Source organism: Pyrgilauda ruficollis, unplaced genomic scaffold, assembly GCF_017590135.1.
Source record: "Pyrgilauda ruficollis isolate IOZ18807 unplaced genomic scaffold, ASM1759013v1 scaffold57, whole genome shotgun sequence".
In the NCBI taxonomy this organism is placed as follows: domain Eukaryota; kingdom Metazoa; phylum Chordata; class Aves; order Passeriformes; family Passeridae; genus Pyrgilauda; species Pyrgilauda ruficollis.
The window spans coordinates 3,874,280-3,943,460 of NW_024527377.1; the positions used below are offsets into that span (position 1 = coordinate 3,874,280).

At 43.9% G+C, this 69,181-nt stretch overlaps 4 protein-coding genes across 27 annotated transcripts; 2 read left to right on the plus strand and 2 right to left on the minus strand.

Moving 5' to 3' along the window:
- Positions 1-19,338: 19,338 nt before the first annotated feature.
- RUFY1 (RUN and FYVE domain containing 1) lies at positions 19,339-34,447 on the plus strand. Of its 8 annotated transcripts, none has more exons than XM_041482064.1 (20): positions 19,491-19,687; positions 21,136-21,212; positions 22,910-23,041; positions 24,269-24,442; positions 24,757-24,874; positions 25,522-25,623; positions 25,942-26,065; positions 26,473-26,531; positions 27,263-27,328; positions 27,932-28,001; positions 28,454-28,555; positions 28,988-29,104; positions 29,429-29,596; positions 30,329-30,426; positions 30,861-30,980; positions 31,757-31,886; positions 32,305-32,399; positions 32,838-32,886; positions 33,059-33,136; positions 33,712-34,447. In XM_041482064.1, exons 1-20 carry the CDS (start codon positions 19,674-19,676, stop codon positions 33,853-33,855), a joined length of 2,037 nt encoding a protein of 678 aa, XP_041337998.1. In that variant the 5' UTR covers positions 19,491-19,673; the 3' UTR covers positions 33,856-34,447. The 8 variants fall into 8 exon arrangements, with proteins under 8 accessions (XP_041337997.1, XP_041337998.1, XP_041337999.1 ...); XM_041482065.1 differs by having other exon boundaries at positions 19,491-19,629; XM_041482066.1 differs by lacking the exon at positions 22,910-23,041.
- A 1,181-nt stretch (positions 34,448-35,628) lies between these two features.
- Positions 35,629-51,022, minus strand: HNRNPH1 (heterogeneous nuclear ribonucleoprotein H1). Of its 13 annotated transcripts, XM_041482097.1 has the most exons (16): positions 50,874-51,022; positions 50,209-50,320; positions 44,378-44,437; positions 43,505-43,642; positions 42,491-42,646; positions 42,147-42,290; positions 40,504-40,642; positions 39,326-39,504; positions 39,020-39,091; positions 38,808-38,941; positions 38,505-38,640; positions 38,252-38,335; positions 38,091-38,141; positions 37,677-37,760; positions 36,981-37,073; positions 35,629-36,410 (listed from the first exon to the last, which is right to left on the minus strand). In XM_041482097.1, exons 2-16 carry the CDS (start codon positions 50,255-50,257, stop codon positions 36,286-36,288), a joined length of 1,644 nt encoding a protein of 547 aa, XP_041338031.1. In that variant the 5' UTR covers positions 50,258-50,320; positions 50,874-51,022; the 3' UTR covers positions 35,629-36,285. The 13 variants fall into 13 exon arrangements, with proteins under 13 accessions (XP_041338031.1, XP_041338036.1, XP_041338032.1 ...); XM_041482102.1 differs by lacking the exon at positions 44,378-44,437; XM_041482098.1 differs by lacking the exon at positions 50,874-51,022 and having other exon boundaries at positions 38,808-38,920; positions 50,209-50,580.
- LOC121361421 (deoxycytidine kinase 2) lies at positions 44,444-50,057 on the plus strand. 3 transcript variants are annotated; one of them, XM_041482112.1, is made up of 7 exons: positions 44,444-45,298; positions 45,929-46,044; positions 46,451-46,644; positions 46,861-47,008; positions 47,348-47,463; positions 48,773-48,872; positions 49,533-50,057. In XM_041482112.1, exons 1-7 carry the CDS (start codon positions 45,199-45,201, stop codon positions 49,569-49,571), a joined length of 813 nt encoding a protein of 270 aa, XP_041338046.1. In that variant the 5' UTR covers positions 44,444-45,198; the 3' UTR covers positions 49,572-50,057. The 3 variants fall into 3 exon arrangements, with proteins under 3 accessions (XP_041338046.1, XP_041338045.1, XP_041338047.1); XM_041482111.1 differs by having other exon boundaries at positions 48,773-50,057; XM_041482113.1 differs by lacking the exon at positions 48,773-48,872.
- A 7,934-nt stretch (positions 51,023-58,956) lies between the features above and the next one.
- On the minus strand, positions 58,957-65,839 carry LOC121361386 (leukotriene C4 synthase-like). Of its 3 annotated transcripts, XM_041482039.1 has the most exons (6): positions 65,656-65,839; positions 63,052-63,223; positions 62,162-62,261; positions 61,093-61,163; positions 60,779-60,860; positions 59,599-60,364 (listed from the first exon to the last, which is right to left on the minus strand). In XM_041482039.1, exons 2-6 carry the CDS (start codon positions 63,107-63,109, stop codon positions 60,238-60,240), a joined length of 438 nt encoding a protein of 145 aa, XP_041337973.1. In that variant the 5' UTR covers positions 63,110-63,223; positions 65,656-65,839; the 3' UTR covers positions 59,599-60,237. The 3 variants fall into 3 exon arrangements, with proteins under 3 accessions (XP_041337974.1, XP_041337973.1, XP_041337972.1); XM_041482040.1 differs by lacking the exons at positions 59,599-60,364; positions 65,656-65,839 and adding an exon at positions 58,957-59,011 and having other exon boundaries at positions 63,052-63,278; XM_041482038.1 differs by lacking the exon at positions 65,656-65,839 and having other exon boundaries at positions 63,052-63,278.
- Between the last annotated feature and the right edge of the window lie 3,342 nt (positions 65,840-69,181).

Here is a 69,181-nt window from a genome sequence, read left to right on the forward strand (position 1 = left end):
ACATAATGCAAGTTACTGTAGATATTTACTGATACCAAGGGTCTGCTCCAAGAGCCCATCTCTGTAACAGTAAAACTTCATCCAGCAATATCTGTCAGGACTTTCTTGAGCCAAAATCCTAAAAAGTCAGAAAATATTCCCCTAACAGGGTGGCTTGCATTCTTCAGACCATTCAGCAGCTTTACCTTCAATTCTGAACACATTCTAAATTGAAATCTGTTTGGAGAGATCTGTGTGTGATGAAGAAGGAGCTTGTTGCCCTTTTCAGTTTATAATGTCACCAGAAATTAAGTCTATTTAACAGATGTGAAATTCATCATTTCAGCCTTTAACTTGCATTAGAAAGTCACCTTTTTGATAACTGATCCCACTGTGTGTTGTTTACACTGCAACTATCAAAGTAACTCACACTGAAACAAGTTTTCTTCAAACAAAAAAGAAGCACCCTGTATTACATCTAAAGAACCAAGTCTTCTAAAACCACGTTTAAAAAAGTAAAATCCTTGCAAGCAAAATAAATTGAAATAAAAATTAGGAGCACTTTAAAACCCAGATCTTCACCCAGTCACCACACATTAACAAGAATATTGTTTCCCTAAATTCCTTAAAAATAAGGTGGACATTTGTTTCCCTGCTTGTAACTGAAAATATTCCAGTAACATATAAACTGACTGACTAAACTAATGTTGGTGTTCCAAATCAATTTTGCTTACACAAATTTACAATACAAGAATTCATTAAGACACGGAAGAAACAGGTTTGCTATGTGGAATAATATTTATCTAGAAGCTTTGATCAAGTTAACTTATCCTCAAATTCCAATAGCAAATTAGTTCTTTTCTCCTACTTCTCTGAATTTCATTTACATATATACCAGTCCCTTTCATAATAATCATAACAAATCCCTCAGCTTACTGAAATAAACATTAATTCAAAATAAATACATCAACATGCAGATCCTCAAACTGAACAGGGGAAAGAACAAAAACTACCGCACATCAATTCCCCCACACTTACAAATTTCCATATTTGTCAAACTGTGATTAGTCATGAAACTGAACTAAAATTAAAAAATTTCAGAGTTTCATAACAAATCAGGAGACAATTCCAAAAAAGCACAAGTGCTTTTTCCAGGCAAATGAGAACACTTGGTACCTGTTTTTTCACTCTTCCCTCTTTTGTCCCCTTTTCTAATGCAAGCAAACACTACCAGAAAAAGACTTGATCCTACTCTCATTTACATTAGTTTTAGAGAACTTGTCCACAGTCCCAGGGCATATGTCTGGTTCAGCTGCAGCCAGATTGTTCACTTGATTCAAGTTAGGGACAACGTGAAGAGCTGGGGATCTACAGTGGGGAGAAAGCAAAATTCAGTTCATACCTAAAGACCCATTCAGCTTGAGGAAACTCCATGACTGTCATCAATACATTAAACTCATGATTTTTTGTCTGTGTCTTGTCATCACTTTCTTTAGTTTAATAAATTTCAAAGAAATATGGTAGGATGTAGGCAGCTCTCCACCTGGAGAGAGTTGGACAGCTCCACTGAAATCAGTGGATCAGATTTTGCAGTTAACATAAATCTCCCTGGGACCACTCAAGTTATGCATAAGCCCACCAGCTGGAATAAATTCATGTACTGCTCTTAAAATCCGTGGTGTTACTTTGATTTACAGTCACTAAAGAAGTGCTGCCATGTTATACACCAAAAAATAAAAAAGGAAAATTGGACATATTTGTAGGAAATTTCTGTGAGGGGAGCTACAAGACTTTATTTTCTTAACAAATATCTGAAACTGCTGCATCTGTACAGGGTGGGCTTGATTTGGATTCTGTCCTTTTCCCAGGCTCAAGGATGACTGAAGTGATGGGGATTTTTTGCCTAAAAATGTCTCTAAAGTCAGTGTATAACAAGAAGCTACTGCAGGCATTCGTATCCCTCTATGCTAAGCCAGGAGGTCAAGCCCTACAGGACACCTGTGCAGCGAGGAGGGAGAGAACACAAAATCCTGAGGGCACATAAGATTAAGTTGCTAAATCAGCTTTAACCCTTTAGAGAAGGAAATGCCCCTCTTTTGCTCTGCTCCATTGTCCTTTAGGATGGTGAGACTGTAAAAACCTGTGAGAGGTTTTTGGGGTGTCCTTCTCTGCACTTTCTAGATACCCAAGGCTCCTGTAAGGAGTTAAACAAGATGTTCCAGGCTGGGACACTTCATACCAGCCTAAAGCACAGGTTAAAGAGCTTGTGAACTATTTTCCATAGACCAGTAATTAAGTATGGGCAGGAAACTGGGTTGCAGCTGTACACAAAAAAAGCACGAAGATGGTACCTGCTCAGTCTCTCTCATCACTTGCCCCAGTTTTTCCTAGCTCAGCTGAGACCACACCATTCCCCTCACTTCCACTCCCTGGACCTGTTGGAACCACCTCTGCTCACCCCTGTGTTTCCCCAAAGTAGAGAAGGGAGAAAAGGGTACAGGCACTTTTGGGTATAATCCTCTAAAATGTTACTTTCTGAAAGGTTCTCAATTTTCTGATTTACAGGAGGATTTGAGACTTACAGAAAATGTTACAATGCTTGGAACCCCAGGTAAAATTCCAGTGTTTCCTCAACAGTTTGTGTTTTCTATCTTTTGCTCTTCACTTCTCTGGAAAGAGAAGAAAGCGTGATTGGTGTTCAGGTTATCAACTGGTTAATAATTGTCACTTTTCTACTCTGATAATCAAAGTGTGGGAACATCTCTTCTTACAAAAGCTAGTCTCTACTTGGATCATTTTTCCACAATAACAGCGAGGTTTATGTATACACATTTACTGTAATAATGTCAAAGTTCAGTCATACGCAGAGTTTATTAGATTTTGTTTTATTCTTTCCCTTGAATTATTCATTGAATATCTATAATTTCCCAAAGAATAATTTCATAAAGTGCTGCAGCAATAAAACTTTCCATATATAGCACACCAATGTGAATGGTATTTATGATGTACTCAAAGGAAAATCAGCCTGTTACATTAATCATGTAAAACTATTGAAAAATTACATTTAATCATTTCTATTTCAAAATAAAACCTGCTCAGAGCCTTAAAACCAGTGAGAAACCTAGAATTAAATTTCATACAACAGTGCCTGCAACAGTATACATAATTATTCAATACTTCCAGGTTTATCTGGTGTTCAGTGATCTCTCATCTCATTTTCTCTGAATTGTGAGTTGTATTTAATCTTTTTTATTTCGTTCTTTTTGCTTAGAATATTCCAGCTTTAATGAGGAGAAACGGCAAGATAGATAAAGCCCCGTCCTTTGGTCAAGGCTCCACAGGGAGATGTCTCCTTCCTCAAACCCAGCTCCGACTCGGGGCACCAGGCACGGCTTCCAGAACCTTCTCTGCTCGTCCCAGGCCCTGTGGCTGAGGGGCCACGTCCAGCAGTGGTGCTGGAGCCCAGGGCAGGACACAGCAGCTTTCACAGAACATCACGGATTGCTGTGGGTGGCTGTCCTTTCAGCAACTGATGAAGGAAGCAAAATGTGGCCCGCTAGAGATTCTCACCAGAAATGCGGTGACACGGGGATTTTAGGTAGCTTTAGTAAGATTAGTAAACTCTTTTGAATGCCACCTCGTTAGAGGGTGAATTTTTCCCTATGTTTGACTTCTGAGAGCACTGAACCACACTGTAATTCAATTTGATCTGTCTGACAATTAAAGTTTCCAGGCTGTACTATACTCTGCCTGTGCAAAGTCAAGAGAAAGTCAAGTCTGAGGACAAAACCTGCTCTTCCTTAGGCCAAAAAGCAGAAGTTCTGCCTTGTGTTCCTGGCAGGCTCGTGGGCACTGGAAGCCAAATCATGCTGACATCTTTCAGATGTTTGAAAAGCTAAATAGGGTGTACCAAGATGCTGAGTATGTGGCATATGAAATCAAATAAAAAATGAGTGTTCATGATTCCTAATGAACCAGAATATATAGAGCTTTACCTTTGTCAGGACTGTGGGAACATTCCATAAAGTCAATTCTTCAAAAGCTGGTATCTATAAATAAACAACCATGTACTTAATTAGAAAATAAATCTATGGAAACATAATAAAGCCTTTATGAACTCTAAAAAGCAAAATGTGTGTGTGTGTGTATAGAATATATAAGCTTATATATATAGCTGAAATTTTTCAGAATTTTATGGTCCCTACAAAGGAAGCAAAGAATAAACAATTGGTATAATATTAACAACCTCAGCTTTCAGCTTTGAACATTAATAACTTATTTGAAATCACTCAGCCTCCTGTATATGAGCCACCCTGTAGTGCTTCAGCTGATTCTGATTCTCTTTGTGCAGAAACCTTTTAGCTAATCATTTTCATCTCTGTGTGTCAATAAATCTTGCATCTCTAGGGCAATGACTTTTACTCAGCAAATGTTAAGCAGAAATAAAACCGCCCAGAACAGTCTAAGCATGAGAATTTCAATAAGAATTTAGCAATATATTGATCCACTTCTCCCCCTTCTGACTTTTCATTATTATGTCACTTTCAGCTCCTGAATTCAATAGGATAAAAAGCTCAAATATCATGTGACTTACAGACTTTAGCCAATCCTGCTAAAATTATTTTAAATGGCTTCTTCACCAACAGTAAACTCAAAAAAATGGTAAATAATCTGTTCTTGAAGGGAATAGTTGACAGTTACAGACTACAAGAGAGTGACTTCGTCTAGAAAGAGTGTAAAAGGTAGAAATTAGAAAATAAAAAATTTATATATGCAATAGTAGGAAAACAATGAATGCATTGAAAAGTCATGTTCTAAACATACTATTGTATGCCTTATATTTCCTCTTTCTTGGAAGCCAGCTAAGTACCTGCATTTTGCATTGTTTCTTAAATAAAGTTAAATTAAGTTAAAGTAACTCCTATGTAATTATTTATAAGGATCTACCACCTAAAAGACACTTGGTTGTGTCAAACCACACTTCCTGCACGCCAGATGAGCACATAATATTTCCTTTCCCCAAGTATTTTTCAATGAGAACCAAAAGATAATCAATAGTCACCAAAAAAAAAAAAAAAATTTGTGCACCTTAAGCACACAAATTTCATAGAAGTCAGCACACCTAGCTTCTTTTTTTTTCTTGTTCTCTATTTTCCAACATTTAAATAAGTCACATTATTCAATTATACAGGAGGCATTTAAGAAAATAATTCTTTTATTAAAAGAAAACACAAAATCATTTTCATCTAGGCAAGCTTGTGAAGTTTGGGCTTCAAGACACCTCCACATCGCTGAAGAGCTGCACCTGACAATGTAACAAATACTGGGCACAGCAGTTCTCAGCAGGTTTTGCAGAAAGATTTGCCCAGACAGCAACTGATAACCTATAAATCCAGGTAAGATCCAACACAATCAGTGACTGACCATTCTCTGTCAAACAGAGCCACAGAACAACTTCACAGAGATGGTGAATTCTGGGACAAGATCTCTTGTCTTTCAGTTTTTAAGCAGACCCACCAGAGTGAGGTCATGGTCTAGAATTTGCACCTCCACATGCTTTTCCTGAAAACATTGAAAAAAAAATGGCTATGAAAATAAAGGATTTTGGCCATTAAATGGAGTACGAAATCCAAAATGTAGGAAAACATAAATAATCCAAAGCAAAAGGTAAAACTGGCAAGATTGCTACTAAACTTCAGGAGCAAAGCTTACAGTGTTCATAGTGTCCTGTGTGTTTTGTGACAGTGGTATCACTCTGTTTCCCAAAGGACAGAGGACACATAGTTACATACCTGAAGTTTCCCAGAATATACCAGAATGAAGTATATCTTCTTCTACACAGCAAAGCAGCCATGGGAAAAATTATGTTGGACTGCCACAGACCGTTTTTGTCAGCAATGTGTCAGTTTAAACAAAGCTGCATTGAGAATTGTTTTGCAAAGTGCATTGATTTACATCCTGAGACGAAAACAAAACGTGGAATTCAGAACATCCCACAAACTGAAAACTACAAGTTTGTACCAGTTCCATTCTAAAAAATCGATTAAAAATGGATAAAAAAATGCCAGCTGAGCACTGACTGAAACCTGCTCACAACACGGCGATAAACACAGGCTTCAGCGACACAAGGTAATCAGGGTTTGTGTGCTGCAGCCAACCAAAAGGTTTCCCACCCAGATTCATAATGGTAAATTGTCTCATCCTCTCCAAGCATCACTTTCAGCGTCCAAGTGTTGATCCCATTTGTCCTCACTCATAACATTCCCACAGAATGCACAGCAATGGGAACATTACATAAATATTCAGAAAGGTTCCCTAGTGCATTTACTTTTTCAGCACATCACCTGTGTATTAGTTCATTGATCATGGCAGATATCTCCTCCAGAAAATACCAGGAATGGTTTTTACTTATTCAAGGCAGAAATGAGAAAACTGGATTAGAGTTGCTTTGCTTGTGTTTAAATACGAACACAACCATATTTGCCAACTTCTTTGACATGAGATTTCAACTTTGCTTTTCATAACAATGGAAATGTCAGGAAAAAACAAACGGATACTGATATCCCAATAATCTTTTATAATACAGGTGGTATGGTGCCAATTAAATTACAAGAGAAGTACGAGAGAACGTTTAATGTGGCCCTCTCAAATAAAACTCACCTCATGCTTCTGAGCACCTGAAGTATTTTTCAAGATCACACTGCAAATTCATAAACTTAACCATAATAAAAGTCCAAATAATTTACATTTGATACAGAGTCTTTCACAGATTGCTCCCATAACATTCTCACATAACAAAAGGAAATTATGTAATTAGTCGTGACAATGGTCTTCTTAAAGATGCAAATTTAGCTGCTGTGGCAGTGCACTTTATTAGCTGCACGAGCTACAAAGTCTGCTTGTTCATAGGCTGCATGTGTCCCTTCTGAGACTGGGAAAAAGAACAATCTAATTAGAAATAATCCTGCCAAGAACAAATATCAAAGAAGAAAATCTAGAAGAAAAAAAAAAATTTTCCCTACTTGCCAGAAGAGTCCATTAACCATGATGTGGGCTCTGGTCTTATCTCAAGCGAAGATGCATTAGGCCTTTTCACAAATATTTGGTTATTGCATCTTTTAAAAAGATTGTGATATTTTCTAAACGTAATGGGACCTGCACAAAACCTGCTGATTCTTATAAAACCCAAACAGGACAGTGTCAATGCACAGAATTTATTTAACACTAAGTGAACTGAGCTGCAGAGAAGAAACAGGCTTTGCTTTATGTAATGTTGTTGCCTGAACTCTAACTCTTGTAATGGGAAATAAAATGCTTTTTATGAGGTTCTAGTCCCTCCAGTTATTTGGTAATAATGACTTAACAGCAAAGTTTGAAAGTAAACCCAATTTTTAAGCAAGCCAGAATCCTGGGTCTTTGGAGATTATCACTGGAGATCAAAGTCAGTAACAAATATCCAGAACTGAGCAGAGAATGTCAGGGTTGTTTTCTTAGTTCACAGAAGCTTCTGAGTCTTATATGGTCTCCCTGCTAATTAAGATTCAATGTAACAGTCAGATGTGATCTTTGGTGTCTTCTACACCTGAATAATATTTTCTGACATTTAAGTCAAGCTGAATCTGAGTGTTTTAGTGACAGTAATGAACTGTGTACTCAGAACTATATTAAAAAAAGGTTTCCCAGGTTGGGTTTCTTAAGTTTCGTTTGCAAATGTGGAGGTAGCAGCACACTGAGGTCTTTTTAAACTAATCCCATGAGTTGTTACAATATTTCAAGATTAAGATAAAAATTGAGTGTATCTCTGTAAAGAAAAATGTAAAACCTTGTGAAATCTGGTTTTTATTTCCTAATGTACAATGCAGTGTTTCTACAAGTAGCACCAAAAAAAAAAAAATTGCCTTTTTTAAGACTGAAAGGTCTGGGAATTTTGAGACAGAAATTCAGTCCAGCAAAAATTGCTACATATATCAAGGCATAGTTCTTATTTCATAATATTTTCTGTCATCATCATAAAAAACCCCATCAGGTTCTTTCTTTTATGCTTTACAATTCAATGTAGTAGTAAGAAAAAACTCAGAGTAGAAGATGTGTGAAAGATTCTCATACTCTGAAAAGGAGACCACTGTTTTTAAACTCTTATTTTAGACTGATACCATAAAACAACAGAAAAAGTTATAGGTGGGAGAATGTAAAAATTAAAACCAAGCCATAATAACTCTCACATCATAGTATAAGTTTTTCCAGCAAAAATATAAGCCATTAAATTGCAAACTCAGGAATAACCACTTACTCAGCAAAACTGTAGGGCTCCCTGCCAGCTCTTGAGTCATCACATGTTTCTCACAGCAGCTGAACTTTCATCAGATCTGCAGTATAGCAGGTAGGAAACTGTCACAGTCGAAGGAAAAAGTCAAGTATTTGCAGACAGTGATATGGAAATCAGACTGGTCTAACTATGGCCAGAACTGGTAACTAACAGGTCAAACCAGTAGAAGGAAAACTAATTAAAAATAAATGGGAACAGGGCATTTCCTGAGATGCTTAATTTTTTTTGTGTTTGCAAGGCTCAAATCTGACTATTTTATTCCTAAGCAAGATCACTCAAATAAAAAAAAAAAAAATTATGCATATGCTAAAGAAAACTAGATTGTTAAGTTCCACCTATAGAACAGATTTCTCAGACTGCAGCAGATACTGAAGATGTCATTGCCAGCTTGCATGATTCACAAAAATTGGATTTTTGTATTGATGGTCTTCTAAAGAGAGAAAAAAATGTAACATTCCAAATTAATATTTGACATGGTTTTTTAAAAATGCATATTGTAACATTTCAAAAGTTTTTAAATTGAGAGAGGGAGAGACTAGAAAATAAAAAGGATTACACCTAGATTTTCAATTTAATAACAGAAGTTCCTGTCCTGTAACTGAAGTGAGATATAATTTCCCATGGAGAGAATAGGTCCCTCTTCAATTATGTTTTCATCCTTGCACTGTCTGCCACTCACCTGACTTTTAGTGAGATCATTCAGCTCTCCAGCTAAACAAAAAAAAAAGAGGGTTTGGGGGGTTTGGTTGGTTGGTTGGGGTTTTTGTGGTGGGGTTTTTTTGGAGGCCTGTAGCTTTCTGCTCCTTTAGTCAGATTTAGCTGAATCAGCTCGTGGTAAGTGTCAGACGAGTTCCTGAGCCAAGGGAAGAAGAAGAAGGAAGAACATGCTGATGACAAACAAGCGGAAAAAAGAAGGAAGTGACATTCTTCTGGAGGTTGTGAGCTCCTGCTCTGGCTCAGACATAATGCAAGACTTAACACCCAAGATGAACATCTATTAATCTGTGCAGGAAAACATCTGATTTTTTTTTTTTTTATTTCTTACAATTTGTTACAAGCTCCAGTTCAATCTCTTGTTCCTATGGTCCCTAAGGACAATGTTACATTTGATTTGTCCTGAAATATAAAGGTTTTCTGGAATTTTAAATTAAAGTGACAACAAACCTCACAACAGTTATCATGAAGAAGGCCCCTAACCAGAGGAAATTTCTCAGAGCAAATTCTTACCAGCTTCCTGTGTCTTCTGTCCTGCTCATGAGTATAAATTAATGCTAATTTGCAGAGATTTGGATCTCATGTCAATTATTCACAGCAGAGATTGAAATTTTGCTTAGTAAGGTCTAAAATCATTTGGTTTTTTTCCTTCTCAACAAACAGGGATCATATCTTTCATTAATGCCAGTGAAGTTCCTCTTCATAAAGCAATATAAATTTTAGTTAAGACAGCAATGTGATCATGACACCAACGCCTCTGCACACTTAGGGAACATAAAGGAGGAAGAGAAACACAAAAGACAGAATTGAGGATTAAGGCCCAAAGTTCAGATCTAGGCACTACCTCCAAACTACTGTAAAACTGGTCTTAATAAATTTCAGAGATACTTCAGGCACAAAGCAAGTATTTCCCTCTGGACTCTGTGCTCAGTGCATCTCAGAGCTGCTCTAGGAGTAAAGCTTTACATAATGAGTTGTCATGCTTTAACCCCAGCTGGCAACTCAGCACCATGGAGCTGCTCACTCACTTCCCCACCAGTGGGAAATCAAACAACTGACTGTTCTGATTCTGATCTAAAATTGAATTTAAAAAGAAGTTTAGCTAATTAGGAATCTCTGCAGAATCTCACAGTCAAATGAAAATAGATCTGTATCAGAAATTATTTTGCAAAATTTAACTTGCACCTAGATCCATAGTGGCTTTTGTTTTTCTGTATCTGCACTAACCAGAGGCTAGCCTGGAAAAAAAAGCTGGATTTATGATAAAATAGTGGCCATGACTATATCAGGAATCAAACTGATATTTTCTTTAACTGGGTTTTTTAAAATATGAGCACAACAGAAAGAGATCATAAGTCAGTCATAGAAAGGAAAAAATAGAACTTTTCTCCGTTATCCTACAGTCTTAAATTAGTTCAAAATCTTCTCTCACATTCTGTTTATTCAGGACAAAATTTTGCTCTTTCCTTCCCTCCATCTTTCTTATTCTGGGATCCATTTTATCTACATAATTTCTCGAGCAGTTATAGATTTTGCAGCTCAGTCTCTACAAATAACAAATAGCAGAAATACTTTACTTTCAAAGACACATAATAAGCTGAAGTTAGAAGCCTGTGGCAAATTTAGTTGGTTTTGGTTAATGAAAATTTATAGCTTTCACTGTGAAACATTTTCTCTATAACCAGACATAAAAGTAACTTTAACTGGAAGCACTCCAATTCAACAGCAGCATTTTACAGTAATTTTTTTTAAAGAGTGGCTTTAAATATATATCTGCTTACCCAAACCACATTAGCTCTGGTTGTGCCAGGCATGATACATGCATTTAGAAATACAATGAGAAGTCCCTGCTCCAAAAAGCCTGCAGCTAACATAGAGAAAATTAAGGAAGATAGTGACCATTCTGTAGAAAGAACACTAAGGCAAAGTTTGGAATCATAAACAATGTTTCATAACATAAATAAACTACCCAGGACCTGGGAATAGAACAAATATCTAAGTTTCCCTGCAGTGTCTCAGCCATTAAGCTTCTCCTTACCAGTAAAAAGCACTATCACTTAATAGTAAACTGTAAAGTTTTTAATCAAGCAGTTTTTCTCTTACATAAAAACATTACATTTTCTCCAAAAATCAAAGCCAACTATTTTTCTGACACCATGCAACTCATCAATGACTTTTCAATTTGCAACTAAAAATACAACAAATGGGACTGCCTTTAAATCCCATTTACTCATCTTCTTCCACAGCATCTCCAGATTTTCTCCTTGACCTGAAAGTGGTGGTGGATTTTTAAGAAAAAAAAACCACCAATAGTGTTTTGAGGTCCTGGTTTCTGAGGAACTAATGTTTCTGAGGTCTGGGAGGGGATGCCTGACTGACAAGGACCATCATAATTGGAACTTTTGGAGATGCACCTGAAAATCAGCCTGTTATGAGAGTTCCAAGACAGCAGTGGTTACCCACCAATATAATACAGGGAAAGAAAAGATCTTTTCCTTCTGTGTTTACAGAGTGCATATGGCAACCCTGACACAGGCAAAAAGCAAAGCAGGGCCTCAGGATTTGTGACAGTGCCTTGGGTGGCCTCACCTCCAACCATTATAAAGCATTGACTCAGGGGAATCAATACCAGCATTTCCTGGCAGTGCTGGATGCTGCACTGGGAGCTTATGAATTGTGACAAGATCACAGCCTGAAGTGATAATTGGCAGAGAATGATGGGATTTTTTATTGCTCTTATTCTACTTAAAATCCAAACATGTTTGGTTTATGCTTATTAGAAAACAACAAAACTCTTCAACTTTAGCCTTTATACTACATTTGGGCTTCACATTTTTCCTTCCTCACTTCAGCCATTAGAGCTATTTTCAGATGAGGGTTTGGGGTTTTTTGCTTTTTAAAAGAGGTCCTGAAAATTTTGCTACAGTTACTAATTCTAACACTATTTCTAATACTAATAGTTACTAATACTAAAACAATTTCCAACAGCAGTCAGGGCAATGTGTAAAATCTTCTAAAATTGTTAGACCAAAGAGGAAAAGGAAAGATGGCAAGACACTGTATCTTAACAGTGGGGTGCCAATTACCACTCTCTTTTAACAAAACACAGCCATCTACCAGGGCTGTCTTTGCCTCCCCACTTGCACAAAGTGGCAATTCAATTAGAGGTCTCTTTCTTTCACACTGCTAGAAATTTTAAACAAGTTCCACCTAAAAAGATTAACGATCTCCACTTTATTTCATTGAAGCCATCATTGCACTTCTTTATTGACACCTAAGTTGTTATAAATTATGGCTCTTTCACAATTCTGTAACTTTCATCTTTCTGTGCTTTTAACATTCACCCCTAAGAAGGAGGTCTGCTGTAGAAACAGGAATTCTCTTGATTTTGTGAGATAGTTCAAGGAGATCTGTATTATATCAGGTGAAGTGTCAACAGAAATTTGCCATGGTATGCACTTCTGTCAATGCCACCTGTAGCACACTAAATGCATTTGCTGTTATTAGACCCTTCTATTTTTCTTTTCCTAGCTGAAAATTCTGCCATGGTTCTTTTGTTGCTCTGTTTCTCAGTATCTGAGGAAGGAAGTTACATCTGCCTACATGACAATATCATCAGCATTCAAGGTGAATGTGTGAGTCAGGAACAGTATGAACTGAGGATCTAAACAGAAAAAAATTTGAAAGAATAATAATTTGGTGGTTTCTAGGGAGGTTCTGCTGGTGCACGTACAAGCCTTCAGTCTATACCCACATCTTGTTTTCTCTGTATTTTCTTTATCTAAAGATGGCTCCTTCAGATACAAGTTCTAATCACATAGTCTCTGATCCATTGGTTATTTGAAGCTTTTGGGATTTACCAAAGTAATTATTCCTCTTGCTATTTCTGGTCCTTTTTTCCCCCCTATGCTGGTATAATGCCAGGAGTCCCTATGATTGAGAAAAGATGGAAAGAAGAATATTGAAGATAAAACACTCCAGTAGTAACTCTGTCATCTGTTTTGCTAATCTGCCATGTGGAATCTCTGCCATGTGAAGAACTCAGGGCAGACAGAAAACTGGGAGTTGAACAGGACATCCATATAGGAAGTGATTCTTCCAATACACAATTTGGAAAATATGAGCATTTTCAGTGCATTAAATCAGCAGAACAATTATTCACTTTTTTGGTGTTAGTTTTCTGCCAACTCAGGGCACTGAAATGGCTCAGCAAGCCAATGGCCAAGGGAGCTGAGGCGGGGGTTTGGCCAGAGGCAAGAGGTGACAAGAAGGCAGATGGCCCTGGGGTGCTACAGAGCCAAGCCTGCATTTCCTGCTGCTCCCACCTGCCACTGGCTTGTCAGGAGCTCAGATGGGGAGCAGAGCTATGCAAGGAAATGGGAACACACAGCTGCAGGAACAGGGGAGCAGCAGCACTCCAGTGGCCCTTTAAAGTAGTTTAAACCACTAGAGTGGCTAGAGCCCTGTGTTTTGCAGCTCTGTTTCCAAAGGTGACATGCTTACATATGATTAATTCCTCAGATGGATCAGTGAAGATATTTCAAAGGATTTCTGGTCAGAGATCACTAAGCAATCTCACTGTTAACATCTAACCTGACCACTCAAGCTTCCATCAAGCATGGAAAAGCTTAATGAGAAATTAGCCAAACCTGTAATGAGAGGAGCTGATGACAGAGACAGGCTGAAGCTGAGCTGCACACCTGCATTAACCAAAGGCTCAGGTTTCCCTTTGATTCTGTCAATAATTAAGGTGCTCTTTTACATCTGCAAAACATTTTTTCCCTTTTTCACCCTATAAAAATTCCTATTGAGTCAAAGGGTTTGGGAGTTATCCCTTAGTGTGGTATACCAAATTTAAGTTACAGCTCTGCAAGGAAAAACACTCTGAGCAAGGAAAGGAAAGAAGAGAGAGAAGATATTGTTTCTATTTAAAACAAAGAAAAATCTGGCTAAAGATTTATTGACTTCACTTTTGGTTTAAGCTCTCTAAATATCTTACTAATTAGTATGCAGTGTCACTTACAGAGAAATTAGAAAATAAGAAAATCAAATGCAGCAGAAAATCAGGATTTGCATTTCTCACACTACTTGTTGCAATTTTTCCAACTTTTTGTGTCCTGCACCTTACAGGGGGGATTCAGTCATAAAACCTCAATTCTTTGTGGAGAAACCTGAGCCAGTTGGTGCCACGCTGCGCCCTCAAGTGCACGAGTGCAGTGCCACCAGAACTGCATGCAAGCAATGAACCCAAATGTTCTTTAGGTTATGGATAATGGATTAAATGTTTATGACCTTCCAAAATTTGCTTTTGAAACAACTAACAGTGGTTTTGTAAAGCATAAAGGTATTTTCTTAAACTTGTCTAGGGAGTATACAATGTATTTCACTGGTTTATATAATAACTAATAACATTTTCTTCTGCAATTTACATAATTTCTGTTACACTAATAGAACTATACGAGCCCATTTCTTCAGCTAATTAAGTCACATATAAGTATTCTCATGTGTGCAAGTTGAAAACTGCTTTAAGTAGCAAAAATTTCAGCACATTTCAAAAATATTGCATTCATATTTTACTAGGATTCAGCCTGTAATCACGTTTATAATTCCTTTGACCCTATGCCCCTCAGTTGAGTCAATTTACAGCACTTTTATAAAACATTAAAAAGGGAAGAGAAGGGAAGGGAAGGGAAGGGAAGGGAAGGGAAGGGAAGGGAAGAGAAGAGAAGAGAAGAGAAGAGAAGAGAAGAGAAGAGAAGAGAAGAGAAGAGAAGAGAAGAGAAGAGAAGAGAAGAGAAGAGAAGAGAAGAGAAGAGAAGAGGCCTTGATAAGCCATTAAAAATGTAACCTAAAACCACACAGGTCATGAAGCCTAGAAATTAAGGTATTCAAACAGATGTTCTCTGATGTCTAAGTTAGTTAGTAGACCAGATCAAATGATACCATTTATCCAAACCTTCCTACTCATAAAGTCCTTGGAACATTATGTAACAACTTGTAACAGAAAAGCATCCATTGTAAAATACTAATAACTTCATAATCCCACACGAAACTCTAGGACTGGAAAATGACCCTGATTCATGGACAGGTAGGATTCCATGATTCCATTAGAGAGCATTCCTGGACACTCATCCAGCAGTCCCAAAGCGAAGTTCCTGTAAAAGGAGCCAAGGAGCTCCTCCTTTCCCCCGAGGTCTCTGCCAGCACAGCCTCTGTCACAGAGCAGCTTCAGGGGTCAGACGAGCATCTCAGCTTGGTTCTTTCCTTTTTCTTGGGAGCTCTCCGTGTTTTCTCGGGATGTGGTGTTTGCTGGGCGCTAGAGGCTGCTCTTGAATAAAGTGGTGCCATAGTGTCACCTGCTGGGAAGTTCTGCCCCTGCTTCTTTTTACAGGGCCAACAAATGTTAAATAACTAAACGAAATGTTTGTTTTTTACCTTCTTTCTGATACGCCACATTCTAGCCCACTATACTCCTATTGAAAGATATTTTTTTCTTTTTCTCTAAAAACCAGGCAACAGTTCAGAGTAGAACAATAAATATCCTGGACTTTTCTTCAGACTGTCATTCAATATATATCTGGTGGGTGTTTGGTCTTAACTGTCTGATTTAAACTTACACTGAGTGAGCTGCTGTTCTTTTGATTCCATGCCAACAGTTTCTCTTCCATATTTTACTGTCTTTTCCTTTATTTACTACAATGACACACATTTCCAGCTATAAATACTTCCATGTCCTCTTAGGGACTCAAATGATTTTAGAAAGAAATTTCAAACAGCTGATTCTGTCATTAACAATGATTTTTTTGCAAGGATGGCACTAGCTGGTGCAGTGGGGTCAGGGAGCATAAAGTTGTGGTTTTGAAATAAAAAAAATTATTTGACTCAATACAGGTGAAATGAGACAACTGGAGTTTTGGTTTTATTTAAATCACTTTTTGATTAGAAGTGATAGGAAAGTATCTTAACTAATTAGCTGCATTAGAGGTAGAACAGCTAAAACTTCTCTCATTACTTAATCACTGTTATAAGGGAGGAATTCATTCATGGACACGGAAATTGTTGAGAGTTAGGGGTTGGTTTTTTGATGATGTCCCAAAGGAAGCGTTACCATTTCCTAATACCATTTTTCCTCAAGTGGCACTCACTCACCCCAGCAGCCAGAGGGAAGAATGTTTCAGTGGTTTGAGGAATGGGGAGGGAGAGAAGAGTACGAGGAACATTTTATGGCTCTTTGACACTGCTGCAGTCACTGGGAGTGACTCTGGATGGCTGCACTGTGTCCATGCACAGCTTCTTGTCCTGCTCACACAGTGGTGGCTCAGAACTTGTGGATGCAGCTCTACTCAGCAACCACTCAATTCTCAACACTCTGATCTGTATTGCTCTATAAAACTTCTATAATGTGCTGTCAAACACATAACACACCATTTGGGGGGGTCTTATGTTATTCCCAACTACAGCAACACTTGGTATTTATTCCCACCAGCGTTTTAAAGGTCAAAAACTCAACTGGATCATTTGCAATATAATCTGTTTTGCTGACTGAAAAAGTTATAGGAATGCAAAGCATAAATAACAGCTAATCACAAAAGTTTACCCTTTAGCACACAGTGGCATTTTGCTGTTTTAAAATATTTATAGTGCGATTAACTCAAAATGTTAAATGGCAAAAAAAAGTTCCTTAAAACATTACCCCCCAAAAAAACAATAAATCAGAGATAAACAGGAATTAGCCAAAGAAACTGTCTTGCCAAGTATCATTGAATAAAAATTTTGTTTCTCCTATTCTAAAATTAATTATCTTCCATTCTGCTAGCCAGAAATTTATATTAAATGTACAATTTCCTGATTAAAATAGGAATTCTTCCAGAATAATCTTTTTCTATACTTTGAATTAATTAGTTTTTAAGTATTTGAAAAGTGAGTTTTTATCCTTTCACACAAGAAGACAAAGAGAGGGTCAGTAAAACCAAACAAGGCTGTGCAAGATCCACATGAAAAAAGAACAAAACTTTACTTATCTCAGCTTCATTACGGTATTTTTTCTTTAGAAACACCTTGTTAGGAAAAGCAAAAAGTTGTGTGTCACTTAGTCCCCTAACTTTTCAATGAGCCCTAACTATTTTAAGTATTTTTGTGATTAAACAGAACTGACATTTATGGCAGACAAAAACTAGCCACAAAATGGGTTTTCAAAAGAAAATATTGTTCATCTTCACATGAGTAGCAAGAGCTGGACCAGTGGTCTGTAAAAAGAAGAGTGGTGAAATACCATCATCTGCAGAAGACCAAAACAAGCCTGATCTCCAAGCTAAAAGTAATCAGTTATTCATGCATAGTGCCCCTCCCTGATAAATCAGTGAACTGAAACCAAAGTTACATCACTTTTGGTTTTGAGTTTTTTCATGTTTTATTTAATGTGCTTAAAGCTGTATTCTGTATTAACTTCACCTTCCTTGGCTGCCCAAAATGACTCCTTAGGAAATTGTACTTTGTAAACAAAACAAATCTCTTTAACTTAGGGCTCCCTTACAATGCCACAAGACTTCTTGCTTGCTTTAAAATAAGAAGTGTGAGGACAGAGGGCATTTAAAGCAATCAGTGGCTGATTAAGTAATTTCCATCAAACAGTAGTAAGTGAAGCACAACTAAATCATGTGTAGCAAAAATTTGAGCACATTTATTATGCACAGTGTAAATTTTCCTCATCAGACACTAGAAATAAAATTATCAAATGTTTCTTTAATAGTAACATAAGAAAAGATGATCACAGACTATGTGATAACTTCACTTCCTATTTTTAAAAAATAGCTCACTGTGAGGCTGTAAAGAGGAGTCTGAGACATCCTTATCTTAAGGGAGCAACATAATGAGGTAAAGAGGAGCCTTGGTTAACTCTTATGTTCTCAGTCACAAAACTTTTATGCTCTATTCTTCAGATGCATTGGGGAAAAAAAATATTATTTTAATTCTTAGAATTCTGCTTCTATTCAAGGCTACCTTGTCCACCCTGACTCTAATATTGGGTAGTTAATGAAAGGCAGAAAATCACTATCAAGTCTCACTCCTGTCAAGAGGTATATTCATATATTCAACTGCAAGACAGCAACATACAGAGCTGAGCTATATCTTTAAGAACAGCCCAATACTGCTGGAGTCCACAAGATGGAGCAGAACTTAACTCCAGCAGCCTTCAGCAAAAGTAGCTTAAAGCCTATACTTAGCTCATCTGAATCATGGGTGAATAAGAGGCTGCTGATCTCTGAATCCTCAGCAAAAATACAAGAGCTTCCATGTGCTTTGTAACACAAATTGTTAAATTTTCAGTGTCTAAGAAGCCAAGAACACAGAATCGATCATAAAGTAGCTTATATTAGGAAAAAAATATATATGTCGATCTGAATATTTATATTGCTGCAAGGCTAAAGAAATTAATCTTTAACTCTCTTTTTCTAGCCTCCTTCCCCTATTTCTTAATTAAATTAAAAAAAAAAAAAAACCACCACCCAAAAGATTTCCTCTACGTAGCATAAAAAGCTCATATGCAGCATCTACTACCTCGTGACTAAACAAGTGACATATCTCAAGCACACACGGCTGCTGCATGGAAAAACAGTTAACAAGCCATACATCAGTAGGCTGCATCAATATTTGGGGCACACAGCAAGATCAGACTTTCATAGTGGGGCAATTTCAGTTCCCCTTCATGGTGCATCGTCCTACCAAAGCCAGCCCAAGCACATCAGCGAAGTGGCTTTATTGAGGAGCTGTTTTCGTGGCAGTGACGAGGACAATTCCTTTTCACAGCAGCGCACCTGTCACACCAATCCTCCACCTTCAGTCACAACGACTTGATTCACAGGCAGAGTAACTGAGATCTCGTTAAACTGTCACGACTGAACTGTGTAAATCTGAGACGCCAAAACACATCAATTTTTTTAATTGAAAATTATGTCTGGGGACACAGATAGCAGTAAAAACCTCTACTTTTTGTTCCTCTCCTAGCTTGTTCAAAGGTGAACTCTTTCCTCATCTTCCACGCCCTTCAATACTGAACACCAAGCGAAGTGTTCTGTCCTGGCCAGGCCTGTCTTACAGCCCTGCCTCCGTGTGCAGGTGCTTCGGGCTGGCTGCGGGACCTGCCCTGCTTCCCAGCTCCTTCCCGACACCCCGGTCGCCGCCCCCGCCCCCAGAGCCCGGTCCCGAGCCCGGTCCCGGTCCCGGTCCCAGAGCCCTCCCGGTTCCCTCCCGGTTCCTTCCCGGGCCCCGGTTCCCTCCCGGTCCCTGCCCCTCACCCGGGGCGGGGGCGGCTCCCGAGCCGCGGTCATGTGACCCGCCCAAGATGGCTGCCGGGGAGCGCTGCGCCGCGCCCGCCGCGGGAAAGGAGGAAGATTTTGAGATTATTGACAAAAAACAGCTCCCTGACGCGGCCGAGCTGAGGAACGAGGAGAAGGCGAAACCGGAGGAAGCGCGGTGGTCTGCTCCGATCTTGTCTCTGGCCAGGAAAGCCTCGGAAAACTTGGCGCTGAGCTATGGCAGCGCCCTGAAGTCCGCATCCCTGGTGGGATTGGTGTCCAAGCCCGGCAGCAGTGACAGCCCGGCAAAGACAAGTACGGCTCCGCTTCTTTAGTAAACTCGCTTTTGTGGTGCGCAAATGAGTTCGCTCCCGTAAGTGCTGCTGGGTCGTGTCAGTGGTGCATGGGTGTTACTTTGAATTTTTTTTTATAAGATGCTGCAGTTTTGTATTGAAGTAAAATTAAACAAGTGACACAGATGTAGAATTTAAGAAACGCATTATAACCAGAAGAAGCCTAAACTCTTATATTGGAAGAAAATTACTTTTGTTTTATTTGCTGCCTTTTCTCCTTTTCCTTAAAGCTCCAGCAGCCTGACTGCACTGAGGGGTCTCTCAAAATTCCACATCCTCCCTCAAGTGCTGCTCGTTCAGGGAAGGAATCTCTGCACCTTTCATGACAGAGACTAGACAAGCAAACTGAGTCACAGATTTGTTTAAGTTACTTTTTAACTACACTAAAAATGCCTTCAGTTTAACCACAGATTTCTTTGTTCAACATTGGCATTTGTGGATCTAGCAGATTTGTGGAACAGGTCTATTAGAACTGAATTAAAAAGGCTTTAGTTGAATCATATGGAAAATAAATCTCAGCCATATTCATAATGTAGGGAAAATAAAACCAAACCCTTTCAAATGCAGCAGAAATTGGGCCTGGAGCTTTGTACTCCTGAGTCTCAGACTGGTGCTTAATTGTTCTGGGCCACTGGAGCTCAGTTTTGCTCTGTTTGATGCTGCCCTTTTTGTTTTTAATGGTACTGAGTATTCAAAGGGAAGTTCCATGCAGTTGAGTTGTGACAATGTTACTGCTGATGGACTTCTTCATTTTATTTTTTTTTTAATTCCTCAATGTTGCATAGTCAGAGTTGAAGATTAATTGTCCTGAAAAAATAGACTCTTTTCTTTTCTTGCATCTCATAGTCTCACACCAAACTTCTTGCAGGTTTTCTGAGTGCCCATCTTGCACATTGGGGCTCTAACCTGACAAAGTGCAGAATATCCCAGTTTCTTTGTTTGCTTTTGGAATAATGCTGTGGATAGATGTAATTGAAAACAACACACAGCATTTGGCAAGGGGCAGGGAATAAAATATTCTTTTACCTGAAATGAAGCTCCCACGTTCCATGGAACTTTTAGCATAATCTTTCCACTTCTTGCTTGTAAAGTAAGGGAACACACCACGACCTTCCCACATTGCTCAAAGGATTTGGATAATATGTTGATAAGTTTGATGGGAAATTCTGTGTGAAAAATCAGTTAATACCTTGTGAACAGATGCTAAGGCACCTGTTCTACCTGTTCGATATTACTTACCTTTGACCAAGCACGTACATATAATTTAAAGCAGGTATGTTTAAGAAATAAGCCAAGACCTGCAAGACCACTTGTGGAAAACGTGGAGCATGTTGCCTGCTGTAGTATTTTTCAGAGATTTTATAACCTCTGTCTGCTACTTCAGATCTGTTGATCATGTGTTCTAAACACATAAACCCCATCCTAAGACCAGTGTCTGCCACTGAAGAGATTGTGTCCTGCCTTGCAGAGAGGCCAGAAGCTTCAAATGTAAAGAAAACGAATCAAGAAAGACTTGCAGTCCCAAAGACCAAGGGATGGAGAACTGTGAGCTTTCCTTTGTGCTTCAGTGTTTTCTGACTTCAAAGTGTGCTGAATAATTACAGTAAACAAGGCATGTGGCTTCAGAAAGATGTTGAAACAAATCTCTTGAGTTGAATAAGATACAAAACTGTGTGACTGCATTCTTAAAGATTGCAGCATCACATCTGTGATCTTTTGCACTGCGGTAACCTGATTCCTAATCTTTAAAGCTTGGCTTTGGTAGTGTGTCTAATACCTGTTTATTTTGCATGTACCAACCTGCAAAAGATGTACTTGACTGTGTAAATTTGCAAGTCTAAAAAAATATTGTTCAAGTAATTATTTAACTTAATGCAAACTGATATTAAGACAGTTTAAAATTGTTTTCATAAAGAGCTTCTCATTCATGGTATTTTATTTTTTTAAGTCTTGTGGGTAATAATGTGCATCTTGAGCAAGGTGTAGAGGCAAAGTATTCCTGGTAAGTAAAAATTCAAATTCAAAAAACCATCAAAATTATTAGCATTGCTTTGAAACACCCAAAAAAATCACTGGTTTTCTGTTTGTGCAGCTTTTTTTCTGTTCCTAATGTATAACCTGACAATATTAAGATCAAAATTCTAAACATGGTGCTTCTAATCCTCAGCCTCATGTCAACACATTGTATGCAGTTTTGAGGCATCCATTGGCTATAGGCCAATACACAGTATATTCCTTCTATCTATATGTATATCCATAATATAATGTATATTGATTATATACTATATATACTATTGTATATACTGTATATAGTATCTATAGAATGAACTGTAGAGTAGCATGCAGAGATGACAGCATTTTGTGTGTATTGTGGTTATTAAGGTCAGTTAGATTAGAATGACTCTGTTTTCCCTCTTCTGACACAAGGAGGAGTTTTGCTCATTTTTAACCCTAAATTAACATTATGTGCACAAAAAGGAAAAACACTGGAGAGACTTTTGCAGGATCTTAAAAACACTGTTAACCATCTTGAGTGTGACTGACACAGGGCTGGGGCTTCTGCCACTGCTTTTTCTGCAGAGTGTGGCCGTGTGTGACACACAGGTGACAGCAAGACTGTTCTGCTGTAACAGCAGTGGCCTAAAATGTGATTTTGGTGGCCACTGGGCTGTGGCTGGCAGCTCCTGTCAGAGCCTGTAGATGCCTTAAGAAGCAAGGGAGTTGGTCCTGGTCTCACTCCTCCTGTTGTCCCAAAACGGGTTCTTTCACTTGGCCTGCAAATGAAAGGCCAATCCATGCAAAAGTGGAGGGATTTGATTTATTTACAGTTTTGCACAGAAAGGGGGCTGGATGGCAAATCCACAAAGCCAGCACAGCTACCAAAACTTTTCAGTATTTTAGGCATTAGGCATTAATGTTCATTGGTTACAAATTCACTAGTTCTCATATTAATTACCATTCTATCTTCTGTTGCGCAATGATATCCTCACTTCCCATGCTCATTAGTCTGCATGCTCAGCAAACTGCTATCTGTTCTTTTGGGTTGATGAGTTTCTCGGGTCAGTAGTCACAATCTGCCCCTGACAGAATTACCTTCTGCCCAGTCAGAGCTGATTGAGCACACTTGCTGCATTGGCTTTGTAAGTTTCTTCCTTATCTTGGGGGTTCTGCCAAGTGTCATAAAATCATAGAATATGCTGGCTTGGAAAGGACCCACTAGGATCATTGAGTCCAACTCTTAGCCCCGTACAGGAGCATCCCCAAGAGTCACACCGTGTCTGAAAGTGTTGTACAAGTGCTCCTGGAGCTCTGTCAGGCTTGGTGCCGTTACCAGTGCCGCGAGGAGCCCATTCCAGCGTCCAGCCACCCTCTGGGTGAGGAGCCTTTTCCTGATCTCAACCTAAACTTCCCCTGACTCAGCTTCAGACCATCCTTGCAGCGCATAAATTCTGCACCCTTTGAGTCCACTATCAGTGCTACATCCTTTTATTAACCTCCCCTAGGCCTCAAGGTCACTGAAGCGTGTCCAGCCCAAAACCTTAACTCTACCGAACAGTGATTCACCTTTGTAACACCTGGGCGTCACTTACACCTTGCTCATTAGCTGATGTTTCACGGGTTCAATCACCCTTATTTTTGCTTAGGCTTGAAACTGTGCAAAGATCGAGAAACATCCTTTCTTAAGTAAATCCGTACATAATTCCACGTTTTGCAGCACGCCCCGGCCGGGCCGAGCCCGCCCCGCGCCCCTCACACGGCTCTAAGATGGCGGCCGGCCCGCCCCCGCCCGCGCCGCGCGCGCCGTAGCCGCGGTAACGCGGCGGGCCGGGGTCCCTCAGCCCCGCGGCCCCCGGCCCGGCCCCGCCGCTCAGGTAGGGACCCCGCGGGCCGGGGCTGCGGCCGTGTCCCCCCCGAGGGCCGGGCGCGGCGCTGAGGGGGGGTTTACCCAGCTCGCCCCCGCCGCAGGATGGAGGCCCAGCTGGGGCACCGCGGCGAGGGGTGTTTAAAAGCTGCGCAGCGTCTCCGAGCAGATTCTCCCCAGGTACTCGGCGCTGGGGAGGCCACGCCGCGGGTGCTGTGATCGGTTCGGGGCCCCTCAGTTCGGGAAGGGCATTGAGGGGCTGCGGCGGGCCCAGAGAAGGGCAGCAGAGCTGGAAAAGGTTCCAGAGCACAGCTCCTATGAGGAGCAGTTGAGGGAGTTTAGTTTTAGAGGTGTTTAGTCTGGAGAAAAGGAGAATCAGGGGTGGCCTTATCACTGTCTACAAGTCCCTGACAGGAGGCTGTTGCCAGGTGGGGGTCAGGCTCTTCTCCCAGACAACCAGTGATAAGATTACAGAATATAATCTTATGCTGCTCCAGGCGAGGTTTAGGTTGGGCATTAGGAAGTATTTCTTCACAGAAAGGTGACTGATTATACACTGTAAGGGGCAGCTCAGGGAGGTGGTGGAGTCACTGTCCCTGGAGCTGTTTAAAGAAAAACTGGATCTGGTACTTAGTGCCCAGGCCTAGTTTGATTATACATTGGACGGGATGATCTTTTCCAGCCTGTTTGATTGTGGGACTGTAAAGCAGCTTTCCTTTCTCCACCCATGTGCCCTCAGGTACGCGGTGTCACACCATGGAGGAGCGTGCCAACCTCATGAACATGATGAAGCTCAGCATCAAAATCCTCATCCAGTCAGCCCTGAGCCTGGGCCGGACCCTGGACTCTGACTTCCCACCACTGCAGCAGTTCTTCGTGGTGCTGGAGCACTGCCTCAAGCACGGGCTCAAAGGTGGGCACTGGCTGCCAGGCTGAGGAGAGGCAGGTCAAGGAATCTGTCATGTCCTGCTGTGGCTCCAGCTTGACTTCTGAATGACATTATTAATTCTGTAAACATGCTAATCAGTAATGCAGATATAACTATGTGGTTACCCTTGTACACCCTGTGTTCTGTCCCTCCTAAACTGTCAGAGCATTTTTAATGCCTCCTTTCCACAGACATGTTATAAGCTGATAAGACAAAGTAACAAAGTAAATTTTGTCTAAAATTCTGAAACTGGAAGCCTGTCATTTTTCCTCACAAATCTCTCTGTATGCTCCCTTTAGTGAAGAAGAGTTTTATTGGACAGAACAAATCGTTTTTTGGTCCTTTGGAACTAGTGGAAAAACTTTGTCCCGAAGCATCAGATATAGCAACCAGTGTTAAAAATCTGCCAGAGTTGAAGTAAGTTAATTGTTGGGGATGATGCATTTTGCACATACTGCTGGAAAAAGGAATCCTGTGTGTAATCTCTTGGCTTCCTTAACAAGTTGTTGTTCTCAAAGAAAAAAAGTAGGGTGTGTAGGAGGCATTGACTTCTCCAAAAGATAAGGAGGATATCTCAAAATATTCAGAGTTTCTGACTCAAACAACGCTGTCAGATTGGAAACAGCATTTGGAAACTATTATAACCTTGCTAAAAATAACTAAAGTATTCACAGGTATTTTTTTTCCTTCTCTTTCCCCCACTTTCATGATTTTTTTATCATTTTGCATATGTGCTGATAGTATTTGGTTTGAGTAATTCAGGATGATTGAGATAGCCTTGATTTTAATACTAGGATGTATTAATGGTTGGGTTATGGTGGTACTTGACAATATGTATGGGTTTTCATATTAAGAAGACTTTACAGTATACTTTCCCCGAAGAAAGGAATGTACTTAAATATTCTTGTGTTCTGGAGACAACAGTTCATTTCCCCAGAGATTTGTTGTTGTTTTTTAGTAAATAATGTCCTTCCCCTCATTTTGTAAACTGAGAATTTTGAATTGCACAAATCTAGTTAATAAAACACCTTGGTTTTACCAAAACATGCAACTTTTCATTTTAGGACTGCTGTGGGCAGAGGGAGGGCTTGGCTTTATCTAGCACTCATGCAAAAGAAACTGGCAGATTATCTCAAAGTGCTCCTGGACCATAAGCATCTCTTAAGGTAACAGCACAGACGTGTATTCCTGAATATTCCTGAAACATTGACACCTCCTGTGGCTCCAGGGAGAGTCATAATTGACAGTTTAAGCTTGTTCTTGCAGCCTGCAGAAGAGCAAGTGGTTAATTGTTTTTATAGTGAATCTAAGAAGGAACTTGCAGAGTATTTTCTGAGAGAGTTCTAAATCTTCTGCCTTATGCAATAAATGAGTGAGAACTCAGCTGAATTTTGTAAGGGCTGCATTATTGTTTCTATGATTTCAGTGATGGAAGCCATTATAACTGTTTGATGTGCAGTGATGCCTTGTACTGTTTGTTCCAGTGAATTTTATGAACCTGATGCACTGATGATGGAGGAGGAAGGAGCAGTTATTGTGGGTCTGCTGGTTGGACTGAATGTTATTGATGCAAACCTCTGCTTGAAAGGAGAAGACTTGGATTCCCAGGTGAAGATTAAAGCTTAAACAGGATCAGTTAGTATAGGATTCTGGTAGAATTAAGTACATCTATAAATACTTCATTGAGATGGGTCCAGATTTCTTTCCAGCATGGCCTATGTTGAAGCTAGTTGTGTTTCCCTCATGAATCAAAAGAAAATACTTAAGTAGCAGCTTATGGAAATACTGTTGAAATTAATAACTGCAAGGAAACTGTTCACACTTAATATAGTTATTTTGATGCTTTTATGGCAAATGCAAGCTTGTATGTTTGCATCAGCTAGGAAGAATATAGGTGTTATTTTTCTGTAAATCTAAACTTCAGATTTTTATCACATACCAAATACACAGTAATGCATGCTTCTACACATAATTGCACTGTGAAGGTGTGTTAATATCTTAAATATATTTTTCAGGTTGGAGTGATTGATTTTTCCTTGTACCTTAAGGAAACACAGGACAGTGATAGCAAACAGTATGTATGGTGAATTAATAATTCTAAATCATTACAGTTTTTGTAGAACAAACTTGTCAGACAGTCTGTGGGAGGATGAGAGTGCTGGAGATTTCAGACTATTAATCATCCCAAAAGGAGAATCCAAACCAGATTTTGTTACCTAAACAAAAGTAATATCTTTCAGAGACTGAATTTGTGGTAGTTTTAGCAACAATTTGGAGAGTTTGAGTCTTGAGCTGGGACCAAATTAAAAGTACACAAAATATTAGGTTGTGGTTTTATTTGGTTTTAGAAGAGATGATTTGCCAAGTCACCCATTGCCAACTCTCTGCTTTGTTTCTAAGCACAGTTTCAGAAACCCTCTCAACTAAGTAGCTGTCTTTGAGGGATAGATCAGTTATGGAGGAAAAAATGTAATTTTAAGTGAAATATTAGGTTTGATACTGCAATTAGCAACACAGATCAGGTCTTCTAAGGTCTTCTAAGACCTGTAGCAAATGAAGGGTTCTTCATATTTTATGTGCTTCTGTCCCTTCAGAGCACTTCACTGTGGAGCTGCTGAGAAGCAGCCAAGCAGCTGCTTCACCTCCCTGGTGCTTCTAATTCAACTCAGACATAAGTATTTTTATAAGAAAAGGATAAAAGATTTTAGCTCTGTTTGCAGGTATATGCTGAAAGTCTTAGTACAGAACAGCACTTTAAAATAATGAGTTTCTTCTCAATCAATAAATTCTCACTTTTACAACTAGAGATGGAGGAATTACAGCTGTCCTTGACCAGAAGCATTATGTGGAAGAACTGAACCGACATCTAAGGTGGGATTCTCATCTGTTCTCATATACAAACACTTGTCCTGTTTAGCTTTTCCAGCTTGGCTTTGAATGTCTCTGCTGCAAGTCTTGTAGGTTTTTGTTTGGTATTGAAATGCCTTTTCTGATTATTTCCCAAAAATCTTCATTTCATTTTGTAATCCTGCTCTTCTGCGGGTACCTGCAATGCAGAAAGCAAGTGTGTGTAATAGTTTACTTTTTTGAGAGTGATTAACAGAATACTTTGGAACTATTTTTTTCAAGAGAAACTATTACAAGTGCAGCTGGAAATTCATTCCTTGGAGGAAGAGTCTCTACTCTTCCTCCATAGATTGCTCAGTGGGACAAGCAGGCCTCCCTTACCCTCTTGAGCAGGAGAGGTGTTACAACAGCGAAAGCTAAGCCAGAACAGGACTGCCAGCAGAAGGACATGGTCCTCTCAGTGCTTGAGAGGGACAGTTATTCTCCCTCTGCATTTTCCCCCAGTTCACCAAAGTACTTCATTGTTAACAAATGCAAGATGGTAAAAATACTGTTGAGGATAGGAGTAAAACTTGAACATTGACACTTCATTTATTGTTTTTTATGCATCTCTCTTCCTTGCTGCAGTTGCACGGTTGCAGATCTCCAGAACAAAATAGACTGTTTAGAAAAGACCAATTCAAAACTCCAGGAAGAGGTTTGTGTCTGGTTTGTTAAATATTTCTCACAGTTCTTTTCCATCAGAGACAAAACTCCCTAAGACTGTACCTTACACCTAAAATATTTGACTAGGTACTGGTGAGCTGTGGGGAGTGGACAGACTGGAATGAGTTGGTGTGACTTCTAGTTCATACCACAGATCCAGGGTGGATTTTAGCCTTTTACACTATATTGTGTTTCTTTGCTCAGTTAATATTTAAAAATAATTGATGAGGGTGTGAAGCAGAAGTTGGCGAACAGATGTTGGTGGGCACATTAATTTTGGCTGACAGTGGGTATGGCCATGTAGGGGTCAGGCAGCTCCTGGGGAGAGCAAAAGGGGAAGTGAGCAGCACAGCTGCTGCAGAGACTGAGCTACTGACTTCAGAATTGCTCCAGATGCTGCATGATTGCACAGTGATTAAATATAGATCTGTTCTCTTCACACAGCTTGCAGCAGCTACCGACCGAATTGGATCCCTTCAGGAAGAGCAGCAGCAGCTAAAACAACAGAATGAATTAATTCGTGAACGGAGTGAAAAAAGTGTAGAGGTGGGACATCTATTTAGAGATGATGAGGAGCCTTAAAATAAGTGATCTCGTTTGATCAGCTGTAGTGAGTTCTCCTGAGCCCACTGTGCACTGGAATGCTCAGCACAGTTGAGCACGTTGCTGAAGGAGGGCACTGGGTTTGGGTGATGTATGCTCAGGCATTAGGTTTTACTGTTCTGTACTACACATCCAAAAATACACTTGCAGAAGGAAGAACAAATTCAAAGTATTAGAAGTATTAAAGTAAAAAGTGTGAAGTACTGAAGTATTTTTATCATTACTGTATCTTTGAAATTTCAGCTTATTAATGTTTATGAGGTCATTGATTGTAAAACAGTAGGATTTTACTTGAAATAGCACATTGAAATACTGTGTTACACACAAGAATTAAAGAGATACTTTGTGATCTTATGTATCTGATGTTTCTTGTAGGTAACAAAAGAGGATACAAAAGTAGAATTGGATACTTACAAGCAGTCACGCCAGGGTCTTGATGAAATGTACAGCGATGTTTGGAAGCAGTTGAAAGAAGAAAAAAAAATCAGGCTGGTAAGGAAACTTAACTACAGAAAGTGAAGTGAAAGACACAGGATTCAGCATACAGTAACATTACAGATACGAGATGACAGCTGTGCATCTTTTGCAGCTGTTCAGAATTCATAGATTAATTGCAAGCAAGATGCTGGGCATTGGCTATTAACAGTGTCTGGGAGGTACTGGGAATTGGGGCTTTTGTAATGTTGGAAATAAAAGGCCTCTTTTTAAGAAACCACTGGCATTATTATAGCAGAGATATAGTTTGTGTATGGGGTTGTCTGGGTTTTATCCCTGACCTATGGCTATGTAGCAGTAACCAGGAAATGTCTTTGTAAGGAACTAGAGAAAGAGTTGGAGCTACAAATTGGAATGAAAACAGAAATGGAAATTGCCATGAAACTTCTGGAAAAAGATACTCATGAAAAACAAGACACTTTAGTTGCCCTTCGCCAACAGTTAGAAGAAGTGAAGGCCATTAACTTGCAGATGTTTCACAAATCCCAGGTGTGTACAGGAGGCTGGGGATGGTTGTGTGGGGTTTCTCTTGTTTGGGTGGGTTGTGGTTTTATGTTGTTTTTTCAGTTGAACAAAACTGTATGATAGGCATTACAAGGAAGCCATGGTGTAGCAGTGCTCACACAAAATATACACAGCTTGTTTCCATTCATGAAACAAAAGTTTAGCTAACCTCTCTGTGCATGAAGTAAGAGTTCAGCAAGCCTTCCTCTCCCGCACCTGGTTCCAGAAATCCAGAGAGGATTTCTCTCAATTTTTATGGTCTATTTCTTGATGCCTGTTCAGGCTTTATCCAGGTCTTTGCCTCCTTCCCAGACACTTGCAAGTCAGTGAAGCCCCAGGGCTGAGGTATGCCTTTGCTTTTGAAAACAAGTATTTATTTGGGTTTTTTTTTCCTTCCTGGTTCCATGCCCACTGAGTGCAATTACTACATTCAAATCATCATTGATATTCTTATCCTGTCAATTTAATCTGGTTTTATTTCTTCAGGTTTTTTCTGAAGAGAACATTTGTGGCTTGTAGCTGATCTCATAGGTCAAAACATAGTTAAGGTGGTTTGGGTTTTTTCTGAGGTTGTAACAAAACAATTGGAGCAATGTCTGCTCTGGAATTATCAGCATTTTGTTTGCACATTCCAGTCAGACCCAGGCATGGCCTTTAGCAAGCTGAACATTCTTTTTCTGGTTGCAGACTTTAAACACTGTTCACTATTTCCTACAGAATGCAGAGTGTTCATTACAACAGAAAACAGAAGCAATATCCTCTTTTGAAGGAAAAACAAATGAGATGATGTCTTCTATGAAACAAATGGAAAAGAGGTAATAATTGCAAGATCAGAAAGTCAACACTGAAGTCAGTAGAAAGTTTACAATATGAACCTTTACAGGATGACCTTCTGTATACCCCATAGACATTTGGGCCTGTGTGCCAGCATGAACTTTTTTACTTCCTCCTCTTCATCCCTCTGTGCTTGCTGTTCTCCCTTCCCAGGCAAACATGCCCATAACTGACCCACTGGAAAACCATAGCTCTTTCCATAAGCAGGCTGTTGAAAAACGTGTTAACTTCACTTTAAGATGTGACTTTGCTTTTGGGTTTTTTTCAGAAACAACTGCTTTCGAAAGTCTTTTTTTTTTTCTCCACTACCATTTTCAGTTCAAGCTTTTGTAAAGATCCCTGTGGTAACTCTAAAAGAAGAGGGTGCAGGGAAGGAGTGAATTGCAAACAAATGTCTTTGTCCCTTCCTGTGCAGGCTGCAGCAGGCAGAGAAGGCCAGGCAGGCAGCAGAGGAACGGTGCAATAAGATGAAGCAGGAGCTGGCTGGGAAGCTCGACTCATGTCGGCAGCAGATGGCCCAGCTGGACAGCAAATGGTATTTAATCTGAGCAGGTGTTTTCCTTCCCTTTGCCATTTCTTTAAGTGTTTTCTACTCCTTTTATGCTCAGGTCTAAGAAGGGGGTGAATTTGTAATTCTGTTGGCTTCAGCATTGACAGACAGGACCCAGGGAAGCACAACACTTCTATACAGTATGCAGTTAGCATCAGAATTTTGACATGTTTTTTCCAGAACATCTAATTTAGAGCATAGAATGGCAGCAAAAATCTGCCCATTCCAACTAGCAATGGAGTTTTCAATTGCTTTTTTAATAAATCAGGAGATAGGGATGGTCATGCTTGCAGGCTGAGCGTAGAACTGACTGTCATCCAAAGGGACTGGGATTTTTGAAGGGACTTACGGTGTTTTCTTAGGAATGTTAATCCTCTAAAGATTTCTAAGACTGATAGAAAAATCTTCTTTCACTGTTCAGCCTGCAGGATAGAGTGTCCCTTTTAAACATGGCAGTTTAAACACAGGTAGTGAAATATTAATTCATGGGGATTGGTTTCTTTGGGGGTCTTTTGGTTGTTGTTTTTCTTCTAGACCTTCATTGCTGTTTGTTTTCTGTGACTTGAAAATGTTAACATATGTTAAATGTTAACAGTGTTAACATTTTTGACATCTGCTGCCTGTTCTTTCCCAGAACACTACTCTAGTTTTGCCCTCTTTTGGACAAGATTTCTACTTCTCACACTGTTGCTATCCTTAAGTGCTATAGGATATTCTTCTGCTATAGGGTTTTTTTTTTAGAATGAATTATTTTTAAATAGCTCAACTCTGGAAAAGGAGTTAAAATCTGAAAAGGAACAGAGACAAACTTTGCAAAAAGAACTGCACCAAGAGAAGGATGCAACCACTCTGCTTAAAACAGAATTGCAACAGATGGAAGGACTGAAAAAGGTATGCACAGTTTCAAGCATTCAGAACAACTGAATGTGATTTCTTTTTTAAGCATGAACATTCTTTTTAACCTGAAGGGGATTTGCTGCCATTTGAGCAGTTTCTGAGGACACAGTTGTGTACCTGTACCTGTCTGTGTGCTCCTGTGTTGGCACAGGGCTGCCATTTTCTAGCTATTTTGAAGGATGTTCAAAGCCTGAGAATCTTCCTTTTCTTGGTAAATATAGTTAAACGATTCCATTGTTTGTGCAGAACCTGTGGGTAGTTCCCCCTTGTAATTTTAAAAATCAAGCCTTAGAAATAGGGGTATTTGCAAAGGAGCTGATTCTTGTGAACTGCTTGGGTAGTTTGGGTAGACTGATCGAGGTTATAGGTCAAGCAGTGCACAAAAAATTTAATTCTGTGCTTGATTTTATAGGAGCTGAGAAAACTGCAAGATGAGAAGCAGCAGCTGAAGAAGGTCCGTGAGGAGCAGGAGCAAGCTCTTCAAGAAATGGGACTTCATCTCAGCCAGTAAGTTCTAGGGAACAGAACTCCTGTAAGTGATGTAAGCTGGAGTATCAGACTAATGCCAAGAATTTTAAACCCCATTTACTTATAAAAATCAATTGATGTGAGAATTTTAGTGGGCAATTACTATGTATGAGAAACTAAAGAGCCATGAAATGAAAGTGAGGGAGTGTCAGAGTGAGCTGGCTGAGAGGAAACATTAAAGGAAATGTTTCGTTCTTATAATGGAATTGTGCTTTTCCTGCATTATTCTATTTATACTGAAAAAGGGGCAAACCCTGAGTTGACAAAGTTTCCCAGTGATAGTGAGTGGTTCAGATGGGTAACAGGGAGCTGCCTGAAGAATTGGGGTTTGGTTTCAGTGGCTCGACAGTAGAATGGCAGGGAAAACCAAACACAACTAAATAAAAAGTCATGCAGGGCATAATTTCTTTTTTCCAGATCGAAGTTGAAGATGGAAGACATTAAAGAAGTAAATAAAGCACTAAAGGTACTTTCTCATGGATATTTTGACTAAGCATATGAATTTCATGTAACACCTTCAAATTTCACCATGGTTATTCTGCTTTAAAAGGTGGCTTTTGAAAAATACCAACATCGTTGGTAAAATGCCTGTAAGTTTATTTGTATCTCCATCGGTGGTTTTCATACCAATTTTTCAGGGTCATACGTGGCTGAAGGATGATGAAGCAACTCATTGCAAGCAATGTAAAAAGGAATTCTCCATCTCAAGAAGGAAGGTAATGTCGTTCAGCAGATTATTTTTAAATAATCCATGACAAACAAAAGTGGTGCTGTTGCGTACCTTGCTAGGGAAGACTGAACCTGTTCAATTCCAAATCTTGTTGGCATGATAAATATATAGGGAATAATTTGGCATTTACCACCCAAAAAGCCATACTGCCCCCTGCTTCGGTGCTCTCGGTGGAGAGCTGCTGTAGCTGTGTTCAGGCTCCCTTCCCGGCTGAGCAGGCGCTGCTCCGTGCCCGGCCCGCGGTGTGGGACAGCGCGGGCAGCCGACAGCCGCGGGCGGGCCGGCGCAGTCACTCCCTCCCTCCGCGGCCAGGCCCGCTCCCCCTCCGGCTCCTGTCCCCGGCTGTGCCCGAGCCGGGGCGGGCGCAGCTCCCGGCCGCGGAGAGAGGGCCGGGATCGCGCCCTGTGCTCGGCCCTGCGCACGGGGAAGCGCTGCTGGGAGGGCTGGGCTTGGTGGGAAGTGGAGGAACTCAGTGGACTCGGACACAGTTCCAAAGGCCTGACTTCTCTCTTCCCGATGCTGTTTTTAGGCAGCTGTGCTCATTCTGACTCTTTTTTGTAGCACCACTGCAGAAACTGCGGGGACATCTTCTGCAACACTTGTTCCAGTAACGAACTCGCGCTGCCATCCTACCCAAAACCTGTCCGTGTCTGTGATAACTGTCACACGCTGCTGCTCCAGCAGTGCTCCTCTAACTCCTCCTAAGGCTCTCCCACCCTTGACAGAGCCACTTTAACATTGGAAAGTAGCCATTATTTTTTTAATTCTGAATTGCAGGTGTCTTCTGTCTTCAGCAGACTGGACTGGCTGGTCTGCTAATTTCCACTGTAAAGGCAGTGTAAATTAATTTGTAGGGATTGTGCAAGCTAATGCTTCTCCAACTGAAATAATTAAGAAGCTTATATCAACTGTAATTTCCCCAAAAGTTCTATTTGAAACTAAGATTCATTTTTCTGATTTTTATAGATATTTGTATTAAAATTTGTATATGGCATTTCTACATTTATTTGATCCCTGTAGACATCATTGTCTCTCTGTACATGAACCTAATTTCTTTACCTTCACTGTAGGTGCTCCTGTGTGTTCCCCTGGCTCGTGTACAGTTTTGTATTTGCTCTAAGTCAGTCAGAGAGGAAAAGGTCAATTTATGAATTGTCTATAGAAAGCTTTATAAGGAGTGTCAATGAATGTGCCTTCGGTTCACTGCGGAGTCAAAACTGCACATTATACTTGTTCTGGAAGTCGCTGTGACCACAGTGCAGTAGTTACACAATAAAGTCTTTTGCAAAAACTGAAAGCAAGTGAAGTTGCCATTTTTAACACCTATCAGTCACAGATGCTAGAGGAGAATGTTTTTCCAGCCATGCATATCCAGGGTTTAAGCTAAAGGTAGCAGAATGTGTCTGGGATACCTGACCAGAGCTGCAGTATTCCCTGGAAGGTGCCAGGTGAAGCCACTGCTCTGCAGCTGGAACTGCTTTCATACTTTTCCAGAAAAAAAAGGTCAGCAGCTCCAGCTCACTGTGTCCACGCCTGGGACAGAGGGGAGCAGCTGCTGCTCCAGCCCCCAGGCGACCCTGGGCCCTGCTCTGCCAGGCCTGGGCTTGGCTGTACCAGGGATCCCAAAGCAGTTCGTGTTCCTGTGCCAGTGCACAGCAGCACAGTGAAGGCAGCCCTGTCCCCAAGCAGCACCCAACAGCAGCCGTGTGTGCCCCAGGTTCCAGGGCAGCTCTACAACCACGAGCTTCTTCCAGAGGCTCCATGTGAACAGTGCAAAGCCAGGGGTGATCCCCACTCTGCCCCAGCTCCGAGACACAGCAGGGCCACGTGTCCACTGAGTTGAGCTTAGTCAGCATTCCCCTCAGGAAGCAGGCTGTTTTCATGGCAGCCAGCCATGGCTGAAATACCCAGTGCTCAGAATTCCACCCTTACAGCTCCTCTGCTACAGAACAGGAGGACACTTTCATCACTGTAGAAAGGACCCCAGGTTAACCCTTCAGGACAAACAGTTCCTTGCCATGGACAAACAAAATACTATGACCACTGACTGCATGAAAGCAGATTCCCTATTTCAGGGGCAGCTGCAGTGCTTGAAAAGCTGTAACTATGTTGCTTACAAAATCACATCTTTAAGCAGGGTGTTTGACAAGTTACATTTATTGAAACATGGTTGCAGTAAGCTGCCCAGTGCACGGATGCCTACAGGAAAGTACAGAATCACCTCTCAGCCCCCCAGCAGTTTTAGGGCCCAGGCCCCCTGCTCAGGGCACAGCCATGCAGAGCTTTGAACCAACGCCCGCTGGGCACCCCCAGCAGCAGGGGTGGTGGCCTTTGCTCCCCCCCAGTTGTCACTGTAACACTCTAAGGGTCAGTGCTCTCCCAGGAGTCACTGGGGGCAGCTGCAGGGCAAGAGCACGACAGTCAGAGGACATGGGTGCAAGTATGGTTACAAGAAGCTGGAGGTCAAGAAGGAGTGAGTTCCAGTTTTTAAAAGGAAGATTTATTTAACAAGTTTCACTTAGCGCAATACACCTAAAAAGGAAATCACAATACAATGAAAGATTAAATCAAGGCCTCAGAATTTTATACGAACACCAAGACCAAAATCCTAAAGTAGCCGTATTGCGTCTCAACATGTTTCCCCCATTAACTTAAAAAAAAAAAAAGCTTTAACATGCCTTACAGGATATTAAAAGAAATAAACTAGAACTAACATGCCAAATGTTCACTTTGATTTTCAGACACAGCTCCTATATTGGTTCTTTACAAAAAAGCATGTCTCTTTCAACATGTATTCAAAACAGTGTTGGATGTAATATGGTATAAGAGCAACATTTAACATAATTCAAACAGCTTTAACCTAAATACGCTTACTGCTTAAATACACTCCTACAACAAAACTAACTTGAGAAACGCTCCAAATTGTTTAACAGTTATAGTCTTTACTTGGTTATTACATCCTAGATGAATGTTCATTTCTGTATGTTCAAAAATACTGAACCTGAAAGGTTTTAAAACAATCCTGAATTCACTTACAGTAAAGCATAAATCACAAGCTCGTATTGCAAAACTGTTAAACTTAGTTTTTTGTTTTTTTGTTTTTTAAAAAAGATGTGACCAAAAGTCAGCGATTGGTTACATTCCCCAGCCACCACTCATGTTGGACATGTTGGACATGCCGCCCATGCCGTTCACTCCCATGGATGCGCGGTTCCCACTGCTGTAGTAGCTGCTGTTCATGGCGCCCTGGCTCCCGGGGTCTGAGGGGGAAACCGACAGCAGGTTCACAGCTGCCTCAGGCCGACTCGAAGCATCCTTGCCCCAACGCCTGTCCTTGCTGGGCCACCTCGTAAATACCGTCTACCGTGCCCAATGCTGCAAAGTGTCAGTTTACAGCTCCGTACCCAAAGCCAGTTATCGGACGTTCAATGACAGCACGAGCTCTGCATCACCCCCTTCCCAAGCCAGAGCTTTACCACTGCTCTGGGGGAATAGGGAGGACCCAGCCTCCCATGACCCCCTCCCCCATTTGTACTGTGTTTAAACAAAGCTGGTCTCCAGCTTTCGGGTTAAGAAAAGTGATCAGAGCAATGCGAGTCTGAGACTGGCATTTCCTGCCCCTTTCAGAATAGTTTTCCACATTTCCCCCCCCCAGCTCCCCATTGCAGCTTTGAATCGATCCCCCCATTCCCCAAAATTCACAGCAGCCACACCTTTAACGTTCAGAGCCTGTGCTGCCCAGGTTATAACACAACCCTTTAACACCAGTGAAGGGCATGTTAAGCCAGCTGCACCTGGCCCAATGGAAACCAGCAAAGAAATGCTCTTACCATAGCCACTCATGCTGCTTTGACCTCCGTATCCTCCTCCATAACCCCCACTCAGCTGCTGGTTGCCTGGAGCACCGTAACTGGATTGGCTCCCTTTTAAGTTAAGGGTAAAAAGATTAAGAACTTGCGGGTCAAGATCTGCTCATCATCAACAAACCCAGCCCTCACCCAACCAACAGCCCCTGCACTCTGGCACTACCTTGCTCACACCAAGGGAAGTTTAACATGCTCAAGGAAAGTGATGGGGTTTCTAAAGACATCCCTGCAATCAAGCAGCAACAAGAACTTTAGAAGTTACTTTTACAATTTCTGTGGACTATACTAAACAGGATCAATCTGCACTTTAACACACCCCAAAAAACTTAAGCTTGGCTTTAAGGGACCTCACACTGAGTGCTGCCCTTCCAGAAGCACAGAAGCTCATTAACTGGAGTCACTCATGTGTACATGGTCCTGACAGACTTATTCCTGCCCCCGACTGATTGTGCATCACATCAGAGCAGTGCTGTGGCTCACACAGAGATACCTCTGTTTAAACAAGCAGCTGCTCTTGACCACATCACTTGCCCACACTCCTTTCTGTAGTTTCAGCATTAGAACTACAAACATTTTGTAACCAAATACTATAAAAACAGCAGTGTATCCACACCCCCCCCCACCCTCAAGAGAAAGGGGCCCCCCAGAAACCAACCCCACCTTCATCTCCGAAACCAGCCCAGCTGGGTGTCAGGAGGGTATCTGTCTTAGAGGCGTAACAGCAACAGGCATTTAAGACTTGTGCTGCAAACACACATTTTAGATTTTTAAACAATTTTGGGGCTTGCCACAGCTTCAGACAATTTCTCCCAATTCCAAGTATCTCTCTCTCACCACCAAGACTCAGCTTGAATGGCCGGTCACATGCCACAGATACATCCTCCATCACCGAACTGTGTTCTGGTATCCCCCAAACAGGGAAGGGGAACGAGAATGAAGAGGACAGGCATCTCCCACATTTTGCACTACCACACTCCCAAAGAAGCCACTCATCCCATCAGGCATACCACACTCAGCATCAAGTTTATATTCAACCTATTAAAGCTCAAATGTATTCCCAAAAGGATTATATACCTGGCAATGTGCTAGTGTTCCAATCTTGGACCACCCCTTCCGACTCCTTGACTGTGTGATTAAGACAGAATGTTGAATTTCAGTTTTGATGCCAGGCACACAATAAAGCACGAGCTGTACAAAACGAGCCAGCTTGCAAGCGCAGTGAGACCGTTACATACCCATTGCTCCCATCATCTGACTGCCATAGGCACCACCAGTTCCTCCTGCTGTAGAATTCAGGAAGAGTTCTACATATCTGTGTTCTGGAAGAAGAAAGTTTTCCCATGAGAGCATTTCACACCAAACCCATGCAGGCAAACTCAGTGTAAGTGAAACTGCAGTGAAATCTTTGGCATTCCAGTTGCAGCAGATGCACTACACGGCAGTGCTGGCAGCTCCCTAAAGCCACCTCTTCCGAGCAGTCGGACTTACGCATGTTTGCTTTGTCTTTGGACATAGCAGCCACTGCGTCCTCGTGAGTAGCAAATTCAACGTCTGCCTCTCCGGTTACTCTGCCATCTGGTCCGATTTCAATGTGTACTCTTACAGGGTTCAGAGGTGAGAAGAACTACACACGGAACAGTCACACAGATTAAAACGCACCAATGCAACAGTTTGGGTTTACAACAAGCCATTTTCTCCAGAGGAACGCCGCAGCTGCAGTGCAGCTGGCAGGTCCCCACGAGGACCCCAGGACCCAAAGCCATGCACTGGGGAGCAGCGTGTGGCACTCACGTTGTAGATGTCGTTCTCCGTGGCTCTGTAGGGCAGACCTCGCATGTGGACGCAGTGGCCGGTCGTGCTCTGGAAGGTGGACGATCCGTCGCCGTACCTGTGGTCCGACATCCCTGCGGAGAAAAGAGTCCATTCTAGGTCTTTCAGATGTATTTTAGTTTCTTTTGGGACATGTCGTAAGTTCAGTTACTGTTCCTATTAGAGATCCTTACCTCTTCCAAATCTATCAGAACCAAACCCATAGCCATCATTATACCCATTGTAGTCATCATAACCTCCATAACCTAGAAACAGATTGGACATGTTCATTTCAACTACACAAAGATCCAAATAAACTTTCATTTCGACTACAGAAAGATCCAAATACACAGTACACACTGCAAACAACGACTACTACAACATTTCATTTCTTCTACAAGAATTAAGGCCAAGGACACATACACAGCTGGGGAGACACTACCAGGTCCAGGAGTTGCTGCTTTTCAAACGAGCAGCTCCCTGGGCCTCCGTGCACTTACCTCCTCCGTAGGCTCCACGCCTCATTCTCTCCAAGCTACTTCCTCTACCCAGACTGTTGTATCCGCGCGTCAGGCCGGGCCTGTCGTACGGACCAGGTCTCTGCATGGCCAACAGCTTGCGGGGAGGGTCGTAGTGAGTGCGCACCTCTGCTCGGCTACTCTTGAAGATCTCAATGTACCTACGAGTGTTTGCACAGGGAGAAGTCAGTCCTTGATTCCTTCCACAAACACCTCACAACTTCACATTACAACAAGCCATTTAGTCATAGCCTTGATACTGGCAGTAATTTTAAGCCAGGTTTCTTTACATTATGTAGGCAATGACTTTCTATTATTAGCACTACATTACATTTAAATCAGTGTATTTTCAAGAAATTAAAATTACTGAAGGGTTTATGTGCTCCTTATACTTTGCAGTATCCCAGCCTTAAGGGTGGGGGAGCAATATTGATTCCCCACCCACCTCCCCCCAATTTAAAATGTTAGTCAAACAATGTAGGAGGGACCAGTGTCCACTCAACTCAGCACTGTTGCTCAAGGCAACAGAAACAGAGGGTTAAAAACCCGATCTCCACCGAGAGTTTAACCCATCAGGATGCCACAAAAAGCTCTGCATGTACTACTGAACCCAGCCTATGCTTCAGTGATTCAGCGTAGGCAAAAGGTGCATGCTTCAATGAAAAATAGTCACAAGTAAAAATTGAATAAAAACCCTTTGTGACAATTTCTTGAAAGCTATGCTTATTACATTGAAGATTAATACAAGTAAGTAAATTTGTTACATTTCAACTTATAAAACAAGTTTAGAAAGTATCACATTTTCTTATGGTAGTAAGAATACTGTGCATGTCTTTAGAGCTAAAGGCAGAATTGGTGCTATTTGAGAAGTTAAAGCCATAGTCTCTCAACTTTGTCATTTCCAAGCTATAGTTTTGAATGCCTGTTATTACTCATTTTCCAAAGCACATTTTAGTTTAGTCCAATTTTATCTTGTATTTTTGGGTAGATCTGAACAGTCTGTGCCACACACACTGTAGCAATCAATACCTTTACTCATCACCAAGTTAGAGACCACAATACTATTTTGATTTGGGTGTTAGCACTTTCAGAAGAGAGAATATGGATTTAATTGTTTACCATAAGAAAAGTGACAGAGCCAACCAACCATCCATCCCCACCTGTGCCCTATTCTTTCCTTGTGTTTCTTTAGAGCCTTTTCAGCTATTTCCTGTGAAGCAAACTGCACGAAGGCCTCCCCCGTACTCCTCCCCTGGAAGTCCACCGGCAATGTTATCCCATTTGGCACGATTTCCAACCCTTCAACCCAAGGACAAATAACCCCAGTAGGGGGGCAATATTAACATCACAAGCCCAGTCATGAATTTTTTCTTATAGCTTTAAAAACACCAGAATTTAAACACTTTTAAGCGAATGGTATGTTGATTCTAGAACACCAGAATAAAAAAGGCACGTCAACAAAGAGCTCCACGATCACATACCATTCAGTTCAGGTTCTTAACCCACCCTGCAGAGCTCAGAAATGCTCTGAGGGTCAGGGACAGCCCCTCAGAGAAGGCATCTAATGCAGGGTGCGTTAAGAACGTCACACATCATTACAAACCTCGTCAATTCTGTGAAAGTATTTAAGATGAACTTTTTAAAGAGAACTTAAATTCAAACACAGCAAGTTAAAACAGCTTTATATAGAACAAGTAATTTTACTAGAAGTCATGTAAAATAATTAAGTCTTATGCAAACATCAAGTTTCAGCATTTTTTTTATCTTTAGGAGTGCTTAATTAAGAAAAAAATCATGAAGTAATTTTTAAGTATTAGTTCCTGAACAGAAGAGACACATTTTGTATATTAAGCACATTACAACTTATAAAGCTTGAATTACTTCACCATGTAAGAAAAAAACAGCTTAAAATGTACATGCTTAGAAATTGCTCTTGTTCATATCACCAATTCAGAAAACAAAACAAAAAAAAAAAAAAAACAAGTTCTGAGATTGTAAAACTGGAAATGTTTCTACTGTATTTTAAAGCAAAACAGCAAGCTTCATCATATCTTCTAATAGCAAAACATTAAGAAATCTAGTATTTTCAAAATAATAACAAGTGAAATCCTAAACAATCAACATATTCCATTCTTAAGACATTTTAATAGTCTAATTCCAGTTTGTAAACATAAAACAGCTGCAAAAAAGGTAAAAATTAGTCAAAACAAGACATTATCTCTTCATCCATAAAAACTCTGAGCTAGGCAACATCAAGGGTCTGGTGGGATTTTTATCCCCATAGGGAGAAAGGGGCAAATCTGTAAATCTGTGGGTAGAGTTCAGCAGGTTTTCTCTGCATTTCACCCAATACTAGCTCTATGTTGGGAAGAGGTCATGGGCCTTTACTGAGAACCTGCTCCTCACACAAAGCCCAGTGATGTGTATCTACATCCTTCACTGACCAGGGCAAATCATCCAAGGCTGGGGGTGGAAGCAGCCTCCCAAATGAACTGTTCAGCTTTATTTGGAAAGCAAGACACTTTTCTATAATCCTTTTTTTGGAACAGCATGTCCCACCAAGTATAAATTCAAGCACCTTTCTGGCATTCCGTAAATGATTTAATTATCAAGTATTTTAGGAAGTGATCCAAAGGATTCCTCATGCCCAGAAAACTAGAGAATAATTGCTTTATTTACTTTTAATACCCATGATAATACTGTTGGATGTACTACTACATGGGCAATCCATGCCTGTTTGGTTTGTTGGGGTATTTTTAGCATAAACCAATAGTGCTACAGCTACTACTTTTATCCCACATACCTGAAAAAAACTGTACAATTTCTTCTTTACTACAGCCAAATGGGAGTCCTCTAAGACGTACAAAACCATCATTAGCTGTATCAGGGCTGTTGGGACCAGTATGCTTCAGAACCCAATCCATTTCAACGTTGTTTGACTTGAAAACTGTAAAAGGCACTTAGAATTAATGCATTCTGGAGTAAGGAACAGTTTTTAAAGTCATTTGCCTTGAAACTAGTCAGTTTATGATATGCAAGTCCATTTGTCCTTTCACATGCATTTTAAAGGGACAAAAAATGCAATTAACCAAAAACCCATCAAGCACAAACACAATGTAGTCAGTTACTAGACCAACTGAGTCAAACCTTCAACGTATCTGTGTCCCATTGTTTCTCTGTCTTTTTTCAAGGCCAATTTCACATCCTCCTCTGACTCAAGTTCAGCAAATGCTTCTCCACTTGGTCTGCCCTCCCTGGTGTAGATGAAACGGATACCCAAAGCCCCGTTCAGAATTTTGCAATCTGAAAACAGAAAGGCCAGAATTACATTAATTACTACAGGACCAGGGTTACTTTGAAAATTCCAGAGAGCCTAAAACCAAAAATGTACTGAGAATCAATTATAACAACAAAACCAGCAGCATTCCTGTTGCAATGCAACTTTAAAATGACCAATTAACTACGATGCATAAATTAACTACGATGCTAACTAAAGTTACCATTCTAGTCAAACCTACAGATAAAGGTTAATTGCAAATTAGCTATTTCCAAAGCTTTTCTGCCTCAAACATACTCTCTGCTTTTGATCTTAACTTTCTTATTAGCATGAAATAAGGCATAATAACAATCAGTGTAAGTGCAATAAACTGTATGAGAACCAAGTCCAATACACCAAAGTTTTAAACGGTCCAATTGCTGCAGAAAGTATATATTTATCAGCACTATTTATTACTGCAGAATGCCAATAATTTGGGGAAGAATACACACTGAACACTTGTATTGTCCCAAAAGACATGAGTGTATTGGGACAATAAAAAAACCTGAACTGATTTAGCTTTAAAATTCTTGCTCCAGGTTGAACATGATTTAAAATTTAACATTCTCTCTCCTGGTTGCTCAAGCAGCAAAGGCAGTTGTGGCTATCCCAGCAACGCAGACCAAGCTCCTTTGTGCTGAGTTCCTGCTATCAGAACACAGCTTTCCATCCCAGGCTCTAGCTGAAGCACTTGTTGCACTACAAACTGCACCAGCTACTGAATGCCTCCTGCAACTGCTCACTACAGCACTCCCACTGCCACAGGGTCCCTGGGAGGGATCCAGGACTGACAGCAGAGCCCAACCCCTCTCCCACACCTCTTATTCCCCCACAGCCCCACTTACCGGAGAAGAACCTCTGCACCTCCTCGGTGGAGCAAGACCAAGGCAGCCCCCGGACTTTCACCACGTATCCCTCGCTGCTCTCTGTGTTAAGCATCACATTGGGGGTGAGGCTCTGCTCTGTCTCTGCTTCTGTGGTTGCTGGAAAGACCAGAACGGGCCCTTTGAGATTCTGCTCAGCACGGCCGCCACCCGCACCCCCTCAGAGCGCCCGGCGGCCCCCCTGGCCTGTGCCCCGGCCCTCCCTGATCCTCCTCGGCCTCGGGCGCTGCCGCCTCACACACACGGCGCCGCTCCCGCCCCCGGCCCGCGCCCTGCCCCTTCCCCGCACGCACACATGGTGGGGCTCCGCGCTGGTTCTAGGGCTCCGAGCCTGATCCACTGTCCGGAGAGCGCCTAGTCCCGGTCAGGCGGCAGCGAGCGGGCGAGCCTGCAGCGAGAGCGCGCTAGGAAATGGCGGCGGGTGCTCCCGCTTCCGCTGGGCCGGGCCTTCCTCCGCACAAAGAGCGCGGTCCCAGTCGCCGCCCTGGCGGGCCCGCGGCCCCCGGCGATGGCGCAGCGCCCGCGGCCGGTTCGCAGGGAGGGCCGTGTGACGAGAGGGCACCAAGCACGGGACCGGCCGCGGCGTGGCCGGGGTGGGTGCGGGGCGCATGTGCCCCGGTGGGGTTCGGCCCCACCCCCGAGACCCCGCGCGCCGCCTGTGCGCACGCGCCGCCCGCCCGCCGCGCCGAACAAAGCCCCGGCCCCGCGCGCCGCTCGCCGCACTGCGCGTGCCCCGCGCGCTGCCGCCCCCGCCCCGGCCCGTCGCGGCCCCCGCGTGGCGCGGACAGCGGAGCGCTCTGGCTGCACGCACCGTGCGTGCGAACTAGCACTTACCAGCTTCAAAGGCTGACGCTACCCCACGTGAAACAATCTGCTCGCTTCGGTCACTGAAGCCTGGTGTGTTTGGAGGAGATGGGGAAAGAAGAGACAATGGGTCACAATTATCATAAAAGAACGGAAAAGTTAATTCCCTCCCATTTCCTCCAAACACACCAGACCTAGCTAGATTTCACCTTGTATTACCGAGGAGGAAGGAGGAAATTTGAATAACTCATAATCTAAGAACCCTCCATCCCCTTTCCCCTTGGATAACCAGCTCCTGTTTCAACTTGTCTACACAGTTGATAGAGAACCTGTGCCTAGAGTTAGCAGGCTCCTGGAGCCCCAGCACAGGTATTTGGAGCCCAGAGGCTGCTCTGCACGCCATTCATCCACAAGTGTTTCTTTTCCAGTCAGTACCAAAACAGACTGAGCCTACGCAGCCTCACCTCAGTACATGTTCCGGACTGCTAACAACCACCCCACCCCCACAGCTGGAGGCTTTTTGACTTTTTTTAAGTGCATGCTCAAGTTTACGTAAGTAAATCAAACAACATGGCGAACTGGATTACAGAAATGCAAATTAGATCAGTAAGTGGAACCGTGCTACAGTCACTTCCTGCACAAAGCTCTCTTCTCCATTTCACTTGCCGAACGCCCATTTTGTAACACTGAGGCGGCAGGAGCTGGGCAGGAGCGGCGGGGGAGGGGGCAGCGCCTCCGCCTCTTCCCGGGGAGGACTGGCGGGAAGCGGCCATCCCGCCCACCCGTTTGGCGGGACGCTTAAAGTGCGCTGGAGCAGCCGGGAACCCCTTGAGTTCCCGCTCGGCACCGCCATGTCTACCCCTGCCAAGCGGCACTGCCAGAGCCTCGCCGGCTCCCTCGAATCCAGCTTCCAGAAGCGCCTCAGGAAGATTTCCATCGAGGGGAACATCGGTGAGCTCGGCGGAGAGGGTGCGGGAGGCGGCTCAGGGTGGACGGGGGAGTCCAGGGGAACGTGGGGGGTACCAGACCGGGAGCACCCCAAGGGGTTGGGACGCCGGGAGAGACAGAGAGAGGGGCGGCTGCGGTGCTCGCCGACCGGCTCTGCGGGCAGTGGGGGCCTCTGCAGGGAGAGCCGCACCGGGACGTGAACCCGGAGCGAGGCTGGGGCGGATGGGGAGCTCCCCGAGCAGGGTGCCCGTCAGTGACACCGAGGCGCTTGACGGGCTCGGGAGCACAAACCCCCGATGCCCACCCCACCCCCCCCCGGGGCTGCAGCACTCGTTCGCTCCCGCCCGCCCGGGTCAAGTCCCTGCGCCTGCGCGGCCGCTCCCTCGCTCTCCCCCCTCAGCTCCGCCCGCCACGGCAGCTCTAAAATGTCGGCTGCTCCTCGGCCGCCCTTATCACCCGCCCGGCCGGGCGCGGCCCCTCTGGCGAGAAAGATTAGCGCGGTTTGCTCCACGGCGCAGCCGGCCGGCCCCGCGCCCCAACAGCCGCTAACAAGCCTCAAACTGCCCCCTGTCCGTCAGCAGCACCAGAGCAATCAACCCCCACCCCCTTGTGACCTGCTCTAATCTTCCGCAGCTGCGGGGAAGTCAACGTTTGTCAGGCTGCTGGAGAAACACAGCGATGAGTGGGAGATCATCCCCGAGCCCATCGCTAAGTGGTGCAACATCAAGACAGCCGAGGATGAGTATGAGGTAGGTGCGCTGGATTTGGGCCGGAAGAAACTGCAGGGAGTTCCACAGTCAAGGAGCTATGCCAAAATCCAGCTATACTTAGTTTGCAGCAGCCAGAGTCATCCCCACTATCATACCACAGTTGGTCAGGCACTCAAATTGTAAAGGCAAGATACTACTGAACATATATTCCAAATCATGTCCCCTACGCCACAGGAATCACACTAAAATCTGGAACACAAACAAACTGCTCAAAGAAGCTGTCATGAAAACCACCATCACCTGAGGAAAAAGAGTTTCTTAGTTCCTGTGCCTAAGCATTTTCTTAGTAATAAAAAGCAAGCCATGAATTCTACTTAAAACATATCAGAATTCTGGCTTGAGAAAAGCAGTATGTTCATATTAACTTTTTTCTCTTGCTTTCTAGGAACCTTCAACATCTCAGAAGAGTGGAGGAAACTTACTTCAAATGCTGTATGACAAACCCACAAGATGGGCTTACACATTTCAGACTTATGCCTGCTTGAGCCGAGTAAAAGCACAATTAAAACCTCTCTCAGCCAAGCTACATGAAGCAGAACATCCAGTGCAATTTTTTGAAAGATCTGTGTACAGTGACAGGTAATTACTCTCACAGCATGGCAAGAACTCGCATTAACAGTTTCCAGGTCTTTAAAGACATGGAGCTGAGGAAACACTTGATATTTAAACTAATACCTGCAAGGGAGCAGGCTTGATTAAGGCATATTTTCAATACCATCATTCTGTTCTGATGACAAGTGTTTTGGCAGTTCACTTTTGTCATTCCTGGCATGAGACTGATGTCTTTCATTGCAGATATGTGTTTGCTTCTAACCTGTTCGAGTCTGGAAACATTAATGAAACAGAATGGTCCATTTATCAGGACTGGCACACATGGCTTTTGAATCAGTTTCAATCAGATATAGAACTGGATGGCATGATCTATCTCAGAACCACACCTCAGGTATGCTCACTAAAAATGGAGGTTTCTCAGTTCCAGTTTCATTTTCCAGAGACTTAAGAGGGTACAAAAAAGTTATTCTAGATTTAACTCATTTATGTCCAGCCAACCATTTAAAATTAATGCTCACTAATGTCTAGCATTAGTCCTTCCAAGTTAAGGACTACTTGATCCATTTAGCTGATTTAACCTAAAACACATGATTAATGACCAGGTTTATATATATATGTATTTTTTTTTCCCCAGAAATGCATGGAAAGGCTACAGATGAGGGGAAGAAAAGAGGAGCAAGGACGATTAATGACCAGGTTTATACTTTTTTTTTTTTTTTTTTTTTCCCAGAAATGCATGGAAAGGCTACAGATGAGGGGAAGAAAAGAGGAGCAAGGAATTGAGCTTGAGTATTTGGAAAACCTCCACTATAAACATGAAACCTGGCTTCATGAAAGGACTATGAGGTAGGAATTCATTTTCTGTAGCAAGTTTCAACTTGCAGGCAAGGCTCTTTCCTACCTTAAAGCCTTAGTTTTACCGAGTTTAGTGCAAGTCTAGTTTCACTCAGGCAGCTGGATACACTCATATTTGTACCCACTTCAGATTTCAAGAGATGTAACTTCATCTAATTTGAAACCTTTGTTAAGCATTGGCTTCAACTAGAAAGCTTTATAGTTGTAACTCCAGCAAGGACATGGATTTTGCTAATTGGAAGGACTGAGGACTAAGGCACTTAAAATGGTGGCCAGGGAACAATCACATACATTTCTCACCACACAGCTTCTGCAATGTAAGGGGCAAACAAAGCCCCAGCTACCTTTAAACTAGCAGGACTGCATTTCAACGAAGTTTAAATATTAATCCTAACTTAAATTTACACAATAATCAGAAAGGCTTTTGGCAGACCTGTTACACACAAGAAACCTAATTAGCAACTGAGTGATGTCTGCACACCTTCCTTTAAGTTCCTTACTGACTCTTACTGGCTTTCCCATCTAAAGAATCTCTGAATATGAAAACAGACTCGAGATTTTTCCCCTAGAGGAGTCCAAAATATTCTACTGAAGGGGAAGCATTACAATTCCAGGAAAGGTACATTATCAGTTTAATCTACTTGCTGAAGTTTCACATAGGATGACCCAAGTGTTTAGGAGACAGAAGGCAGTGCATAGTGTGGAATTTTGGGAATATTTATGTTGTGTACTCACTTCCTGAGTTTGGAATAGGAACTGAAGCATGCAAGCAAAAGTTAGAATGTTGTTGAGCACACGTACTGCATTTTAGAAATGCCTTCCACGCTCAGAAAAATTAACTACTGCTCCCATCTGTTCCTAAACTGAAGCCAAAATGGTCTTATAATGACTGGTTATAAATACCAGTCTTATAACCTGTTAAAGAGGTCATCCTTATGAAAGGAAGCTTTAAAATTGCATCTCGGTAAGTGGATTAAGTGGGGGAAACACAGGGCAGGAGAGATTTTGAAAAAAATACTCCATCTTAAAAAATCAGTTCCTGGTAAGTGATTCCATGACAAGACTGAGAAAAAGGAAATTAAGGTAAAAACTGTCTTCCCCCCACATAGATAGATACTAAGAGTCCAGATGTGTGAAATATATGAAGAGCAATTAAGGACAAACTTGGCATGGGCTTCATATTTAAGTTATGAGCATCAGCTTTAACATTTCAGGTACATGTGGTAATCAAGAGTCGGGGTCTTGAATGTACAGTATTTAATGTGGATTTTACTGAAACTATGTTCTTCCACTCTAATAGAGTTGATTTTGAGAACATTAAGGAGATTCCTATTCTCGTTTTGGATGTTAATGAGGATTTTAAGAACGATAAAATTAAACAAGAGTACCTGATTGATAAAGTAAGTATGAAGTACTGGGGGATCTGTACCTGCTCTTCTTCTGTAGTTATCATGCATGCAGTGACACTTCCAGAGTGGGGAGGGAAAGTAAACAACCATTTGAGGAGACAAGTTGGGAATAAAGAGGTTACTTTAGTCAAAATGGTGTTTACCAATTCCAAGGAAAGGCAAGACTTGGGAAGTAAATGCCAAAAGAAATTTTGGAGTTGTTTGGCTAGTCCATGGGGAGAAAAAAATTCCACCTAATACTTCAAAGAATAAGGAAGTGCTCTTCCCTAGCAAACCCTATAAAAACCATTTTCTTCATCTTGATCTGGGTCATCAATTTGAGATTACTGAAGAATGACTCTAAGACTAATTCCCTCAATTTAACAGCTCTAAATAAACAGGGAAGGGGAGCCCAATGATGAATTATGGAGTTATTTGTCATTACATCCTCATGGAACCCAGCAATTAATAGCTTAGTTTTGAGCACTCAGTCATGCCATCTACCTTGCCCCTCTGAAAGGCCACATGCATTTCAGCTCACTAATTAAATACAGGGGCAAAACATCACTGGAAAACCACAGTAATAAACAATTTCTTCCCAAATAAAGGGAAAAGCCTGGTACATTAGATTTTAATTTACCAAATAATACATGCTTTTTGGTTTTTTGATAGGTCAAGTCATTCCTGACTTCTTTAGAAGATGAAAATTAATTCGAGTAACAAGTCCCTGAAGTTGACTCCACAATCTGTGTGTTTAAAATTTTACTTAAAACAAAATGCATTACCTATATAGCTTATTTTAAAGCAACCCTGAAATGCAATAACATGATTTGGGGTTAATTTTTATCCTTTTACGAGCAGTGTGGCTTTTGATAAAACTTTTTTGTATAACTAAAAAGAAAAAATATGGGGTGCTTTGATAGTGGTTGTTTTTTTCTGTATATTCTCTGTTGTTTAATAAAGATTTAAAAGTAATATTGCCTCTCGAGTGACTGTCCCCACGGGGGAGCTCAGCGAGAGGCCGACACCCAGTAAACAGATAGCAGGCGCTGAGCAGGGCTGTTTTGCAATAACTGGCACGAGTTCACCATTTTAAGACGAGACTGTTATGGCGTCCAGAAACCTTTACTTTCAACTTCTGCTTTACTGAGTGGCCGTTTCCACCGGATTTACGCTACTTAAAGCTGGACGTTAGACCTGCAATAAACTGTAATTTACGCTTATCTCCGTTTGCGATCTTACGCCCACCCCTCCCACCCGCCCGAGCGGGCGGCACCACGAGGGCCCGATCGCCTATTCCTCCCTCCCTCCCGCCACCCCCTCGCCGCCCGCCGTCGCCGGGCCTTACCCAAGCCGGGGATCTCGCCCTCGGTCTCCTCGGTGTGACAAGGGTCCATCTTGGCCGCGCCTTCCCCGCAGGGGCCGCAAGAAGAACAAAGCTGGGCAGGGGCGCTCGGGCGCTGCGCGAACAGAAACAAAAAGCTCAGCGGCGGCCGAAGGGGCGCTCGGAAAAGGTGGATCGGGGCTCCGCGGGGGGTTTCTCAGCACTCCCGCGGGGATGGGCCGCGATACAGCCGCCGGTACTCCCGGTACCGCCCGCTCACTCCGTCTGCGCAGCGCCCGTTCCGCGCCTATAAATGGCCGCCGGCCGCGCAGCGCCGCGCGTTGACGTCACGCGCCGCCCGCCCCCGCCAGCCAATGGCCGCGTGACAAATTGAACGCGGCCAGTCACGTCCGGCCCCCCGCGCGCGCGGTGGGGCGTGGAGGGGGGAGCGCGCGCCGGCCCCGGGGGTCCCGCGAGGCCCTGCGCCCCCCGCGCCCGCCGGGGGACCCGGGTTCGAGTACCCAGGGACCCAGGGTCGAGTCTCTGCCGCCGGCCTCGGCTCCGGTTCGAGTCCCGCCCCCGCCCGTCCCGCTCCCCGGTTCCCGAACATGGCGGCAGCCTTGTCCCTCCCTCCCTCACCCGCCCCGCCGCCCCCCACCCATCCCCGTTCTCCCGGCACCCCCGCTCACGGCGAGCTGCAGCCGCGGGGCTCCGGCGGCGATCGGCGGCTCCGCGCACTGCAGCACCGCCCGCCGCCGGTGTCAGCAGGGCTCGGCTCCGCCTCCCGCCGCGGCGGGGGCCGGGCACGGCGGGGCCTGCGCGGCCCGGCCCGGGAGGCCTTGAGGGCTCCCCCGCCCTTCGAGGGCCGCCGTGTGGCAGCCCGGGCTGAGCGGCCCCGCTCGGGCTCCGCTGCGGCGGTTTGGGCTTGGCGCAGGAGGCGGCCGTGCCTGGAAGCCCCGAGTGGGTGCTGGGAGCCTCTCACCTGCGCTCCGAGCCCTCGGACCGCGCTCTCCCCGGCGGACCGGCCGTCTCCACAAAAAATCGCGAGCTGAAGCAGCTTCAGGTTAAAATAGCTGCAAGGGAGCCTTGCTGTGGGATTGAACAGATAAAAGGTGACCTTAGGACTGTGGAGGTGTGGTATCGGCTCCAAGCTTTGTTTCTGGCCCAGTGTTAGTGAGTGTAAAGCAAATCCCTTTGCTAATCCCTGTTGAGGCCTTTGCGTTTCTAGCAGTGAGATAATGATAATTTTTGGCTTTTTATAGCGTGTATTAATGTTCATACACTGAGGTACATTTACTATGTCATTTTATTAGTCTTATTTGGTATTTTTAGTCCCCATTACTGCATTTGAAAAAGGACAGAAAATGGGTTTTCTGTTGTTTATGCATCATGATCCACGTGATTAAAAGGCTTTAAAGAGAGCTGTAAGGCTGTTCTCTTGCTATCTAATTTACAGTGAGAAATGAAGCCTGATTTACCTAATATTTTCTTGATCTTATGTTTATTTAGTTAAACAGGATTCTGATGTAAGACCTATCTTTAGAGGTCTCTTAGGAAATTAAAATCATCCTGTGTTCACACTGACAAGAAGTTCTATATATCCTTCCAGTGTTAGAAGAAAGGTCATATGACTTCTTTCTGCAAATATGTAACTGCTGCTAATCTTAGGGAAAAAACTCAGCCTGCATTTGACATAACCCACAGTAAGTTTGGTACAGCCACTTCCGAGGGAAGAACGTGACTGTGAGCTGCAGGGGCAAGCAAAGACATAAATAGTTATCAGAAGAGTTGTAATTAGCCAATGTATATGCTGGTTTGAAAGACAAAAATAATTAACAATTCAAATGGAATTATTGCTGACAGAGCAACCCTTTTCCTCAGAGGCCCTGGCTGGTTAAGTGCTTTTGTACCTGGGGGTGGTCTCATGGTATGTGAGCACTCGCACAGAGGGAGACAGGAAATAAAAATCTTCCTGAAAACATTGGTACAGTTTCTTCCTTCTGTGATTTCTTCTAGGACTCAGGCATCACATTTACCTGGTTTTGTTTTATGGTGTGAGCCTGACACCTGCACCTTCCCCTCCAACAGACCCCGCTGGACCCCAGTGTGTTTGTCACAGCTCACGCTGCAGCTCTGGGTACATGTTTTTTCCTGAAAGGGCTTTGTTCTACTTCAGAAGTTCACAGTTTCATTCCTGCGATGGGGAAAGGCACACCTGCTGCCCAGACAGCAGGAGAGAGGAGCTGCTCCCTTTTCCCGTTTGCATTCCCAGGTGTTTTTGCCTCTTTCAAGTCAGCTGGGGGAGTGAGGGCTGTAAGCCAAGCCCAGCTCAGCCTGCTGGGTGTGATAGTGCATCAGGTAGGAAATGGGCAAAGAGGTTGATGCCTTGCAAAGGCTGACCTAGAACAGAGACTAGAGAGAATTAAAGAGTAAAGTAGGTGTTTATTAGGAGGCCTCAATGGATCTGCCTTGGGCAGCACAAGAGTCCACCCAAGATGATCCCAAAATGGTCACAAAATGGACAACCATTTCTGGTCACAAAATGGACAACCATTTCTGGTCCATTAGCATATTGGAGTTAATTGTCCAATTATAGCTTTAGCCCATGAAGTCACATCCTTCTTGTTTTTCTCTCTTCACTCCACTGTTGTTTATGCTCTTGTGCCTGAGATTTGGATCATTTGTCCTTGGTCCCCAGCTAGAAAAGGAATTGTTTTGTCTACGTATTCTGAAGAGAACTTACTATCCCCTAATATGAAGCTCAGAACTACACACTAAAGCAGTACAGAATGTGAAAAATATAAAAGCTAAAACCTGAGGCATCAAGGTGGCCTCCAGAGTAGAAATCTGCCAGATAGTCACAGCCCCTGTGCAGCATCCCAAATTCCCTACGGGTTCATGGAGAGGAGCCCCAGTCCAGCCTGCAGAGAGATGCATAAAGCTGAGTACACATGTGGAGTGTTAAGCTGGACTGAAGTAAAGCTCTTGAAACCTGCTACCTGCTCAAGAATTTTCTGTTTTATACCAGTCTTTCTTATCTTGCTTGCACTTCTTTCCAGGGCAAGAAAATAATGAAGAAAATCTGCAGCTCTGGTTTCAGGGTTCCATAGTCATCCAAGCATATGGAGACACTTTGTGTGTCTGGGAGTGAAGCAGATGCTCATTTCTAAGTAGGTTTTGGAGATACTGTTGCAATGCAAAAAATAATTGCCAATGATTCTTTCACGGATCAGCATTTACCATTACAGGGAGAATTGATCAGAACTTAAATACCTGCTCTGAAGAGACAACAGAACTCAGTCCATCATCGCTGTATGTGCCCTCCCTTTCCTCCTTAGCTGTTAGCCATTTCTTCTGCTGCTGCCGTCACAGAGTCCATTTTTCATGTCTCAGCTACATGTGTTGCATGTGCTTCATATTTGCATATAAGCACCTATAATTCAGGATCTTATGGTTAATCTGCAAACCTGATTAACTCTCAGTAAACACTGCTGCAGCTGACTTGTTTTTCATGTGAGCTCTGAAAACAGGGAATACATGGAAGTCTTATACTACTGATGCTTTGTATGTTTCTCTCTATGTGTGACCTCCAGTCAAAAGCCCTACCATCCAATCATAACCTTTATCTATTCCCCATGCCTTTTGAAACAGCCTCTAGCTGTGACACTGTGAGAAATAGAAGTGAAACAATGCTATTAAAAATTCATTATGTGTATTCTACCATATTAGATAACATGGCCACATTCATCACCCACTAATGCTGCCAGTTCACAGCTTTTCCAGTGCAGTCTCCCTCCCATGTCTGATTTGGACTATTGAAGAAGATTTTTTGCTACACTTCACCTTTCTTCCTTTTCACCTTTGTTTTTTGCCTTTATTAATTTCTCTGAAAATGGTGGTCTGCAGCATGGATTGGATGTATCTCATGTTTCCCAGCTTTCCTAAACTGTAATTCACTAAGAAGCCAAGCTGGAAAACAGTTGGGGAGGTTTGTAAACACTGTTTTAGTGGAAAGCAGATACCCAAGTCCCTTGTTCTCTCTGAGGCCTCTGCTGCTCTTTTAGAAGCTATCACCCTTCCCTTTGTGCCATCAGCTTATCCACAGCTTGTGCTCACCATCCTTTGCCTCTGTGAGATGAAGAGTTCTGCTCCCTCGATGGCTGCACCCTTTCAGGGCTCAGAAAAGTTCACCAGCCTGGTTCTTCTCTGTTTGTCAGTGGAACCCAGGCCTGTCACCGTTTCAGTTTTGCAGCATTAGAATTATAGCAGTGGGCTGAACACCTGGTTTTTCTGCTGGAGCTGCCCCACAGTGAGTGCAGGGCCAGCCGGGGTGAGGTGTCTCCCACAGCGTGCTGCAGCTATCTGCCAGTTCTGCTGCCTGAGCTCTGTGGGCATGAGTCAGCTCTGGTCCGGGAGCCATCTGGCTGAGCAGCGCCGTGCTGAGCTCATCAGGCTGCTCCCGGGAAAGGTTTCTTCACTCAGGCGGAACATTCGCAGCACCTTGGCACTTCATCGGTGTGCTGCCAGGAGAGAGAAGTGGCCATTCACATACCTCCAAGGTCTGCATTTCTTCACGCCCTCCCAAGTGGAGAGCCAGCTGTAAAGATGTAGATACTGGACAGAGGGGTGACTCAGTCCAATGCTGGGAGAGTGTGCTGTGGTACTGTGTCAGGGCAGACAGCAGTCCTGAGCTCTTGTTATTCTGGCCAAGGGCATTCATGAAATGGAGTCTGTTTTAGCCACTCGCCCATTGCGTGCTCAGAAGCAGAGCTCACTGGCTTCGACCTCACTGGAATGATGATCCCCGACTTTTACCCCTTGCAGGCAATGTTGCCTTAGTAATTTGGGGTCACCCACCTTTCTCTTGTTTACCAGTGCCACATCAAAGCAACACAGCTGATGCATGTGCTCAGGCACAGATCTTTCATTCTCTCACTCCAGAAGTGCTCTGTGAGTCCTCCTGAGTGCTGACCCTTTGGCTCTTCCTACATAACTTTTACCTTTAGTCCCTGAGCACAGAGTCTGGCACAGCATCCCTGGGGGCTGGAGCTGGGCATGCTCTTCCCTAAGGTTCCACAGCAGGTGGTCAGTTTTCCTTTGCAGGGAGGGCATTCACAAAGGGCCATGTTAAACCCTGTCCATCATATATATATAGTGGCTCTGCCCTTATCTGGGAAAATGTGAATTCTTGAAGCTCTCTTGTAAGTGGTAATTGCTGGAGGTAGAAAACTGATGAGAATGGGCAAATTGTAACTTTAGAGTGTGGATTTTCCTGGCCTCCCAGCCTGCTAACAGACAGAGTTGCAGATAGCTTTGGTTTTGCTTAGACTTTACCGCACTATCAAGTGCAGGAACAGTTTTTACTACACTGGGTTGTGGCCTGTGGTTAATGTAAAGGAAGAACTTTCCTGCAGGTGAGGGTCCTGCTCTCACTGGCCTGTCTGAAACACCCTGTGCCTGCATCCACTGCTGCATCTGCTCCGTGATGGTGTGGGGGTGATGTTCAAGCCAAGCACGGCGTTCTCCAGCTGCAGGTATGACACAGGTCAGCCCGTCACGCTCTTCACCCCCGCCCATCTCAGCCTCTCCACTGAGGGTTGTGCTCTTGCACCCACACTCTCCAGTTCCCCCTGAGCAAAGCACTCCTTCCCCTGACCTTGCTCTGTTACACCCAGCAGATCTGTGTGTCCATATGTTTGCTCAGATCATGAGGGCTCTGGATCTCACTGCCCATAATGCTCTTCCTGCTTTTGGCATTGATGGACACATAGCTCGAAACGACCACACTGCAAAGCTGGCAACCCCAAAATGCTGTGACAACAGCGAGGCCTCTGCAGACTCAGCACATAAAATGGGTCACTAGCGGGGGCTTTTCACTCACACAACTCCATGTGCCCGCCTTTCTTTTTCCTTGCCCTTGAAGTCATTTGCATGTAAACAAGAAAAACTAAGACAAGGGGTAACAAAGTGACGGTGAGGAACGGTGAGGGGAAAGGGAAGTGTCCCACAGTCCTGCTCTGGAGACTGCATCCTCACAGCTCCTGCCGGCTGGCTCCCCAGAGCTCCGATCCTGGTGCTGCTGCAGAAATAAAGGCCCATTGAGAAGTCTGGCTCCAAATTAGCATTTGAATTCCCTTGTAGCCTGTTGTCAGATGGGCAGGAGGTGGGTGCTAGTCTCGGCTGCTCAGCGCTGATACACAAAGGTGGCTTTAAAAGGTCCTTATTTTTCTAAAGGCAAGAAATGCATTGCTCAGACTGTGGATACTTTCTTTCCTTCTTTATTATTTTTTTTTTCCTTTCCCTCTCCCATTCTTCTCCGTTTCACCCTTTTCCTGGGTCAGGCTGAGCCACAGATAGACACGTCTTGGTATTGTTAGCCCTGTCTGACCTACTTCTCTCCCTCCCCTCGGCCCCGTGTTATGGATGCTGGTGCTATGGAAACCTGCTTGACATGCCAGTGCCACAAAGCCGGGGCCACCAGCTGCACCCTCCTTTCCCGGCCCCACGGGAGCTTCCCTCCCAAACCCCCTCCCAAAGAAAGTTAGCAGCCGGGGAAATTCAAGGGTGTCCTCCATCCGTCCCACCAGGCTGTGCTCCGGAGGGACTGGGGCGCTCTTCCATGGGCTTGGGGGCACCGGTGCTGTTCCTCCTCATGCCAGAGCACAGCATTTCGGTCTGGTGGCCGCTTGTAAAGCCGCCGCTGCCCGCACCAGACCGTATCCAGCAGGGGCCAGCACGTCACGGATGGGGAAGTACAAGTGGGTGTCCTTGAAGTTTTCAAGATAATAAGATACAAACTCCTGCACCTTGATCCCAAAGCCTTCCAGGAACCTGGCTGGGATCTTGGGAACGCGGAGGTGGCAACCCCTGCGTTCCGGCTGTGCCTAGGGCGGGGGGCAGCTGCTCTGTCCGGGGACAGAGCTCTGCACTCCCCCGTCCCTCGCGTGGAGCCCGCCCCGCCGGGGACAGAGGCTGTTTACAAGTTCAGCCTCTGTACCTCTTGTGATAAAAACGTTCTCGCTGGTTCTGCGGGTTTCCTTTGCTCTCTGCTGGCCTCCCATCCGGCTGCCTCTTATCCTGGGAGCCTGTGGCACTATCAGGGCGGATTTGCACGCGCCAAACGCTTTTTCTCCCCGCTGCTGGCAATGAACTGGCAGCCGTAAGGGGAGGAAGCAGGAAGGAGCTGAGGAGTCCGCAGAGCGCTTTGCTTTATGTCTGTCGTGAGCGTCCTCAGGAGACTCCTGCGAGGCTCCAGGACTCCCCTACCCAATACCTTAAAGCCAGAGCCTGGCCCAGCACGGATCAAACTCGGAGCAGGCAGATCCGTGGATGAGTGCCGTGGCTGTGCCGGCTGCCCGGTGAGCGCCGCCCCGGGCACGTCTCGGGGTGCAGCCAGCGGTGCTGGGGCACAGGCGGCGGGCCCGGGGCCGGCGGTGGTCGCTGCCCTTGGACCCCCGGGCCCCCGCCGGCCCCGGGCCCGCCTGGCTCAGCCGCGAGTCGCCAGCGCCCTCTCCCGACGCCGGGGAGAAGCGGCGGGCCGGGGCGGGCACAAATCCCGGGAGGAGCGGGGACAGCATCTCGGGGGGAGCGGGGACACGAATCCCAAGGGGAGCGGGGCTGACGGCCTCGGCCGGCCCCCATGGCGGGGGCAGCGGTGGGACCCTCTCTCTCAGCGCTGGACCGGAGCCCTCGGGAGCGCAGCAATGCCGCTAGCGGCTGGATCACCTTTAAACTGGGGTGGCTTTCACACCTCAGGGACGGTGACCCGGGTGGAGGTGCAGCCCCCCAGCACCCCCTGTGCCAGCCCAGCCCAGCCCAGTGCCTTCAGCACTTCTGCAGCAGGTTCAGGCGGGCAAACTGGTGCCATACAGCATCAGCAGAGCGTGCTGGGCAGCAGCATCATGAATTGAGTAAATCCCAAAATCATCGACTGTTTGAACCATCGATCAGTGTAAAGTGGTTTTCTTTGACTGATGAAGCAGCAGAGCAATGATAGCAGCTCTGGTGGAGGGGAGCAGCTTCCCTTCTGCTCGGGGCACCTGAAATAGCCCCTCTGACAGTGGTTTGAAGGACTGATGATGTGCCCGTCAGATTTTCTGTGGCAGAGCTGGTGATGGCAGCCACCAAGGCCAGAGCCTGACTGCGCCGTGCCAGGATTTTTAATGGTCTTCTGTGCATCCAAGGGGAGAAGCCGGCTACAATCTCACCGCTGAATCATTAATTTCCCTCCTCTGAGTCATCCTGCGGCCCTGTCACACACAGAGCGGGCACAAGCGGGGCTGAGGTGGGCAGCGGCTCCAGGTTGATACAGCGGGTTTAGAAAACTGAATGTAGGATAAAGACAGAGATTGTGTCTACAGAACCAGTGAGCACCACTTGGACTGACCCCAGAAAGCAGAGTTTTGATGCAGAGTCAGGTCCTGCACCCCAGCTGGGGCTGGTCCTTCTGCATTAACCCTCTGGGAGGTGAATGGTTATACTGGTAAAAAGGTGAGGACTGGGAACACCTTCAGGAGATGGTAGGACCTGTTAATGCAAAGGCTAAGTGAAATCTCACTGTGAAATCTGTTCCTCCCTGACTTTGCTAAGGCACAGCCAGGGTTAAACTATGCTCAGACTTTTCTGAAATGTGTCACCAAAGATGCCAGGAGAAAAAGTTATTGTTTATCTTGCTGTGACACCTGAGGATTTCGGTGAGGATGGGGCGCTGATGCACTGAAAGCTTTGCAGAAACAAGTGTTGTATAATTATTTTTGTTTGGCTTTAAGCCTTACCCCGCAGCATTTGCCAGTTTCAATGCAGCAGCATGACTCCAAGGCAGGAGAGCCTGAAAGGGAAATCGAATGGGGGCTTTGCTGGAGAAGCCAATTTAAAATGTATGGAAGGAAAAGAAACAATGTGAAAAATTAATCATTTCCTCCAAAAAGCCCCTGCCTTTTGTTCTTACAGTCCAGATATGCCTACTGCTGGGAGAGCAGTGGGCTTTACAATGTGGTTGGACTGGCATCATGCTCATGCATTTATTTTCACTCTCTGGGTTTGGTGTGAATTCCCCCCATGATGACACACGGAGCAGTGCTGGCATTTCCTGTGGCACTAATATGAGGGCACCAGTGGCCAAAAGCATTAGTATTATGCATACTGGACTCATGAAAATCCAGCCCCTCCTGATGCAGGAGGAACCTGAGGACTGGGTAAACCACTTTTCAGTGCTGAGTGGCTCAGTACCCAATCCATGAGCTCAACATCTCCAAAAATCAGCTTCTCCCTCCTCAGAGCCCTCCTCCCATGGCACACAGGGTTGCAGGCTTTGTTGGGTTGCATGTCAGGGAAACAAAGGCAGCCACCTTGCACACACACACTCATGTTTCTATTCTCTGCTAGCTGCAGACTCACAAAGAGACACCCAGTACAGCAAGTTCAGTGACCTTTTATTTGGGCCTGCTGTCACTGGGACGAGTTCAAAGCGGCACACACAGCAGTGGTGATGAGTTTGCACGGTCTGATTTACAGCAGTGGCTGATAACCAGCATGAGGGCACCAACAGACTTTTGCACAACATGTTGGTGGCTACTCCAGTTTATCCCTCACCTCTTTTGTTATGTCTCAGCCCACATCTGGTTCCAAACAAATGCCTTTCTTAGGTGTGGGCCTTGGAAAACTGGCATGAATCTGTGTTCTGTGCCTGGGCTGAGGGCAGAGCCACTGGATAATGGGGAACACATGGCACTTCCCTTTGGCAACTCACTGGGAAACTCAGACTGAGAAGAGTTTGCTTTTATTTGTCCTTGTTTGGGGTTGGTGTTTCCACATCAGACACGATGGAGCCGCCAGATGCGGAGCACTTGGCACACCCAATGCCATGGAGGAAAAATATCTCCTAAACAGCTCAGCAGCTCCTGCCAGTGCTGGACAGTGAGGAAGGAGGAGTTAAAAGCTTGGGTGAAGGTGGGTTTCTCATTGAGGGCTGCTGAGTTGCAGCCAGTCTGTTAAGGCAGGCAGGAGGGAGCAGGACTTGAAGATGAGGACAGTGGTGAAGAACAGAGGAGTGGGTCATGCTGTGAGAAGCTGGAGGACATTCAGCCCCACATAGTGAGAGAGGAAGAAATGCAGGATGCCCAGGGCTGACACTGCAATGAGAATCCAGAGAACTCCAGCGCTGAAGTATATCGGGGCGAGTCTGGTGGGAGAGAGGCAGCGGCTGACACCGAGCTTCCCGCCTGGGAACAGCCCCTTGCTCCCTGCAGAAGTGGGTGGAAAGCAGCCCCTGGCTGTCCCCTGCCCCCTGAGTGGGGTGCCATGCCCTGCTTCCACCTCAAGGGAGCAAACACACACACCCAAAAGGGCTTGGGGCAGCCCAGCATTGCCCAGTATCTGTGTTGCTGCCCCAGCCATGTATCCATGTTCACGTTATGCCTCGGAGACAAGGCTGAGTCATGCAGGAGCACCAAGAGTCGTGAGCTTTCCCAAGGCACGTTATGTTTCCAAAAACAACCCCCCAGGGGTTACCATGTAGTCCCCTGAGGGCTGCTGTGTGTGAGTGTGCGTGTGTGTAACTGTGTGAGTGTGTAAGAGTGTGTGAGAGTGTGTTTACCTTTCTGAGGATGATGCCTTGTATCCCTTGAAGTAGCAGTAGCGGGCGTAGAGATAGAGCAGACCCAAGGCTGCAGCCAGACCTGTGTTTAAGAGAGACCACAGTAACCATCTCCAAAGGCTTTTCCAAGCTGCTTGGAACCAAGGAGGTAGCCGAAAGTGAAGGAATAGAGACTCTGTTGTCTGGCTCTACCCTCCCATCAGAGACAGAATTACTTCTTAATTTGTTGTTCAGAAGTTGAGCAGGACCTGAGGACTGAAGCAGCATGCAGGGGAACAGATCCAGTGACAAACCAGGTAATGGGATATTCTCACCTTGATGGAAGAAGAGTCCAGCCTGCCACAGAAGTGCCAGGAAGATGGGAAAATACTCAGAGGAGTTCACCCTGGCAGGAAAGAGAAAGGTCATAAACCAGGGAAAGGAAGGAACTCTTCCTCTTTTGCTTCCCCTGGCAGTTTCCAGACACTGGAGGCTTTTGATTTTTAGAAGTAATGTTGTCATAAAAAGCCTCCAGGCTCCAGTTGCTGTCCCAGCTTTATTCACAGAAATTAAACAATGGAAAGAACAGGGTCTCCAGCTTACAAGAAATTAAGTAAAAGATTCCCAGGTCAGACTGTGCACAGGAAGGCTCCATGAACCACTCCCACTGCTGCTTCCCAAGTGCTGCAGCTCAAACCCTGCTGTGGATGCCCCAAGCTGTAGGGAAGGTCTGTCCCTCAAGTACATAAAGCCAGAGCAGCCTGGGCTTCGTGCAGGAGTTGGAGGGAGCACATAACTCTTGGGATTATTTGCATGCTATGCCCTGTCCTCCCAAAGGCACAGTAGCACCAAAAGATGCTGGATGAACTGAGTCTAGGCCAGTGAAGGAGCAAGAAGGGGATGGCTGAGGGGATCCAGCTCAAGCTACTCAGTTACTTTTTTCCCAGTGGTCAGCTACAACAATGTGAAAGCTCCTCCCTCCCTGCTGCAGCCCCAGTGCAGAAGTCACAGCAGAGATGCTGGGTTATCCTCATCCCAGCACCAGCTGAGATCTCTCTGGGAACTTGTCCTTCTCAGTGAGTGAGATTCAGAGCAGGGCTGAAGCTGCCTGAGGTTTGGCACCACTTGGATAAAACCAGTCTAAGTCTTAGAAACCAAGGGTTATGTCTTTAACAGCCCTTCACTGTACAGCAGAGTTTTCTCTGTGTTTTTCAGTGCTGTTTCTATCAGCAATGTCTGCTTTAGGACTCAAGAGCCAACCCAATCCTGATGTTGACTCTTCAATTGATTAACCTCGAGGGAGGTAATTGCTTAATTACAGTTCCAGAAAACAATAACAAAGCAGGGGAAAGGCAGTGCCGTTACATGAGATCTGACAAAAATCAAATAAGAGGCGTTTCTTACTGTGCTCGAAAGATCCTTTCAAATTCAGGAGGGCCTGAGATCTTTGGAGGTGAAATGCCAAACAACCTCCTAGCATAGATCACCTGGAGGAAGAAGTAGGCTGCAGCAAAAGAGAGAAAAGTAGCAGTGGTCAGTCCTACGGCTGGGCATGGTAGAGCCAGGAGCTGGCCAGAGCCTGGAGAAAAAGATCTGCAGTCTCCTCCTAAGCCCACACACAGCAGAGAAAGTTAGAATAAAATCCCAGGTACCTTTTAGAAAAGGAAAAGGAATGACCCAGAGCTATAGTGAAGCAAGTAATGTACTACCAGTGTTACCTGCTTTCTTGTATAATCAGCAGTTGGTAAAATTGTTACACACTTCAGATGCACTTTATTACTGACAATTTCAAGGCTTTTTCATTCTTTTAATTTTTTGCTCTTCTAAATTCTGGTATCTGTGTAGGGATGGAACTGATGCCACAGATAAGCCAACCAGATACTGAATGAAATTGGCATGCAATGTGGACCTGTGGCTGGGAGATGTTCCATGTGGCCCACCACAGCCCATACTTCCACCTTTTCACACAGCAGAGCTTTTTGTATGCTCACATCTACATGCACTTTGGGAGCTGCTGTAAGCCCAAAGAGGGAAATTCTACATGTTTGCAGAGGGAAAGATTTACCAAAAAAAATCTGAAAGGAGGGGGTAGGTCAGTTCAGAGAAAGGGCTTCCCATGCACTCATTTGTGGGAATGCTCTCCAGAACCCAGACAAGATATCAGCTCCCTGTCTGAAAAGCTGTGAAGTGCCAGTGCAACAGGAGACATTAAACACGAAAGCAAAAGAAAATCAGTGGAGTTACAGTAGATTGATCCAGCCAGTACTTGAGCACACGCATCCAATGGTCCCTACCTTGCTCCAGGACTCCCAGGACTGTCACGGCAGCCAGCCAATGAATCTGATCCAACATACTGACTTTTCCAGAACCGAGAAAATCTTATTTCTGGGTCAGAAGTTCCTCTGGCCAGGTTCAGTCCTTGCTAATGTGGCAGTTTGAGATGGTATCTGGCAGTCTAGGTTTGTTCTAATTGAACAAAGCAAAGGTTTAGTCCGTGGTACCAACACCCAGGAGCAGCCTGGTGCCGTTATCATACTGTGGAAATGGAAATCAGTGGAGACAGGTTTAATGGATTATTTCCGTTCCCACCCGCCCTTTTCCAGGAACAGAGTTAAGAGGAAGTGGAAAAGCCAGTAGAGTCACAAATGTGAGAGATAAGGGAAATGGAGCTGAATGGATGGACAAAAGTCAATAGCCCACTAATCCACTCCCCCCAGGGCATCTGCTTTAGGCCAGGGCACATTCCCTTTGCTAATGTTGCAGGAGTAACCAAAGCTCTGCTTGGGCTGTTGTGTCACACCAGAGCACAGGCAGCATTCCAAGATACATATCCCTGTGTACATAATCCTACATAGACTCTGGATAGCATGTGTTGGGTACATAGAATGACTTATGGCCACAACACTGAGACCCTGCGTGAAAAACACTCTGAGGGGGTAAGAGAGGATGTGTTAAAGTACAAAAGGTCTCTAGAGCTGTCCTGCACACTAATATTTTATCTGGGGATGGGTCCTGCAGAATGACTGTCAGACACCAAGGGGGTTTCAGAGCCAGCCCTCATCCCAGAAAGGCTGGCAGAAGTGCATTTAAGGCTTCTGATCAATCCTCAGCCCAGTCAATTCTCGCCATAAACACCAGAGTGAGTTCTTCCTGGGGAAAAACCTGCAGAATTCATCAGGACATAGCAAAAAGAAAACTACATTTTCACGTGTCAAAATAGACCCATTTGTCTAGGTCCCATGTAACAGCACAACAGCTGGCACAGACAGAAGCTGCTGGGACCACCAGTTTTGTTTCCTTCCGCTCTCTTCATTCAATGAATTCTCCCATCAGACCAGGGAAAAAGGAAAGCAGGTTAAGACAAAGTGATCATTGAACACCACTGTTATAGAACGTTATATTAAAGCAGTTTACAGAAACTACATTGTACACCTGATGTCTTTGATGGGCTTTCTAAGAAGCAATGTGCTGGTTCTGGTTTTCTGCCTCTCTATAAGCTATAAAGACACCCAAAATGGCGATAACAATGTCCCAGCTTGGTGTTTTTCCAAATATCAAATACACACCCCATTGTTTTTCAAACACCAGCTCTAAGATTAATTCCTTTATTTCAGAACTGAAGCTTTTTCATTGCAGTGACTGTTTAGAAATATGAGGAACTTTGTTTCTATTTAGTTGTCAAAGAAATTAAGAACTCCCCTGTGTCAGCTCAAGAAGGGCAGAGGTCTTGCAGTGCTTAATGATGTTTGATTTCCCTTTGCTCCTGTCTGATAACAGCCTGCTAGTGAAAGAAAATAAAGAAAACAACTGAGCAGAAAAGATTTGAGCTTACACTCCCATCAGATGACAGTGCACTGTGAGCTGTATCAACAGAGTCAAATGTGTGCAATGGAATCTGGGCCAGGAGGAGCTGCAGAGGCTGCCACAGAGCATTCCTACTCTCCAGATCATCAGTAAACATAAAACACTTCTAGCATCATTTTCTGTCATCATCTAGCGTGGTCTAAATATAATAAAGGCCAATAGAAATATGAATGAATAAACAAGCACAGATGTCTCCCCCCCTCCTCTTCCCTGCTCCATAAACATAGTTTTTCAAGCTGTTTTTAAACTCCTGAAGAGCACAACCTTTTTTGTCCCCGTTTTTCACATCAGAACTCACTTTATTTTCCAATCTCTCTCAGTGCTTACAAGGAACAGGCACAAGTACCCCGGTCCCAGCACCAAATGCCGCTGGGTGACAGACTTGTCATGGGTGGGCAGCCTCTGCAGCCATGGGCTGCAGCACGTTGCAATACCTCATCCTCCGAGGCTGACACAGACAAGTTCCCTTCTAGGCAAAGACAAGTCCTGCAGTCCCAGGTGCACCTCAGGGTGGATTTGCTGAGCAGGAGCTACTGAAATGCTGTACACCACTGCCACTCTCTGGCTCTGCACTCCAGGGTATGCTGTGTGAATGTGGCCCTGCCTCAGAGGGCACAGACCAAAGTCCTCACACCTCCCACTGAGTCAGCACTGCAGGCATTTCTCTGTGCCCATGGTTGCTTCTGCCACCTCTTCCTGCAGCCAATAATCCTTTCTGCTTCCTAATTTTCACTGTAGGGATACACTCTTAGCTGGACTATAACACCAATTAAAAATTAAAAATAATTAAGGGATTAAAAATAATATTGGGAAGAAAAATTATCAACACAACGCCTTGGAGGAGTTTTTAAGCATCCATGGGGCTTACAGCACCTATTACTTGCCTGGACCAGCAGGGAAAGGAGAAGCCAGCAGTGCTGAGTCCAGCACCGTTACACTCAGTAACGTCCCCTGGAAATGTATTCAGGAGCGTACAACAGCTCAAGAGCTTTCTGTCAGTGCAAGGGAGAACATTTTGCAGATGAGAAACTCACCCTTCAGCAGTGAAGCATGGAGGTGCCTCCTTCTTCCAATCCTATTGCACAAATATGGAAATATTTCCTAATGAAGGTCGTACTTGTGCTTCCTGTCCTTCTGAATCCTTTTGCAGCCACTATGTACATCCAAACACACGACTGTGGGACTGCTTGTGAGAACAGTTACTGTCTTTGTAGCAACCACAAAGAAAAAAGAGGGGAGGGCTCATTAAAAAGAATTTTTCTCACAGAGAAGAAAGATTTTTCTAGTTCGAGAGAAAGAGAGCTCAGCCCCGAGCAACTCAGTCTGTTTAAATGTAACTCCTCGGGGTGAGGTGGTGGGGCTGGTGATACGCCCTCCTGACCTCCCATTCCCATGGAGACTTCTCTTAAACTCAGACCTACATGTGTTGAGATTTTACTGGAATTCTTGGATTTTCCATCTGGGTAAGAAAGGACACGCTAAAAATATGGCAAGAGAAAAAAGAATTCATTCTTTTACCCATTAGGAAGGCAAAGCTGGCCACGTGTTCCTAGGAAGTGGGGACAGCTGCAGACAATTTGTGCTCTGTGATTCCCAACAGGACTCAGAGCAAGGCATAAGCTGGATCAGATCTCCTGAGCACATTGAAATGTGTTCTGGGTTCTGCGTTTTGAAAAAACTATAAGAACTTTGCATGACAAGAATTACCTTGTCTTTCTAAAATGAGCATCTATCCAGAGGGTCCTCCTTTCACAAAGTAAAAGAGCAGGTGGTTGGTTTTGTCAGCAACATCCAGACTGGCATTATACAACTCATCTCTTGAGTACAAACTCAGTGTATACTGGACATGTGCCTTAGCCTGTTCATCCAGACCGATTTCAGATCACATTCCTGGCATTTATATATCTATGGCAGATCAAAGAGTCACATAAATGTTCACAAATATTTAGTTATAGCAAAATTTCTAGGGGCCAAACCAATCTCTGGGCTGCTTGAATGCTTCTGCATGGAGCAGGACCACAGCCAAGCACCTATTGACAGCACCTCTCATCTCAGTAAAGGTGAAGGGCTACACTTTAGAGATCAAAAGGGAAAACATAAAAAGTAATTTTCTAGAAAGCAAGATGGAAAGCTGAGTCTCTGGAAAACCACATAAATGAATATATATACTCATTTGTTTAGGGATAGTTTGGAGATTTTTTTTAAAGCTTTCTTCTAATGGAGTTTAGTGAGCTTTATCCATATGCACATTAAGTCTGACTGGAGGGCACATCAGTATAAAAGCAATGCCAAAACTCTCCACTTAATTCGTCATCCGAAGGCACTGGTACATGCAAATGAATTATACCCCTTCATTTATGATCAACATCTGTTAAAAATATTAATTAAATGTCTCTCTTGCTCTGCCTCGTCTTGTGTTATTGTCACACAAGGAAGGCCTTTTCCATGTGTTTTGCCAATTTTCCTACCTCCTGTTCAACAGAAAGTCAGGAATAGCTAATAAACAAAAAGGAACAATGCCAGAAAGTGGCTGGCTTGAAGAATAAATCTCTGGAGAGATAAGTGCATATGTCAGGGAGGGGGAGGATTTCCCTTTGCAGAGGGACAAACAAGCCTTTCAAACATCTTTGGAAGCTCTTATGTTAACATATACTTAGTATTATCCTATAATGATGTGGGGAAAAAATTGCAAGTATACTGGGTACATCAGAATACATCAAAGACTGAAGAGAGGTCATGAAGTGCAGCTTTGCTTTTCCTAAATTACAGAGGTGAAGAAATAGAGCTGTTCAGCATTTCTGTCTTGTTTAGACCAGCACACCCAGATGCTGGCTGGCTCTAACTGGTTATGAGATAAAGCTAGGCAAGGCATTGGAGAGGGGCAGAGTGAGGACAGCTCTAAGGAGACATTTTCCAGGGGAAAGGCTGAAATTCCTAATAGGTCTCCTGCAAAGAAGAGACCCTTGGCTTGTAAGAAACAGAGAAAGTCAGGGAATTCACCTGAAGTGGAGAGGTGTTGCTGTGCAAAGTCGTATGTTCAGGGATGGGGCAATCAGGAAGGCACTGGTCCCTCTGCCTTGTGCTGACTTTTCACACCAAAGTTCTCTCCCACATGGGGCTGAGGGAAAGGAGATGGTCTGGGGGAAGATCTGCCATAGGTCCTCACTGGAGATGCTCTTCTCTCCTTGCTCAGCACTGCGGGACTGTGCCCCAGTCTGAGTCCTGCTGAGTGTCCTGCCCTCTGTCACCCTGTCTGTAACACTGGGGCACAGCCCAGCCAGACAGATGGTGAGACCACAGTGACCAGTGACCACAGAGGCCCATGGACAAACTTGTGCAAGAGCAGAAGGCACTGAGGGCAGGAAACTGACAAATGTTTCTGTAGAGCTCTACTGATGTCAGTAGAGCTCTACTGATGTCAGCAGCATCAAAAAGTTTTGAAATACATCTTGAGAATGAATCAAAGGCAAATTCTGTGGATGAGAGCGTCATTTGGACGGTTCTTTGAACTGTTCTTTGAACTCATTCACTGTCATGCCCCCAGAAGATGCCCCAAGTGATGTGCTGGGCAGGGAATGGAGCCCAGGCAGAAGGGGGGACACCCCCAGCAAGGGGCACACACCCCTGCTGCAGCTGGGAGGCTGCAAGTGCAGTGGAAGCAGAGCAAAGAGGTCACATAGCACTGAGCACAGAGGAACACAAACAGGCTCTGTTTCTTCTCCCATCTCCAAAGCAGAAATTAAACAGAGCCAGCCTCCACATCTCCTGCTGGCACAAGACCAGGGAGACAGCAGCAACTACAGATCATGGGAGCAAGATGTGAGTGTGGGAGCAGACAGGTTTTTGGTTACTGGCCATCATTTCTTGTGGCCTTTCTGACACAACCACCTATGTGCTCCACACTGCACAGGACTGGGATGCTGCCTAACTTGACATGTCCTGATGGTGGCCTTGTTAGGAGAATTCTCAGTGCCAAGTCAGTGCTTTATGCCTCCTGACTATGCCAGCTTCAGCCTGCAGGGCAGCATCCATTCCCTGCCTCCCAGGCTGCAGGATTGGAGCAGCCTTTATCCAGGGCCTGGGGAGGCAAAGCAGGTTCAGCACAGCACACAGGAGCCTGGGCTGTGCTGTTTGAAAGGGAGAGCTGGTATTTGCTGTTTTACATCAAAATTTAGTGCTTTTGTTCAGCACTTGCAGAGATTCAAAACTAATCCAGTCTGTTGGTACAGCACTTATCAGGGACCAGTGTTTAAGTTATTACTAAAGCAAACAGAAAAATCTCCACCTATAATTTCCAGAGGTTCAATATTTACAATAGATTAACACAGTCAGCTACTATCTGCAGAACACTTCTTTTACTCCAGTGAAAATTTCTTACAATCACTCTCAAAGTCCTCAAATGATCAACAATTTCAGAATTTATCATTTTTCATACCAGTGATCTTCTTCATCCTTACTACAGGGTTTCTTAACCAGACTCATACAGGTAGATTTTTTATTATGTATATTTTTATTACATACAGATTTTTTTCATATATATATATATAACATATATATGAA

Bases quoted from the DNA above. Each gene is read 5' to 3' on its own strand.
- RUFY1 (XM_041482063.1), top strand. From the start codon at position 19,362: ATGGCTGCCGGGGAGCGCTGCGCCGCGCCCGCCGCGGGAAAGGAGGAA. The intron at 24,875-25,521 runs GTAAGTTAATTG...TTTTCATTTTAG, and splicing joins AAAAATCTGCCAGAGTTGAA to GACTGCTGTGGGCAGAGGGA. The intron at 28,002-28,453 runs GTTTGTGTCTGG...CTCTTCACACAG, and splicing joins ATTCAAAACTCCAGGAAGAG to CTTGCAGCAGCTACCGACCG.
- LOC121361421 (XM_041482111.1), top strand. From the start codon at position 45,199: ATGTCTACCCCTGCCAAGCGGCACTGCCAGAGCCTCGCCGGCTCCCTC. The intron at 46,045-46,450 runs GTAGGTGCGCTG...CTTGCTTTCTAG, and splicing joins CAGCCGAGGATGAGTATGAG to GAACCTTCAACATCTCAGAA. The intron at 47,464-48,772 runs GTAGGAATTCAT...CCACTCTAATAG, and splicing joins CTTCATGAAAGGACTATGAG to AGTTGATTTTGAGAACATTA.
- HNRNPH1 (XM_041482097.1), bottom strand. From the start codon at position 50,257: ATGGACCCTTGTCACACCGAGGAGACCGAGGGCGAGATCCCCGGCTTG. The intron at 39,505-40,503 runs GTGGGGATGGAT...AAACACTCGTAG, and splicing joins AAGGAAAGAATAGGGCACAG to GTACATTGAGATCTTCAAGA. The intron at 38,942-39,019 runs GTAAGGATCTCT...TGAAAGACCTAG, and splicing joins TTCTGATAGATTTGGAAGAG to AATGGACTCTTTTCTCCGCA.
- LOC121361386 (XM_041482039.1), bottom strand. From the start codon at position 63,109: ATGTTGGATCAGATTCATTGGCTGGCTGCCGTGACAGTCCTGGGAGTC. The intron at 61,164-62,161 runs GTAAGAAACGCC...CTTTCCTGCCAG, and splicing joins GAAAGGATCTTTCGAGCACA to GGTGAACTCCTCTGAGTATT. The intron at 60,861-61,092 runs GTGAGAATATCC...TCTTAAACACAG, and splicing joins TGGACTCTTCTTCCATCAAG to GTCTGGCTGCAGCCTTGGGT.